The 62,984-nt window shown below is 41.6% G+C and overlaps 1 protein-coding gene across 3 annotated transcripts; it reads right to left on the bottom strand.

The window, feature by feature from the left end:
* Nucleotides 1–5,642: 5,642 nt before the first annotated feature.
* On the bottom strand, nt 5,643–53,902 carry VASH2 (vasohibin 2). Of its 3 annotated transcripts, none has more exons than XM_060754298.2 (9): nt 53,722–53,902; nt 49,868–50,369; nt 41,686–41,774; nt 37,347–37,403; nt 27,503–27,577; nt 23,248–23,629; nt 20,435–20,550; nt 18,988–19,026; nt 5,643–10,671 (listed from the first exon to the last, which is right to left on the bottom strand). In XM_060754298.2, exons 2-9 carry the CDS (start codon nt 50,141–50,143, stop codon nt 10,599–10,601), a joined length of 1,107 nt encoding a protein of 368 aa, XP_060610281.2. In that variant the 5' UTR covers nt 50,144–50,369; nt 53,722–53,902; the 3' UTR covers nt 5,643–10,598. The 3 variants fall into 3 exon arrangements, with proteins under 3 accessions (XP_060610281.2, XP_067319817.1, XP_060610282.2); XM_067463716.1 differs by lacking the exon at nt 53,722–53,902 and adding an exon at nt 50,644–51,064; XM_060754299.2 differs by lacking the exon at nt 18,988–19,026.
* Nucleotides 53,903–62,984: the final 9,082 nt, after the last annotated feature.

The following is a 62,984-nucleotide window of genomic DNA, read 5'->3' as shown; positions in this document are numbered from 1 at the left end:
TCTCCTCATGATGTGGCCAAAGTACTTCAACTTTGTCTCTAGTATCTTTCCCTCCAGTGAGCAGTCGGGCTTTATTTCCTGGAGGATGGACTGGTTGGATCTTCTCGCAGTCCAAGGCACTCTCAGCACTTTCCTCCAACACCACAGCTCAAAAGCATCGATCTTCCTTCGCTCAGCCTTCCCTAAGGTCCAGCTCTCACATCCGTAGGTTACTACAGGGAATACCATGGCTTTGACTAGGCGGATCTTTGTTGCCAGTCTGATGTCTCTACTCTTCACTATTTTATCGAGACTGGACATTGCTCTCCTTCCAAGAAGTAAGCGTCTTCTGATTTCCTGGCTACAGTCTGCATCTGCAGTAATCTTTGCACCTAGAAATACAAAGTCTGTCACGGCCTCCACGGTTTCTCCCTCTATTTTCCAGTTGTCAATCATTCTTGTTGCCATAATCTTGGTTTTTTTGACGTTTAGCTGCAACCCGGCTTTTGCGCTTTCTTCTTTCACCTTGATTAAAAGGCTCCTCAGCTCCTCCTCGCTTTCGGCCATCAGAGTGGTGTCATCTGCATATCTGAGGTTGTTAATATTTCTTCCAGCAATTTTCACCCCAGCTTTGCATTCATCCAGCCCCGCACATCGCATGATGTGTTCTGCATACAAGTTAAAAAGGTTGGGTGAGAGGATGCAGCCTTGCCGGACGCCTTTCCCAATCTTGAACCAGTCTGTTGTTCCGTGGTCAGTTCTGACTGTTGCTACTTGGTCCTTGTACAGATTCCTCAGGAGAGAGACAAGGTGGCTTGGTATGCCCATCCCGCCAAGAACTTGCCACAATTTATTATGATCCACACAGTCAAAGGCTTTAGAATAGTCAATGAAGCAGAAGTAGATGTTTTTCTGAAACTCCCTGCCTTTCTCCATTATCCAGCGGATATTGGCAATCTGGTCTCTCGTTCCTCTGCCTTTTCTAAACCCAGCTTGAACATCTGGCAACTCTCGCTCCATGTATTGCTGGAGTCTTCCTTGCAGGATCTTGAGCATTACCTTACTGGCATGAGAAATAAGGGCCACTGTACGGACGTTTGAGCAGTCTTTCGCATTTCCCTTTTTTGGTATGGGGATATAAGTTGATTTTTTCCAGTCTGATGGCCATTCTTGTGTTTTCCATATTTGCTGGCAAATGGCATGCATCACCTTGACAGCATCATCTTTTAAGATTTTAAACAGTTCAGCTGGGATCCCATCATCTCCTGCTGCCTTGTTGTTAGCAATGCTTCTTAAGGCCCATTCAACCTCACTCCTCAGGATGTCTGGTTCTAATTCATTCACCACACCGTCAAAGCTATCCTCGATATTGTTATCCTTCCTATACAGATCTTCTGTATAGTCTCGCCACCTTCTCTTGATCTCTTCAGCTTCTGTTAGGTCCCTGCCATCTTTGTTTCTTATCATACCAATTTTTGCCTGAAATTTACCTCCAATGTTTCTAATTTTCTGGAAGAGGTCTCTTGTCCTTCCTATTCTGTTGTCTTCTTCCACTTCCATGCATTGCTTATTTAAAAATAGTTCCTTATCTCTTCTGGCTAACCTCTGGAATTGCGCATTTAACTGGGCATATCTCCCCTTTTCACTGTTTCCTTTTGCTTTCCTCCTTTCTTGGGCTATTTCCAGTGTCTCAGCAGACAACCATTTTGCCTTCTTGGTTTTCTTTTTCTTTGGAACGTACTTTGTTGCTGCCTCCTGAACAATGTCGCAGACTTCTGTCCATAGTTCTTCTGGGACTCTGTTTACTAAATCTAGTCCTTCAAATCTGTTCTTCACTTCCACTGTATATTCGCTAGTAATGTTAGTGAGATCATTTGTCTGCAAAAGAGAAATGAAATACAATTGAACTGTTCTTGACCTGAGCTTGAAAGAGAGTAGTGCCTTTTCAAATCAAATACTTCAGAAGAACTGCTGATGCCTTTTGGAATAGCTTCCTCTGATTAATGCCTGCTCAAGTGCTATTCGAGTCCTGGCAAAAAGGGAGGTGCGAGAAAAAGAGACAGAGCTGTGCAAAGCAGGACTTGGTTGCAGCTTTATCACTTTTACCTGTCCTATATGGCAATTAAGAAGAGAACACCTGCCCCTAAAGCCAGGTTATATTGGCCAGGGCATTGCACCATCTAATCCAGTATTGTCCAGAGTGTGAGAGTAAGTAGTTACAAGTAACAGGTTGCTTGTAAATCCCTTTTCAAATAAATAATAAAGAGGCAAAAAGAGGCAATGTGCTGTACTGGTTTGAGCATTAGACTATGATTCTGGAGAGTAGGGTTCAGCTATGAAACCAGTTGAGTACCCTTGGACAAATCACTCTCTCTCAGTCTCAGAGGAAGGCAAAGGACAACCCAAGCTAACAAACCTTGCCAAGAATACAACATGATAGGCTTGTCTTAGGGTTCTTATAGGCTGGGAGCAACCCCAAAGGCATACAACAACAACTAAATGCCATAGCAACCATAACAAGTGAAGGATAACGTAATTTCTTTGACAACCTAACTCTTCAGTTTTATAGAATCATTGAGTTGGAAGAGATGTCATGGGCCATCCAGTCCAACCCCCTGCCAAGAAGCAGGAATGTCACATTCAAAGCACCCCCGACAGATGGCCATCCAGCCTCTGTGTAAAAACCTCCAAAGAAGGGGCAGAGAGTTCCGCTGCTGAACAGCACTCACAGTCAGGAATGTGGAATCTCCTTTCTTGTAGTTTGAAGCCATTGTTCCACACCTTAGTCTCCAGGGAAGCAGAAAACAAGCTTGCGCCCTCCTCCCTATGACTTCCCCTCACATATTTATATATGGTCCTCATCCTGTCTCCTCTCAGCCTTCTCTTCTGAAGGCTAAACATGCCCAGCTCTTCAAGCCTCCTCTCATAGGGTTTGTTCTCCAGACCCTTGATCATTCTAGCCACTCTCCTCTAGACATATTCCAGCTTGTCAATGTGACCCTTCAATTGTGGTGCCCAGAATTGGACACAGTATTCCAGGTGTGGTCTAACCAAGGCAGAATAAAGCGTAGCATGACTTTCCTGGATCTAGACACTATACTATTGATCCAAAAGCTGTTTTATATATGTGTATTTGTGGTGTTTTTGCTGTGCATATGTGTTTTAATTGTTCTGTAACCGGCCTTGAGCCCTTTTTAGAAATGGAGCAATCACCTTTTCCAAAATAGTGACTATAATATAAGCCATTTACTTTGGCATCCTGCTAGTAAGTTACAACGGCATAACTCTGCTTTATGACATCACAGCTCATCCTGCTAGTAAGTTGTGATGGCATAAGTTTGCTTTATGATCTTGGAACTCATGTTTTGTTTGTTTTTTTTAGTAATAAGCATAAGTCAAAGATTTCTCTTCCAATAATGCAACAAGCGCATTTCTCTCTCCCTCTAAAAAAAAACCCTATTTTATTAACCAGCCGGCATTTCTAGGTGATCAGCTATGGATTCCTTTTCAAGGCTCTAGGCAGCTCTTCTTAGCAAGACTGAATCATACTGAAGGAAATACAGCTGCTGGAAAGAGAAATCTCATTTCCAACCTTCCCCTCTTCTGGTATCATCCAGGACTATAAAATGAGGTCAACACAGTGCATATTTTGCCACTTCATTAGCTGCTACTGGCAGCTGTGTGGACAATCACCAGCAACTAATCCTATCACATAAACTGTATTTTATGACCGAGATCCTATATCACTAGTTTAATTACAAGTGCAGAACTAAGAATTGTCTCCTGGCCTGACCCTGAGTCTACTATAATAACCAGCAGTCTCTCTGAGTGAGGCTATTACAATCAAAAACAGCATTCCTCTTGCAATTTCTCATCACACTAAAAATCACTGGAAGGAGGGGGTTGGCAGTATTAGCATGCTGTGCCGCGATCGCCAGCAGAACAGATCTCCATAGAATGGAGTGGCACCTTGGAGCTTAAGGTGGAGTTCAGGGGGAACTTGCAAGTGTAATAATAGTGCCACAATTGTGAATATGGAGTGCAAATGAAATATGGAGCACTTATGGATCTGTAACTGCAATGGTGGTCGCTTGCCAACATTACTCAATATTACCAGGAGAGTAAAAAGATAAAGAGCTCTAACGTCCCTTTTGATCTCCTGTTTTCTATAAATTGTTTCAATATCCAAGAAGTCTTCAGCAGCCATCTTAAATAAGGTCCCTCCTCATTCCAAAATTAGGAGCCCCTGGTGGCACAGTGGCTTAAACCCCTGTGCCAGCAGGACTGAAGACCGACAGGTTGCTGGTTAAAATCCAGGGACAGCGTGTATGAGCTCCCTCTCTATCAGCTCCAGCTCCTCATACGGGGACATGAGAGAAGCCTCCTACAAGGATGATAAAACATCAAAACATCCCAGCGTTCCCTGGGCAACGTCCTTGCAGATGGCCAATTCTCTCACACCAGAAGTGACTTGTGGTTTCTCAAGTTGCTCCTGACACGACAAAAAAGCTAAAGTTATATGTGAAAATGTGTGTGTGTGTGTGTGTGTGTGTGTGTGTGTGTGTGTGTAAGAGAGAGAGAGGGAGGGAATTCATAGTTCATGACTACACTGACTGAGATGTTCTGAAAATGATAGTCCAAGAAAAGTAGCAACAGGTACCCTATACGGTATTTACAATATTGTAAACTGGGCATGGATTCAAACTAGAAGGAAAGAGGTTCCACCTAAATTTTAGGAATAACCTTATGATGTGTAGGAACTGTTCGACAATGGAATATGCTGCGTCAGAGTATGGTAGAATATCTTACTCCAATGTGCTTGGTTTTAGACAGTTTGTATGATTATCTGTTGGGAGTGATTTGACTGTGCATTCCAACTTCTGCATGGCCAGGAGTTGACTGGATGGACCTTGTGGTCTCTTTCAACTGTTTGATTTCTGAATGTACGTTTATAGGCATTGCACAAGTGCAGTGACCGCAGGTCCTTCCATCCACACAAGCCCATCTTGGAAGCCAGGCAGCACCATAAACACAGGGATTTCCAATGTGCTTGGGAATTGGGCGAGTTCCCACTGTTAGCCCCAGCTTCTGCCAACCTACCAGTTTGAAAATATGCAAATGTGAGTAGATCAATATGTACTACTTCGGTAGGAAGGTAACAGCACTCCATGCAGCCATGCTGGCCACATGACCTAGGAGGAGTCTGTGGACAATGCCGACTTTTCGGTGCTTTCCAACCAGCAGTTGTGACAGAACCCATGGAGTCACTGCTGGAAGAGGGATGGATGCTTCCTCATTCACCATCCTATTCCACAATAACTCAGAAACACCTATATTAGTGGCACTGCCTGATCTCTAAGATGGTTTTGGAGGAGTGATATTAGGAGATGTAGCTGTGTCAATGGAGTTTTGCCATAGCTAAATAGTCTAATGTAAGATCTCAGTCAACATTTCTAAGTTTTGAAACACAGTTACTGCCCTGGAATTGCTTCTGCAAAATTCTCTTTAGGAGGAGCTACTGTGAACCCACTCAATCGGATCAAGACAAAGTAGCTTTCCAAAGCAAATCTCAATCATGTTTTCTAAGCCGCTTTGTGAGAAAGGCATCATATAAAATAAACTGTAATTCCTTTAATTTAGAAGACAACAACACAGAAGGCTACTTAGAAAAAAAGACTTCCAAGACATTTTATTTAAGTTCCATGCTGCACTGAACATACAAATGGTGACAAAAGCAAAACATCATGCACTTTTCTTATCCAGAACAGAACAGCATTTGACAAAGTGATGGCAATTAGAAACCTACTCACTAAAATCACAGTTTCTCATATTTTAAAAATTGCAGGTATGTGTTGTGATAGAATAGGATTCACCTGTACGTTAAGGAAAACAACACAACACCTGGATACAAAATAATTCACCCATTTTAGAAAAGCATTAGACTACATGAGGGATTTGGAATGAAGAGCGAAATGCAATGTCATATTTTCCCTGCATCACTTCTCTTAAATTTGTAATTTAAGGAGAAGTGATGTTCACGATGGTTTGTGCCCAAACTCCTTCCAATGTATTAGAAACATACATTATTAGAAGAAAAAAATCTAGAGATTGTTGAGTAACTCAGAGAGTTTCTGAAACAGAGGCCAGTTATCAAATTTAAAAATAATTTCAAAAAAGAAAAAAATCTAATATTAATTGACTCCTGTGGTGGCTGAACACTTTTGTAAAAAGAATGAAGAAAGAAATATTGTCCAAATTTTTACAGAGCAGTAAATTTATCAGGAACACACACTCTATAAAAGGGCACAACCAGAGTTTTGGGAACAATACTTTCTGGACTTAAATTTCCAGTATTCTTCGGTCAATGGCCAAGCTGGGTAGTTTATTCTGGGAGTTCTAGTACAAAAAAGTAACATTTTAAAACTCTTGGTACAAAGAGGGTCCAGTGAACTTTTTCATTCCTCCCTGCAGCCCAATAGCAGTGTGTACTTGTTGCACTGCATCATGCTACAAATGTGAGATCCTGCTGTCATTTTATGATGCACCTATAACAGGCATGGGCAAACTTTGGCCCTCCAGGTGTTTTGGACTTCAACTCCCACAATTCCTAACAGCCTACCAGAGGGCCAAAGTTTGCCCATGCCTGAGCTATAACATCACTAATCTCATAGGACTTGATCACATCATAGGACTTGATCACACCAGTTTATTGCATAATCACAACCACATTGGAAATATACTTTATTAGACCAATCACTTTCACATCTTGTGTTTGCCCTTCCCAATGGGATGCATACTGTTTGTTTGCTCGCCCCGCCCCCGCCCCACCCTCCATTTTGTCACATCTGCACAGTCTTTCCTCCACTTTGCAATAGCAGGACTGTGGCGAGAGGACATTATCACACAAGAGAGAGTGGTGGAACAGCAGTGCTGTTGGATTCATTGATGGGTTTTCCCCACTAATGAAAAGAGATAAGTCAAATCATGATTCAAGTGCAATGTGATTACAGGAAAACACAACATCAACGCGTGTTTTTATCCTGCTGAAATTGCACTTCCATCAGCCTTGTGCGATAAAGTTTTTAATATGGTTAAGAGATTGAAAGCAACCCACAGGCTCACATAGTCTTTCCCTTCTTCAGATCAATTGCTAATATCTTCTGACTGCTAACCTTGGTTTCAAACTTAATATGCAGTCAGGTAAGTAATGGTTAACTTGTTAGGCAGATTAAAATTATAGTTTGAAATAAATTAGCAGCCCATGTTTTGTAAAAGAGGTTAAGTGAATTATTTTTAGACAAAACCGCCAAGATTTTTAATCCAGCATGAAAGATTCTGGGAGCTGTGTTTCAAAGAAGTATTTTTTCCAAGCTCTGAGTTTTATGGAAACTTGGTTTTCATTAATTACATAGGCTTGAAACAAAACCAACTTTTAAAAAACACAATGTAGCTGTTTTTAATATATTTTTGGATGTTCAATTCAGAAAGCAATAAAAATGTTGCACCACACATACAGTTATTTCCCATATTGCATTACTAATTCACATACTAATTTAATTCGGTCACATCTTGCAACACAGAAATATCAAAGCACGTTGTGGGGAAAAAGCTGTACATAATGAAGCAAATCTGAGGTGATTTTGAGAATTAGAATGCCAAATTCCTACTAAATCAGAATGTTTTTTATTAGCCTCAGTTGTGCATAAGGAATAAGAAAACTTTTCTTATGGTGGAAAATCAATCTGAGACAAAGGGAAATGTATTCTAGCATGGCCTGCTATTAGGCAGCAATCCTATGCACAATTACTGAGGAGTTACAGTCATCCCTCCACATTTCCAGTTTTGACTTTTACAGATTTCATTATTCAAGACTTTATTAAAAATATTATCTCTAGGAATTTCTTGGTCCTCCAGTGTGACTCTATAACCAACTTCCTACAGTTATGCTGGAGGACCTAGCGATTTCGACACAAAGCACTTCTGCAAAGAACATCTCTCCAGGATATCTAGCTCCTTTAATGGGATCCTGTAGACCAGGAATGGGTAAACTTCAGCCCTCTAGGTGTTTTGCACTTCAAAAAGGTATGCAATATGAGTAGATCTATAGGTACTGCCATGGCGGGAAGGTAAAAGGGAACCCTATGCAGACATGCTGGCAACACAATAGGAGATGTCTATGGACAACAGGCTTCTCAGCATGGAAAAATGGAACAAGAACACCTCCCAATGGCCAGAGTTGAGCATTGCCTCCAGAGGCCAGAAATGGAAAAAGGGGAAGGCCTTTACCTTTGTCTGTGTTGTATGTCTGTGTGTAAAAGGCATTGAATGCTGCCCATATGTGTACTCTAATCCACTCAGAGACCCTCTGGGGAAATAAAGTGGAATATAAATAAAGTGTATTGTTGTTGTTGTTGTTGTTATTATTATTATTATTATTATTATTATTATTATTATATTATGCCAATTTTCTCACAACAGAAGTAACTTGCAGTTTCCTAAGTTGCTCCTGACATGAAAAAAAGATATATTGTTATTTTCAGTCCCTGGTACACAGAATTGCACCCTCAATCTCTTAACCATATTTGAGAGACCAGTGGTATTATAATTACATCTGGCCAGAAAAACATTAAGGAACTCACCCCTCTCCATATCCCAAACAGCAGCTCACTGTATTGTTTTTTCTTTCTTTCAGCATTTCCCTAATTCAAAAAAACACAGTGTCATTGCTGCATTGCATACATTTTCTTGGCTGTGGATGTAGTCGTACATTCCTTTTTATTTGAATGCTGTCTACAAGAAAGGTTGTTTCCTCCAAAAGCATTGGCCACAACATCACTCCTGGATGTCTGAGGATCTTAATATAAGATGTCAAGACATCATTGACTTGGGGTCTCAATACATTTGAAGATAACAATTTCAAATAACAACAATACGTATCACAAAAAAAAAGTACATTCTTAAGGGAAGCCCATAGATTCTGCTATTGTTTTTAAGAATATCTGACACACAAATGTGACTGTAACAAGAATGTTCATCCATACAAAAACAATGCTCGCTAGTTCTTTAGAAGGATCCAAAGTTTCCCTGGGCTTTGTGTAGACCTGGAGCATGTTAGACTTTTATTTTTGTTTTGAAAAATATTCCCCAAAGATAATGGGTTCCCATTGGATGTGCAGAGCACTCTATGGTGCGCTGACGAAAATGGAATTATAACTGTAAGCTCAGCGCTCCACATGAACATGAGAGCCTCAGGGATTCAAAACCACTGGATCATTCCACTTGTGCTTGTAAAAATTGTAGTTCATGAAAGATAAAAGCTTGTGATGAAATCCTATATTTACCTGATATTTACTTAATTATTACAGGCCAAGTATCCCTTATCCAAAATTCTTGGAACCAGAAATGTTCGGGGTTTGGATTATTTTTCAAACCTTTGCTGATACATGCATCTTGGAGACGAGACCCAATTCTAACCACAACATTGTTAATGTTTCATATACACTACATTCTAAATAATTTTGTGCATGAAACAAAGTTTGTGTACATTGAACCACCAGAAAGCAAAGGTGTCACTATCTCAGCCACCTATATGGACGATTTTGGAATATTTTGGATATCAGAACTCCGGATAAGGGATGCCCAAGCTGTATTGGTCGGGTTTTTTTTCCTTGGCAGATCATTAAGTTTTCTCTATCCCTAACGTAATGTAAGACTTCAGTGCTTTGAAGAGGACACTTGTATATCATGACCATTTTAGTCCTTTGTCACAGATGAGCAGAAATAGGGAATAAGGCAGAATGGAGTAGAACTGGGAAGGGTGCAGTAAATGCTCTGCTACTGGAGAAGCTGGGAACACAATACAAACCCATTACAAAATTAAAACACTGTCAGTTTTGCATATCTATTGTAAAGGTTTCTGAGGTAATATTGATATTTTGAAGGGGGAAGCCCACTAGTGTAACTTCTGGACCACGTTTTTATTGCTGAATGTCACATTTCAATGCTGGATTCAAAACACAGTCTTTCAGCAACTTCCCTTACACCGAGTTAGAGCTTGGGAAAGGTTTCCGGAATCTCCACCGAGGTCCATTGTTGTGACTCCAGTTTGTCCTTATTTTCAGTGGAGGCTGTAGAAAGCAAGTTCTCAGAAGACGATTCCTTTCTTGAATTTGCCCCCAGCACTTGAAAGAAAAAGAAACCCCACAGAGGAATATACTTTCATCATTGCCACTCCTAAATCCTACAGAAGACGTCACACAATGCTCCAAACCAATGCAAAGTAGCCACTACCAAAACAATCCAAATTTTAAAAAGCCAAGCCACACACATCACCTCCCCCTCTTAAGCAGGATGGAGGATTAACACCGTTATCGTTAGCATTATCATTTCTTTTTTTTAATGTCCTTTTTTCCTTGATTCCATTTCATGACTCGAAAAGTAAAAAATAAAAATATCACCACTGTCACTTCTCCTAAGTTCTAGGTGAAATCTCGAGTAAAACTCTCACATTCATAATAAATACTGGCAGCCCCTTTCCCCCTCCCTCAATGTCCACAGATCACAGGGTAAAGTGCAGCAAAGAGCACCCCGGAAGCCAATGTATTCCGTCTCTAGCCTGGTCAGATGCGCAGTTGATAGCCAACTTCATTCAATGTCGAGAGGTCTCCTCCCTTCTTGTCCAGCACAGCCGGCCTGGAATCAAAGAAAGAAGGAAAGAGGGAAATGGAAGTTGTTACTTTGTTTGGTATTTATTTATTTGGTATTTATTTAATGGTTTTCAACTTCTGTAGTAAATATTGTTCTAATTGTAATTATTACAACAACAACAACAACTCTGGCACAAGCCAGTAAAGGTGGTCCCAGTGGTGATCGGCACACTGGGTACAGTGCCTAAAGACCTTGGCCTGCACTTAAATACAATCGGCGCTGACAAAATTACCATCTGCCAGCTGCAAAATGCCACCTTACTGGGATCTGCACGCATGATTCGCCGATACATCACACAGTCCTAGACACTTGGGAAGTGTCTGATGTGTGGTCCAATACAATAGCCAGCAGAATGATCTTGTTTGCTGTGGACTCATCTTGTTGTGTTTCAAATAATAATAATAATAATAATAATAATAATAATAATAATCAACTTTATTTATACCCTGCCACCATCTCCCCAAAGGGACTCAGGGTGGCTAACTTGAGGCCAAGCCCAAGAATTACAATACAGCAAAGTAAAATACAACAATAAATAATAACACCAAAGTAAAATGCAAACAATAACAAAATATACAATAAACAAACGCAAAATAAAATTGGGAGAGGAATCAAAACACAGTGGGTGGGCCAAATGCACAGGATAAAATTGATAAAACCCTGGATGAGATAAGTAAATGGAGTAATGTGTATCTGAAGGGAGATCGTATTCTGTTTTAATTTCATATTGTAAGTCCAGCCTCTCCAATAGGACGCAATTTGAGTGTTTGACCAGGAATCTGAAAGACTAGGTTTCCAATCCATGAGCAGCCATGGAAACCTCCCAGGTGGCCTTCAGCAAGTCCATGCTCTTGGTCTAAGTGCAAGGCTATGGTCAGCCTCTCTGAACAAATCTTCACTGTGAGGCCACTATAAGTCATAAGAAGTTGAAGGTACGACAACATCAAGTCCAAAAAAGAGACTATATGTCTCACCAAGCAACATCCCTCCTGAAGGTTTAAAGGACATGGTTATCAAGTTTGCAAATGACACCTAATTAGGAGGGATAGCGAATACTCCAGAAGACAGCATCAGAATTTAGAACTGCCTTAAGAGAATAGAGAGCTGGGCCAAAACTAACACAGTGAATTTCAACAAGGAGAAATATTGTCCATTACACTTAGGCAGAATAATGAAATGAACAGATACAAGATGAGTGACACCTGGCTCAACAACAGAACATGATATTGGAGTCTCAATAGACCACAAGTCGAACATAAGCCAACAGTGTGATGCAGCAGCTAAGAAAGCCAATGGGAAATTGGTATTTTCAAGAATATCTTTCCATTCCTCTAGCCTGGTTGAAAGAAAAGTAAGATTCTTATTAGGATCATGCCATTTTGACTCCTTACACAAACAGGTGAGAATTACATTTGAGTCTCCACAGATGATTTAACTTTTGCTAGCACTCTTCTATATGCTGCATCTCTATGGGTCATATGATATTAGAGCTGCATGGAATTTGGTTGAGAGCCATATTTATCCCTCAGGCATTACGTTCTCTGCTTTTGTCCCATATGCTTTTTCCTTTAGTAGTGTACTTTGGCCAACTTAATGACCCTATACTCTCTTTGTAGGATGAGGAGGAAGCTCTAAACGGCAAACCACAGGAGGAAGCCATGAAAGTTAAACAGAAATGATATTGAGGAGTATGAATGTCTCTATGGTATATTTGAGCAAAAAACAGCATATCTGCACATCACACGCATGGAGGCAAAATGCCTGTGCACTGTCCCCAAAACTACTCTTGCTGTCAGTTAACACTGCTGAGATGTTTGATTTGCAAAATCTGCCATTTGGTTCTTAGTGATTTTAGATTTTTCAAAATATTAGGCATTTTGTTTTTAATAACTGTTTACTGGTATATCAATTTCAGAGAATTTTTCTATGACTCAGTATAGACTGGGGATTTGGGTTCCTCAGGTGAAATTAAATGCTTTTAATGTGGGGAAGAATCTGTATGGCTATCATTTATTTTTCCTATGTAGAAAGTTACACATTGAATGTTGGAATTCAACACAGCTGCTAGTATAAAATGGCTTTGCTTCCTTTGTAGCTCATAAGGACCTCTATTATAATGTACAGGCAGTTTCCAACTTAAAAAACTTCTGACTTACAAATGACTCATAGTTATACAAAAAGGGTGAGACAAAAGCAAGTGAGGGAAATCTACCACTCAGAAGAGTGGGGGCCGGGCTTTGGCACAGTGGGTTAAACCGGCAGCTGTAGAAAATCTTGCCGATCAAAAGATTGGCAGTTCAGGCCCGGATTGGGATGCGCTCTGAGGGTCAGCCTAGCTTCTGCCCACCTAGCAGATTGAAAACAGCAATGTGGGTAGATAAATAGGTATCACTTTTAGCTGGGAGGTAATAAAAGGCGCCCATAAGAACATGCTAGCAATTCAGTCGGGATAATGGCATTGAATGTTTGCAGTACATGTGTTGTGTAATCTGCTCTGAGTCCCCTTGGGGAGATAGAGGAGAATATAAATAAAATATATTATTATTATATTATTATTATTATTACTATTATTATTATTATTCCAATGTTTGTGTGTATGGCTGGAGCTACAGGTAAAAAAATGTACAGATTCCGATTTACTCACAAACAAAGCTAAAGTATCTATCTTGTTCAAAACCTGAGGACTGTTTCTACACACTTTCAGGGTGGCTTTTTCCTCCAGGCCATTTATTTGGGAGGTACAACATTTAAAAAAACTCAAAAGGCAGAGAATTGCAGCTTGCTCATTAATACTATAAAGTCACTGTTTACTGTTTCTTCCATTCATTTTACATTTTCTAATCTAGACTGAAATCCATGTTGTTCTCACATTCACAAAGCTCACATTTTCAAAAGTTCACCTAGTATCAAATGTGAAGATAATCGATTTTGTTGGTGACATTTTCAAGCAGCGGTGGCTGCAGGGTGTTGTTACTTCCAGTTCCCCAGATTGAAAACAAAAGAAGCTTGCTTATTTTATAACAATGAAATAATGAGGTCAAACCAAAACAAACAAAAACTGTACTGAAACCAAGAGCCTCTAATCCAATAGTTCCCAACCTGTTGGTCTCCAGGTGTTTTGGCCTACAACTCTCAGAAATCTCACCCAGTTTACTACAAGTTGAGAACCACTCCTCTAACCAATCCATCCACAGTGTTTCCAACTACTGGTTGGTAGAGAAACAGGTATCAAGAAGCTTTGATTGCCATATTGATTGCCTTCACGCATCTTGTTCAAAAAAGAAAACCCTTGATTTTACAACAACCTAACGAAGGCAACTGATGTTGACCACAACTCAGGTTATTGTACTTTGGACAAAGCATGAGATCGGAACTGGCAATTGAATCTCCCCTAGCCGGAAATCTGAAATATTCCATACCCTGAAACTTTTTGCTGTGAAACACCCACTTCCACATTTGGGGAAAGGGGGCTAGACACACATTCAGTGCCTGCTATGCATTTCCTTAATCCTGGCTGGTGGGGGGAGAAAGGGGACATCTTCACTTACACAAAGTGCCTCTAAAAAGATGTCCCAGATGTTCCCATATTTGCCTTCCACATGGCCAATGACAGTGAAAAACAGGACAAACATACTGAGTCAACAGTGTGATGGGGCAGCTAAAACAGCCATGTGATGCTTGGCTGCATCAGTTGAAGTATAGTGTCAAGATCGAGGGAAGTATAGCTTCAAGTTCGAGAGAAGCCATAGTCCCATTCCATTCTGCTATGGTTAGAACTCACCAAGAATAACAACGTGTCCAATTCTGGACACCACAATTCAAGAAGGATTACTGACAAGCTAGAATGTATCCAGAAAAGGGAGACGGAAATGATCAAACATTTGGAGGCCAAGCTCTATTAAGAGAGCCTTAGGAAGCTAGGTTTGTTTAGCTTGGAGGGGAAAAAAATTGAGAGGGGACATGATAGCCATTTTAAATATTTAAAAGGATATCATGTTGAGGAGAGGGCAAGATTCTTTTCTGCCGCTCTGAGGATGATAACATGGAGAAATGGAGTCAAACTGCAGGGGGAAAACGATTCTATATAAACATCAGGAAGAACCTCCTGGTGGTGAGAGCTGTTCAGCAGTGGGATATGATGCATCAGCATTTGGTGGAGTCGCTGTCTCTGAAGAGTCTAAGCAAAGTCTGGGTGGCCCTCTGTCGAGAGTGCTTTTATTGTGTGTTGCTGCATAGCAGGAGTTGGTCTCTTCCCACTCTGATTCTATAACTCCTGGTTATTTAGCGAAAAGGGTGGGAAGTGTGCTGATGGCCACAGAAGTGTCTAGGATGGCTGCTTTTTATAGTAGCCTTGTAGAAGTGGAAGCCTCACCCTTCTCCCTCTTCTCTTTTCTCCATCAGGGGTCCTGGAAGAGGCACTCAGCAGGCACTGGTTGTGTGACTAGCCCCCTTTCCCCCCAACTCCCATTCACTCATATATGAAATACAGATATTCTAAAATCTGAAAAGCCTGCTCTCGAGCATTTCACAATCTGTAATGCTGAATAAACTTTAAAAGGGGAAGATCACATCACACAATGTTTGATTCAATAAAGGATGCCACAGCTTAAAATTTACAAGAACTGATGAAGAATCTGTGCAACCTAGATAAGGTTGTTGACAACTTGGTCTTAGAGGTCTCTCATTCATAGATTTGGCATACATCAAAGCCAACTTGGCAGTGCTGTGGAATCATGGGATTGGTAGTTTTAAAAGATCTTTAGCCTTCTCTGCCAATGCATCACCAAACTACAAGTCTCATGATTCCATCATATTGAGCCATGACAGTTAGTGGTGTCAAACTGCACTAACTACAGTCTAAACACACCCTGTTTCCTCTTTCTTGGGGTCCAAATCTATTTGAGCTGCACAGCCTGGGCTTCACCAGCATAAACCACCTTTCTGCCATCAAAAGTAGTGGGAGTTCCTACAATTCACCTGGATAAGGGAGATCAGATGAAAAATGGTGGCACCGGGTCTTTTGTCTTTGAAAAATTAAGACCTGTGGTCATATTAGCTGGGGGAATACTGAGAGTTGTGCAAACAAGTAACATTTCCAAGCCCCTATATTTTGTGTTTGGATGAACTAAAAAGTAATGTGAATTTTGGCCCTGAAAGAGTCTTACATAAGATCCTGACACGAAAGCTTTGAGCAATAACAGCTTGTCACTAAGAAGCCGGCGCATCCCCCTCAGCAAATGCCAAGTTGCTTATTCAGCCTTAGCCAGACAAATTATGCAGCTCCAGGGAGGGCAAGGAAAATGCTGAGTGAAGCCCTGTCTCCTACCCTGTCACTTGATCGACTATAATTAGCTTACCCAAATAAAAACATTCATAAATGATGAAGCAAAGCACCCTTTGTGATATTAATTATTCTAACTGGGGAAAGGGAGAGGGGCTGAAAGCTGCAGTCTGCTAATTAATTTTGGTAAACTAATGCCACTGAATTTAAAGGAACTGAAAATGATTATTGTTTGGCAAATCCATGCATTCCCAAGCTACTGCCAGCCACCCCAGACACCACTTGGAAATTGAAAGTGGACCACTTAATTTTAATTTATTCACTTATGGTTATTGTAGACCGCAGGATAACCAAAGTTCTTGGGAGTGGTTTACAAAATGGTTAAAATATGAAATATTTATCATCTTATGTTATTTGTTTTATATTTTTTTACCCTTTTTACCTGTTGTATGTTATGTGTGCACCCTGGAGTACCTTCTAAGCTGCCCCAAGTCCCTTCAAGGAGATGGTGGCAGGATATAAATAAAGAAGAAGATGATGATGATGATGATGATGATGATGATGATGATTATTATTCCTGGTCCGACTAAGGCAATGAAAACCCAAGCACATATACTGGTTTACTTCTCCATAAACCTCTTGACTTAGACTCAATCAACATCTAAGGCTGGATCCACACTTCCATATAATACAGTCTGAACCTGCATTATGTGGCCAATGTAGACCCATATAATGCAGTCCAATGCAGTTAAACTACATACACTGACTATTTATTTACTTACTTACTAACTTACTTACTTACTTACTTACTTACAGTATTTCTATGCTGCCTTTCTCAGCCCAAAGGCAACTCAAGGTGGCTTACAAATTGGCAGCAATTCAATGCCACAATAGTCATAAAACACAATTAAAAACATTTAGCACACATTATAAAAACCATGTAAAAATCATTAAAAACATATAATCACCAGTGACTTCCTGGTAACTCATATTCCAAAAGCATTGTCTAAGCCATTCCATGTTCACTCTTTCCTGGTTCTGTATTCACCTATTACGCTGCGTTTCCAAAGGCTTGTTCAAAGAGCCAGGATTTTACTTTTTTTTCGAAATGTCAGTAGGAAGGGGGCCAATCTAATATCCCTGGGGAGGGAGTCCCATAACTGAGGGACCACCACTGAGAAGGCCCTCTCTCTCACCTGCGACGAAGGCGGGATTGAGAGCAGGGCCTTCCCAGAAGATCTTAAGTTCCTAGCTGATTCATAAGGAGAGATATGTTTGGACAGGTAACCTGGGCCAGAACCGATTAGAGCTATAAGCATCCAATCCTGTCTCATCTTGGAAACTAAGCAGAGTCAGTTCTTGAGGCCATCAATGGATACTAAGTGCTGTAGCCTATATTTTAGATAAAAGAAATATCCAAACCACCCTTGCCTAAGGGCGCATTTGCACCGTGGAATTAATGAAGCTTGAGATCATTTTTAACAGTCATGGTTGAATGCAATGAAGTCATGGAAGTTACAGTTTGGTGAGGCACTGGCACTTGTTGGCAGAGAAAGTTCAAGCCCTTGTAAACCCCCTTTTAAAGCTACAACTCCCAGGATTCCAAAGAATTGAGCTAAAGTGGTAGTTAAAGTGGCATCAAACTGGATTGATTCTACAGTGCAAATGCACTCTAAGAAAGCCTTATGACAGGGAACTTGAAGGCACACACACCCCATACTCTGCAGCTGGTGTTTGCTCAGCAGTTGTCTGATGCTCAAAAGGGCTGCTTAGTTGACATGCCTTGGTCAAAGAGATACTCCCCACCCCCAGACACTTGTGCCACCCTAGCAACTGTGGACACAGATAGGGAAACACAAAGATTAAAATATCCCCCAAAGAAGTGCAATGAAGCAGGGCAGAGTTACACAGAGATTCACAACCAACCTCTGACAACTATAATTATCCAAACACGACACGGAGGCAGGAACTCCAACCAAGCAGCCTCCAGGAATGTTCTGATGCGTCTGTAGTATGAATTAATGTGTAAAATGGAAACTTGTGATGCATTCAGCAGCTGCTATGATTGCTGAAGTAGATATATTTAGAACGATATCCTGGTGACACCCTTAGTACCATATATACTAATGAGAAGTCGACCTCATGCATAAGTCAAGGGCAAGTTTGTGGGCCACAATTGTGGATTTTTATATCACTTGTGGATAAGTCAAGCTTCATTCCAGAGAGAAAGGAAAGCACCATTTTCACCATTTTCTTGCCCAGGCATTAAAATAGATCAGAAGCAACACCACAATGGAGAGAATAAAAGGGGTGAGTGCTTCTTTTAGGTTCTCCTGGATGGATTAGTTTTTGCCTTTCACCACTCTACCCACAGAAAGGATTGGTTCTTTTTCTTTCTTTCTTTCTTTTTTTGATAGAGTGCATACTTATATTGATTTATGGACAAGTCAGCCCAGGTTTTCAGAATAGATGGTTTGACTAAAATTTCAGATCATGAATATGTATAATAGTTAAGAAAAAGCAAAGAGACCTTGACTTTTTTTTAATGTCAGGAGTGACTTGAGAAGCTGCAAGTCGCTTCTGGTGTGAGAAAATTGACCATCTGCAAAGAAACTTTGCCCAGGGGATGCCCAGATATTTTAACATCCTGTGGGAGGCTTATCTCATGTCTCTGCATGAGAAGTTGGAGCTGACAGATGGGAGCTCACCTCACTCCCCAGATTCAAACAAGGGATTAACCCATTTTGCCACCGGGGGCTCCCACCTACACTGACGTATACTCTTGTGGCCACATGCAATGTTATTCTCATTGTTGCTCTAAAACCTATTTTAAAAAAACAGATGCCTAGTGATGCCAAATGCCAGTGGCATGTCTCCATCTAGGTCTACAATAAGTGTAAAGACTTCCAGACACACTGGCCTGTGTTTCTTATTTTAGCAATAACTATTTCTTATATACCACACTCTTTGCCAAGCCTATGAATATTCTCACTATGGAAACATATGTGGACACTTGATACCTGAAAACTTCAGTCAGCCGAATTGGACTCAGTTTCTGCCTAAAAAAGTCAAGAAAGCAAAGTCTATTGTTGGATACAGTCTCTTGCTTTAAAAATCTATGCTACACTTAATCAGAATTTCATTTAAATAACTTTGTAGTAGAGTCAATCATTTAACCATATGAACCACTTTGCGGTACAGCCAATCAGTCATTTTGTCTTCAATAATGTACAAAAAATAGTTTGTTTTCAGGTTTGGGAAATCTTTCCTAATCGTAGAAACCAGTGGTCCTCCAGTGCAACTTGATGCTCAACTAGCATACATACTGGCATTGCCCTAATATGTCAGAGAGGTTGCTGCTGTTTCTATCCCTTCTTTCTCTTTCCTTGCCTCCGCCACACATGCAAGTGTGGAGAAGAGCAAACCTCAGACCATCTATTACAATGCAGTCTGACCCCTGCCACATGAACAATGGAGGATCTCATTATAGCAACACCGGAGGCACTCCAAGTGGCCAGCTACTGGTCAAATGACATTTAATATAATGCCAAGTTTTTAAACTTTGTATTTTTTTAAACTACATTACAACTGTACCCTTGGTTTGCTTCTGATATGATAAATAAATGCCTCTTCATACATTTTCCCTTTCCCTTTCTCTTCTTTCCTTCCCACCCCAACCCTCTCTTACTTATTTCTCTATTCCCTTCCTCCCTTCCTTCTCCTCCCTCCCTCCCTCCCTCCCTCCCTCCCTCCCTCCCTCCCTTTCTCACTCACTCATCCTTTTTCCTTCTCCAACTCTGAGAGGACCAACCTCACAATCTCTCCATGGCTCTCATGGAAGCTCGTCCCCTCCCTCCCTCCTTCCTTCTTTCCATACATATATGCCACCTTTCTTTCCCAGAGGGTCACTTCACCTAGCAACATCCTTGGTGGAATAAATCCATATACATACATTGACTTTTATTTATATAGATCTCTGCCTGCAGTTGAGCCTACAGTTGTACTGGATGACCTATGGCAGATCTGCACTACTTGCAGCGCTCCAGGTGTTTTGAACTTCAACTCCCAGAATTCTTGGCCATTGGACAAGCTGGCTAGAGCTTCTGGGAGTTGGAGGTCCAAATATCTGGAGGGCCACAAGTTGTGCAAGCCTAACTTGGGGATTTCTAGAGGAATCTCTCTCTAGGAGTCTCTAGGTCTTCCAGCACAACTACAGTGGAAGTTGGTCATACAGTCACATGGGAGGATCTAGAGATAATAATAAAATCCCCAAAAGTTAAAACACCAAATCTGGAGAGTCAAGTATAGTCATGAAAGGAATCAATCATGCAGTTTTTGCTTACTCTTCTTTAAAGGAACCCACATAAATTTCCAAGGACTCCAATTTCACCTCTAGATGGGAACAGAATCTGACATATCAGAGCTGGTGTGAGCTATGCATCCACAGCTCTGCCTAACTGTACTTACGACTTGTCTCTTCGGCAGGCCCGCCTCTGAGGACTGGCTTGTCTTCTGCGGGGAGACAAGGACTTTCCTCGTGACCTCTGCTTGACTGGTGAATGGGCACTTGCGGGCTTCAAAATCTGCAAGAGGACAATTAGTTAGATAAGAAAAGTTTTCCTTTGTAATGGCTTTCATTTTCCAGATAAAAGATATAATGCATGGTTGACGAGCCTTACAATAAGTCATGAAATATTTGCATTTTATAAACCTCCACAGTAATGTTTTGAATACTTAGAATCCATACTTGTATATTGCAGAATGGCTTCCAGAATTCCCTGAAGAAAAGAGGGTTGGGGGATTCTACAAGTTTTACTGTAGTCCAAAAAAGTAACATTTCCAAATGAAAACTGGGACAAGCATGCCAAAGCAACATTAGAAGACAGTCAAGATGGCAGAAGTAATCCAACTGAATTGAATCATTTTATTCTAATTGTGCTATTGCACAATGAAATTAAATGCCTTCCCTAGCACGCGCCACAAAACAACATACCTATCCCTCCAAAGTTCTTACAAAAAGGGCAACCAATGATTCCCTGTGCAAAAGTGGTGACCCTTTGGAGCGCCTTCCTATCTGCCACTGTGCAGTTACCAAACCATGTGCAGATGCAGTAGGTTATTATACTCTCTATAGCACAGCGCTAGAAAGCTACCAGTGGTTTTTCATTCAGTTGTTGGTTCTTTAGAAGTCTCAGGTAGTACCATCTCTGCTGGGCCTTCTTCACCAACACCACCATATGAGTGCCCCCAAGTCAGATCCTCCTTCACAGTGACACTTAGGTACTTAAAACTGGCCACTTGCTCCACTTGGTCTCCATTTATGACCAAGGGCTGGATTTCTGGTCTGTTCATTCTATAGTCCACTATAAGTATCTTGGTCTTATTGATGTTAAGAACCAGTTAATTGTCCCTGTACCACGAGAGCAGTCGATCCACCTCATCCCAACAGGCAGATTCATCTCCTTCAGAGATAAGCCCCACCATGGTTGTATCATCTGCGAATTTGGTAATGATATTGCTATGGTGGACAGGGGTACAATCATAGGTGTACAAAGTGTAAAGCAGAGGACTCAGCACATAGCCCTGTGGTGTCCCAGTGTTGAGAGTGAGAGCTGACGAGGTATGATTACCTAATCTAACCCTCTGGGAACATCCAGAAAAGAAGTCCATAATCCAGGAACAGATTGAATATGTCAGTCCTAGATCCATAAATGTAAACACCAGTCTATGTGGGAGAACTGTACTAAACACTGAACTATAGTCTGTCAAAAGCATCTTTACATAGTTCCCCCATCATTCCAGGTGGGCCAGAACAATGAGGCATCATATGCAATTTAGGGGAGGCTTGTTTTCACCTGAACCTACTGGGGAAAATAAGACTCACCTCTTCCTCTCCTTACTGCTGAATTAACAGAGTGTGAAGTATTTGTACGTTTTGTAATAAGTTTACACCAACTGAAGTAAACTAAGGACAAATGAAGAAAGTGAGAAAGAGAGTGTAACTGGGACACTTGAAAAAGTAGGATGATAGAGGATTAATATGCTAAACTGGGACAGTTGGAACTAGGTATGATGCTAATCTGCTGCTGCCACTCCTATAACTGCATCTCTTCCAAAGATCAACACCACTCCCTGCCTAATCCCCCAACACTACTGTTGCCACCTGCTTAGCCTTTGCCTTACCTGAGAGTGAGACAGAAAGTAAACAAACCCTGTGGAGATCAACACCATTTTCCATAGAGCTGGACAGTCCCGTATACAAGGCTCTCATAGGTCATACCTTAGAGCCACACCTAGTAGCAGAGTACCATGACTATATGGACCGCATCAGATAGACTTCTGGCTCCATTTCCATGCACTTTGGAAATAGAGCCCCACGGGAGTCCCACAGAGGTCATCACATGGCATAAGGCCACTTCCACAGCACACAGAAATGGAGCCAGAAGTCCATCTGGCAAGGTCCATAGAGCCTACAAGGTGTGGCTCTAAGGTATGACCTCTGTGGAAAACGGTGTTTAACCTGAGAGAACATCTTTCTAGGGTAAGTCCTCTAGTATGACTCTATGGTTAATGCCTGCCAGGCACTAATTACAGAACCACACTTGAAGACCTTGGTGTTCTCTATGGGAATCTAGGTCTAGCAAAACTCAATAGAGTCAATGTCCAGTGGAAACTGAATACAGAATTGCATGGGAAGCCCTACAGCAGAGGTTTCTAAACTTTTCATGGTGGTGACATGCTTTTTAGACATGCATCTTTTTACGACACGGTGATTCAAATTTACTGGCAATGTGTGTGTATCATATAATTTTTGCTGTACAAATGGAGTTTGAATTTTTTCCATAGCACTTATGTACTTATGATTCTTGTGTAGTTTTCTCTAGAGCCGCTCCATGTGGTTCATCACAACCATAATTCTCAACAGATTTTTTTCTTAATTAGAAACTTACCTATGTTAGTGCCAATTACTGCAACTCAATCAACTAACTGTGCAAATTATAAAAGTTATAACAGTACCTACACTTGAACAGCACCAGCCTTTCTTTGTGGGGTGCGGGCATTTTTCACACAACACACCTAGGGACTACAGGCAACACATTAGTGTGTCCTGACACACAGTACAGAAAGCTCTGACCTAGGGGATTTCCGGAGAGAACATTTAAATCAAATTTGTGAATAACCATAACTATGAAAGTCAAACTCACAAATCTGAAGAGCCAACTGTACATGACATGATTTAACTAGGACTCTCCACATCCCATCAAATAAATGAAACATACCTTCATTCTCATATCCCTGGCATATTTCTCCAACTCCTTCCTGATCTCAGAGCGCATCATCTTTGACATGTTGAGCACCAACTGCCTCCACTCGATGGGCTGAAAGCTGTGTGGCTCATGAGGGACGTACAATCCAATTTTCACTTTCTTCACCGAGTGCAAGTACCTTTTATAAGACTCTTCAAATTCAAAGATGAGGTCACTGAGAGTTCGGTAGATCAACGGTTTGTCCATCAACTCTGATCTTCGGCTCATGCCCAGCGATCCGTATCGGCCATTGAAATAAATTCCAAGCACCACATGATGAAAATTGTTCCCTGAGAAATGGGATTTAAAGCTGATTGGGAATCGTTCCACGGAAGGCTGCCCATTAGTTAAATATCTGGCAAGGCTGAAGTCAAGGCAACGACACATGAAGATTTGCAAGGGAAGGAAACGTTTCCTATGATGAGCACGATAGTAAAAAAGAATTTAACAATGTATTAAATTGTAAAGTAATAACATCAAACAAATCTAACTATAATGCTTTCCAAAATTATCGCTCTCCACCTTCAGCAATCAACTCTTCAACAAGAATTCAGGGACAATTTCATCCTAGATTGTATGTGTTTCCTCCACCACAGACATCCCAATGTTTCTTATTCTCTCCATTGGTGTGGAATTTGCAAGATCCTGCCCAGTGCCTCTCCCTTAAGCCTTTCCTATTCTTTTCAACTCTGTCTGCACAATAAACAGAGCAGAACTAATCAGCAACTAAACATACTGGAGGAATTTGGGGGATTGACTCCACATGATGTAAATTGTAGTTTACCCTGCATCAAGTCAGAGCACTGTGACCCCCTACTGACAATGGACCTGGGCCACATTTGGCACACAGAACGCCCATAACTTAAGAAAAATACTGGCGAGGTTTGGGGGAATTCACCTTGATTTATAGCCATTGTAGGTACTGGGATTTATAGTTCACCTGCAATCAAACAGCACTTTGGATCCCACCAACAATGGCCCTGGACCTAATTTGGCACACAGAACCACCATAATCAACTGAAAATACTGGAGGAGTTTGGGGGAAACAGATCTTCATTTTTGGAAGTTGTAATTTACTTACATCCGGAGACACTGTGACCACCACCAGTGATGGATCTGGACCAAACTTGGCACAAAGAACCCCTATGACCAACTGAACCTACTGGAGGGATTTGAGGGGAATGACCCACCATGGTGGGAGCAGTAGTTTATCCTTCAGTCAGAGATAACACTGAACTCCACCAATTATATATCTAGAGCAAACTTACCCAACATGACAAACTTTAACTATTGATGGAGCTTCAGGGGGTTAACCTGGCATGATGTGAGCTGTAGTTCACCCACAATCTTATGCATTTTGTAAAATAAAAAATGACTTTTTAAAAATAACACTGGGTACCCAAGCAATAATTTAATAAAACTAGTATGCCTCCTTGCAGTTTAGTTTTTCAAGTAGCAGCTGCAGTTCTTTGAGGAACATTAAGATAAGTTAATGTAAAACCCAAATCACAGCTACTGCTCAATGTCTATTGTGTTTCTTTTCTATGTAACTGACTCCAAGGTCTTCCATCCCTTTTGTTAGCTTCTATCAATATTTTCATGCAGTGAAATTGAATTGCTCCCCGAAATACAAAAGAGTTGTAACTTCCTTTGATGCTCTCTGATAAGCTTATACAGCTGTTCCCTGTTCCCAGCTGCCCTCCTCTGCCACAGGTCACTAAGGCACTGCAATTTAATCTCATTAGCGCTAAGAGGGAGAGAAAAAGTCCGTTAGAGGAAAGCCTTGCATACTATCACATTCCACAGAAACAAGGGCTGGGGAAGGAAACCTGACATATGAAGCTCTGTAACCAAATGCAAGCCAGTTGCTTTAGGACATTCCTTTTCTTTTCTAGGAACATGCACCTGTGTATTTTTAAAAGCTGTACAACAGGCATCATCGCAACATGGAAAGCACATCTCAATATTGCATGTATGAGATGCAGCATGGAATCATTCTTTAAAGGTGAATCATCTGACAGTGCAATCCTATGCATAACAATTCAGAAATATGTATTGTCGAAGGCTTTCATGGCTGGAATCACTAGGTTCTTGTGGGTTTTTTCGGGCTATATGGCCATGTTCTAGAGGCATTTTCTCCTGACATTTCGCCTGCATCTATGGCAAGCATCCTCAGAGGTAGTGAGGTCACCTCAGAGGCCACTACCTCTGAGGATGCTTGCCATAGATGCAGGTGAAACGTTAGGAGAAAATGCCTCTAGAACATGGCCATATAGCCCAAAAAAACCCACAAGAACCTAATTCAGAAATATATTCAATTACTGTAAATGGAAACTCAGGATGCTGACACCACTTACTATCATGGCTCAATGCTATTGCATCTGGGGAAATGTAATCTGGTAAGACACCAGCACTCTTTGGCAGAAGAGGCTAAAAAGCTTGTAAAACTACATGAACCATGGCAGTTAAAGTGGTATCAAATGACATTAATTCTACTGTGTAGATGCACCCTTACTCCCAGGTGAGTGGGTATAGGCTCACATGCTTTTAAAAAATCCTACCCCGATTAAGATATTTTAGATTTATAGGCATGTATGGTGCCTCAATCTCTCATTCACAGATGTGCCTTAAGTAGAAGCTGACTTGACAGCAAAAAAACCCAACAAATCTCCATAAGGAATGCTTATGTTAAGCTCTGATAATGTCTTCCTCTACTAACACAGCCTTGAACAGTTCAGTGAATTTCCTAAAGTCATAAAGCTATATTTCAGAGGCATCTAGACCAAAAAGAGAGTGCAGTAAAATATAATATGACATACAGATTACAGAAATGATTTTTTTTTAAAAACTTGCTAAAGCTGGCAGTGCGAGCTGTCAAGCAACCCAATTAAAATGACTTCTCACTAATCTGCTCCACACTAGGGAAGTTCATTAACTAAATTTTATTTTTTTGGATTGGGTCTGTCCTAAATGCAAAAAACACCAAAACCTGCCAGTTCACAGAAGTTAGCATGACCCATATTATATTCCAGAGTAGGAATCGGGCTTAAGAAGCTCAGTTATGGTTTCAACATTCAGAAAGCTGTCTTTTTGATTGCTGGCTGGATTGTAAATAACCACTGGCCTAGTCCCCTGTGGTGAAAGCACACTTTTTCAGATGAGCAATGCCTATACTAGAAGAGAGATGGGGCTTTCAAACACACTTTCAGGCTTTTAATATGCCAGCAATGCCTAGTTTGATTAAGTATTGCCCGAAAAGTGAAATCCACTAAAGGCACTAGATCATGTTTGAGAATTGAAGTTAAACAGTACTGGAACAGCAACAAAAAGCCCACTATAAGGTTCAGATATGTGAATGACACCTTCACCATTTGGAGCCATGGAGAAGAACGACTCAACAAGTTCAAGTACATGATGGTGCCATACAACACATAAAATGCAATACATCAACATACAAAATCAAAAACACAGTTACATAAAGCCAGTCATATAAAATTAATGAAAGTAAACTTTATTAAAGGATGGTTGCCAAGTACTCGATGATGGTGATGACGATGATGATGTTTATTTATACCCCACTTTTCTCTTTTGTTCAAGACACAAAGCACCAGGCCTTGTCTGATCTTGGAACCTAAGTAGGGTCAGCACTGGTTAGTACTGAATGGGAACCCACCAATGAATACCAAGTGCTGAAGTCTGTATTTCAAAGCAAGGAACTAGCAAAACTACATCTGGGTATTCATAGAATCATAGAATCAAAGAGTTGGAAGAGACCTCATGGGCCATCCAGTCTAACCCCATACTACCAAGAAGCAGGAATATTGCATTCAAATCACCCCTGACAGATGCCTATTCCTTGCCTAAGAAAACCCTATGGAAGTCATGGGGTCACCATAAGTAAATAAATAAGTGATTTGAAGGTAGACATACTCACACAGAGTCACACTTTTCAGAATAATATATGTAAGAAAATAAACATCTGATCTTAATTCTTGCTTTCCTGCTATGTTATTTTTTTTAGAAAAATGTGTTGACATTTTTGAAAAGACTATGGATTGACATAAAGTTTCCTTACATTGTTTTCAAAGTGTGTATGGAAAAAGAGTCCCACTTCCAGCAATCAACATTTGTACGTCAACTTACCTTTGACTAGTATTACTAAGCATTCAGTTACCACTTCAGTAACCTTTTAAGAGACTTAACAACAATCGTATACATAAAAGGATACATCCCCAGGATAACTGCTTCAAGGCATTTGATAGGTAATGATTCCCTGGTCATTTCTTTTGCCGATTCCATTAACCTAAGAAAATAAGGGAGGAAGAGAAAGCTGAACGAATTATTTGGAGCCGAGAATTATTTTTCTGAAAGTTGCTGTCGCATCCAGTCATTGAGGGTTTTGTATCTATCTTCCATGGAAAAAAGAGATCGTGGGTCATAGCAAGTCCTATTGAAATAAACAAATTATCTCCCAAATTACTATAGACACCTCCTGGAAGACCTAGAAAATTTCTAGAGATATCCTATGAAGGAATTTGCTAGGTCCTTTAGGCCAGGGCCACTCTACAGGAACTTCAAATGGAAGCGTAACATAGAATCATCTGGTGGATGTAAAAAATCCTTAAAAGGACATAGTTTGTTGGATGTGGTTATGTGAAATCACAAGTTCCAGTCCTGTAGATATACAAGAAAACACGGGGAAAATGGCATATACACGTTTATTTAGCAGAATGACAGAGAGAGAGAAAATGTTTTCCACATTGTTTCCCCCGCTTAATCCAGCATTGGATGACTGCATAATTACACAAATATAATAGAGGTGGGTTGCTGTGAGTTTTCTGGGCTGTCTGGCCATGTTTCAGAAGCATTCTCTCCCCATGTTTCATCCACATCTATGGCAGGCATCCTCAGAGACAGGAAGCAGCCAGGCTTTGAAGCTGTCATTATGATTGGTTTCTATGTTTTGTGTATATTGTTCATATGCTTTGATGTTTTATACTTTATTGCTATGTTGTTTATTTTATTGCAATTTGTATTTTTGTATTGTAATTTGTTGTTCAGGCTTGGCCCCATGTAAGCTGCTCCGAGTCCCCATTGGGGGAGATGGTGGCAGGGTATAAATAAAGTTTATTATAATATTATTATTATTCAATGCTAATCAAGTTGGCCAATTGAAACATTCACACTTGCCTCAAACAGTTCTTTCTCCCACCCTGGACATTCCACAGATATTAAACCCCACTTGTCTAGTTTCCAACAGACCTCACAACCTCTGAGGATACCCTCCATAGATGTGGACGAAGCGTTAGGAGAAAATGCTTCTGGAACACTGTCATACAGCCTGGAAAACTCACCGCAACCCAGTGATTCCAGCCATGAAAGCCTTGTCAAACATATAATAGAGGTGGTGTTTTCAAGTTGGATGGGAAGATAGTATCTTACATTTTCTGTGCTGAGTGGGGAATGTATGTCTTGAATTTCTCTGCAAGCCTTCTTGGATGTGCAAAATTGTGGGAAATCTGTGCTGTAGCTATGTCTAGTCTGTTGTAGTGTTTATGCTTTTATATTTGATTTAAACATGAACATTATTGGGGGTTACAGAAGATCCTCAATGGAAGGGGCAAAAAAAAAAGATCATAGTCCTCTAGATATTCCAGCCCCTTAACATTCAGAATTTTTCAGCATCCATTACTTAGAGACTTTTTCAAAGCAGCAGAGTGAACAATAGAGTGGCTGTTTCAATAAGGCAGTCATATGCTTCTTGTTGATTGCCCTTGCTAACCATCAAATTGTTGCATTCTAGGCTAGTTGTACAAGGGAGTCACAAGGGAGTCATCTATAGCACAGCCCAACAAAAATATTCTTAGTGTCTTGGCTTCCTGGAGATATTTGGGGCACTGATTTTGAAAATGGCATTGAATAGACCACGTCAGCTCTAGTTTCTTTGTTATCATTATTTTCTATGGGTGAGCAGATTAAGACTGGTAAATGGCATATACTCTATATCTCAAAAACTAGAACTAATAAATAGGGGGAAACTCATGCCATTTTTAGAACCAGCATAGATCAAACATACATAGAACCAGGATTAATAGGATTAATGTTTGGGGCACGGTTCAGCCTACCTTCAGAAAAGATGATATGAGCCCCCCTGGGGAGATACGATGGGTTACAAATAAAGTATTCTAATTTTTATTCTTATTCTTATTATTACACTAATTATATTCCGCCCTTCTTACAGCATTTACATACATAGGCAAACATTCAATGTATTTATAATCACATACAATGAGACACACAAACACAAACAAAGGCAGAGGCTTCTCATTTCATTTCCAGCTTCTGGAGGCAGTGCTCATCTCTGGCTCTGAAGAAGTGCTTTCTCCATCTTCAAGCCAAGGAGCCTGCTCTGTCACCTCCTGGTTGTGTCCCCGGAAAGATTGCTTGGAACCTCTCTTGGTCTTTTCCCGCCGAAACGGTACCTATTTATCTACTCACATTTGCATGTTTTCGAACTGCTAGGTTGGAAGGAACTGGAGATAACAGTCAGGAGCTCACCCTGTCTCACAGATTCGAACTGCCGACCTTCAGATCAGCAGTTCAGCCAACCTTCAGGTCAGCAGTTCAGCAGCACAAGGGTTTAACTGATTGCGCCACTGCGGCCACTACAGAAATATTATTATTGCCTCAGGGAGTTAATAATAATAATAATAATAATAATAATAATAATAATAAGCTTTATTTATCTCCCCAAGGGGACTCAGGGTGGCTTACAAAAATATAAAATGCAGTGGCAAACATTTGATGCCAGTGAAATATATAACAAATTAAAAAAACAGCTTAACTATATGTGACATAATACAATTCACTCATATTAAATCCATTAAAACTCTTAAAATCTGACTAAAATAATTGGGGTTAAGGTCAGCTTTCTTTCTTGGAAACCACATTGTATATGCCACACAACGCTGTCCTAGGATCCCCACCTTAACTAGTAAGTTCACAAATTAAATTATTTCATTTATTCCTGACTATAATCATAAATTAATGTCCCATTTCTTAACACTTAATGCCGTTTGACAGCACTTTAAGTGGCATAGCTTAATGCTATGGAATCTTGAGATCGGTAGTTCGATGAGGCACGAGCACAATTTAGTAAATAAAGACCATAAAACTATCATTCCCAATATTCGACGGCAGTGAGCCATGGTGGTTGAAGTGGTGTCAAACTGTATTAATTCAACTGTGTAGGTGCACCCTTTGTCTCCAGAAACAAATTGTTTTGGATGAGCCCCGTATAATAGATTCCACACTCTCTTAACCTTTGAAGACTGATATACATTGAAAAAAAGAGATTGAGAAAAAATTAGAATTGGGGAATTCTAGGGGCTAAAGTCCCCAAAAAGGTAACTTTCCTAAACTCTGAAGGCAAGTCATTCAAGGACACCACTAGTGCTGTTTCAAATCTGCTTCCCAGATACAAGCAATAATTCCCGATCAACAGCTTCTGCCACTGAGCAGATTCCAATGTGACAAGGACACAGGAAGGCATAAGCGCAGGTTCATCATGCATAGTGTACTTTTGCTCCTGCGTCTCATCAGGAGAAGGAATCATTTTTGCATCTCCCCTGCAGGGAGAGAGTGAAGCGCGTTTCTATTTTTCCTCCTTTCCCTCATCCTGCTCTTCTCCATCTGTCATCGCAGCCAAAGCTGCTTAGAGTCACAGCTCCAAAGGGTATCAAGGATCCCATTCTGAGCACGGCTTGAGGCCTTGCTTAGTTTAACGTGTTGTTCACAACAACTCCTATTCATAGGTCGGGATTCTCACTTAGGAAATGCAGCAGCTAAAATACAGACAACACAGTCTTTGCTGTGCTAAGACGTGATGGCACAAACACCCCCCCCCCCCCCCCATAGCACTGAATGTACTTCCAAGAAAGAAAGAAAAAAGCATCTCCCAGGCTTCATGCTCAAAAGATATCATGGACACTCCTTTCCAGGCATAGCTTTTGGAAAGTTACTTTTAAGAGAGGGAACTATAACTCAGAAGCTCCCAGCCAGCATGGCTAATGGTCATGCTGAATATAGTTACTAGCCCCACATTCTGTACAAGCAACTTTCTGTAATAAACCAAAAAGTAACTGTTCCAAACTCTGCTGTCCAGCTGTAGCATCTACATTGTTGAGTACAGTCACCTCGTCACAATCAGTGGTTAGGGACACAGGATACTATTTTTTTATCATGTCAAAAGCGACTTGAGAAACTGCAAGTCGTTACTGGTGTGAGAAAATTGGCTGTCTGAAGATGTTGCCCAGGGGACACTCAGATGTGTTACCATCCTGTGAGAGGCTTTTCTCATGTGCCTGCATGGGAAGCTGGAGCTGACAGACAGGAGTTCACCCCATCTAACAGATTTGAATTACATTTCAGTCAGCACAGAGGTTTAACACACGGCACCACTGAAGCTCCACAGGACTTTATGAAAGCGAAAAAATGCCAACAAATAACTTTTTAAAAAATCTGAGATAACACCTTTCCAAAATTTCAAGATATTCCATCACAACATTGTGTTCGATTTTTGTTGGAAGTTGGCCACAGGATGTCATTGGAAGGCCTAAAGATTCCTAGATTGCTCACTCTAAAAATTTCTATGTCCTCCAGCATAACTGTAAGAAGTTGGGCATAGAGTCATACTGGAGGATCTAGAGATTCCTAGAGAGAACACTTTAAATCATATCCATGAAGAACCAAATCCACAAAAGTCAAAACAGTAAATGTGGAGAGATGGCCATATGCTGAAATGTCTTGAAATTCAAGACATTTGAGAGATGTTGATGAACTGGAAAGTGTCCAGAGAAGGGTAACTAAAATGATCAAGGGTCTGGAGAACAAGTCCTATGAGGAGCAGCTTAAAGAGCTGCACATGTTTAGCCTGCAGAAGAAAAGGCTGAGAGGAGACATGATAAGGGCCATGTATAAATATGTGAGGGGAAGACATAGGGAGGAGGGAGCAAGCTTGTTTTCTGCTGCCCTGGAGACTAGAATTAGGAACAATGGCTTCAAACTACAAGAAAGGAGATTCCACCCGAACATTGGGAAGAACTTCCTAACTGTGAGAGATGTACAGCAGTGGAACTCTCTGCCTCAGAGTGTGGTGGAGATTTCTTCTTTGGAAGCTTTCAAACAGACACTGGATGGCCATCTGTCAGGGTGCTTTGAATGTGATTTTCCTGCTTCTTGGCAGGAGATTGGACTGGATGGCCCACCAACTCTATGATTCTATGATTCAAGGAACAGTCCAAGAAATGTCAAAGCAGAAAACAGTGATAAAATGGGCAAAGATGCTTCAAAATAGAGAAGTAGAAATCACTTATAAAAACCAAAACTAAATTTCCCTCTAAGTAGAAAAATAACACTGAAGCAACAGGGATAGGACAGGCCCAGTGGTGACTGATGGCTTCTATTTCACTGACTCAATGAAGCCACACGTAATCTTGACGGAGTTGTCCAAGGTGCTGAACTTCTCCAAAATAAGTCCAGGACCTTGGATGCATTTCAGACTAAAATCTGGAGGCTTAACACTGCCCCATGGACAATGATTGCCCCTCTTTTCAATCATGCCACAAACTGCCTTGGGTTCCTGTGTAGGGTGAAAGGTAGGATGTACAACAAATGAATGGAGAAGGGGAAGACATATTACCCTGCCATAGACACGATGGCTAGGTGAGAATCAGGTAGCCTTTCAGATGTCATTGGACTGCAATTCCCAGTATTCCTTGCCATTGGCAATGCTGAATAGGTCAGCTGGGACTTACAGTTCAACATCACTTGGGCAGCTATGTGCCAATAACACCAGCCAGCCAGCGCATTTGTGGAGTGCTGTGACCAAGCAGATAATATGTGCCTCTCTTAGTTAAGCAGCAAAATTTATTTATTTATTTATTTATTTGCAGTTCTTATATTCCGCCCTTCTCACCCCGCAGGGGACTCAGGGCGGATTACAATAAACACATATGTGGCAAACATTCAATGCCAGTTTGACAAACAACATTTAACAGACAAATACACCAAGGCTATTTAACTTTTTTCTGGCCGCCAGGGGAGCTGCTGCTTTTCATCGTCCATCAACGACACCAATGAAGTTCTTTCGCATTCCACATTCCCCAGAGTCTTTTTTCTTTATGGCCTCATAAATTAGTTAAATTTAGCCTCCCACACAAGGTGGTACCTTATTTTCCTACTTGACAGATGCAACTGTCTTTCGGGTTGCAAAGGTCAACAACGGGCTACACAATGGCTGGACACCCACTCCAGCCCGGGCTGGCTTCGAACTCATGACCTTTTGATCAGAGTGATCTTAATGCAGCTGACACTCAGCCAGCTGCGCCACAATCCCGGTGCTGATATGCAAAATGCCTTACATATTGAATTTAAATCTGGCTTAATAGCCAACCCTTCAATATGCTAGAGATAAATGGATCAAGACAAGTGAGTTCATGCTCTGGAAATGGGAGTATGCATTAAGCCCAACATGGCCTTTTAGATAAGGATATGTTGTGGCTCATTTGCTCTGTTCAGCTTTGTGAGATCTGTCAAGCACTAATATATTTTCCCCACTTGGATGAGTTTTTGGGGCAAAAAAGAAAGGAAAGAATTTGAGATAATAACCATTATCTTGTAAAACTCGGTATTGTGAAAAGTTGCCAAGTGGACTTATTTTCTGTCATTGAGGAAAATATTGTGATATAATACATGACTTTGCATGTGTCATTGTTCATTGCTTCAAACTTTGGTGTCAGAAGTTGACAAGGCTTGAGGCTCCAGACGTCCCTGTGGACAGTCAAAAGGCTGTTGGCTACTTATTCTTCCTAAGATATGTGTTAACCCAGTTGAAGGCTGACTGACAACTAGCCCCAACATCCTCCGAGAGAATCCCAAGGACATGATCTTCCACCTCTTGTGTCAAAAACATCATTCAGGGGAGATGGAATTAAGCTCCCTAATTGCAAACATTTTGCTAGTTCCAAAGAAGATCTGGTAAGGGCCTGTCAAACTATACTTTCCGAATAGACTTGGGGAAATGGAGTGGTTTGATAGATGATCCACTTTTTGTTATATTTATATTCCTCCTTTCATCCAAGGAGCCAAAACTGGAATACATAGTCCTTTGCTCCATTTCTATTCTTAGCAACAAATCTGAGGGATAGGTTAGAGGAAAAGAGAGTTGTCTGGTTCAAAATCAACTAGTGAGCTATATATCCAAATTGGGATTTACACCTGTGTCGCCCAAGTTCAGCACTCCAACAGTACGTCACATTGGCTCTCCATTGATACTGAGAGTCTTCTCTAAGTACCTTTGAAGTATGCTGGAGACTTTGGATTTCATCCCATGAGCGGTGGGGGGGGGGGGGGGTGAGCGAAAGTGGAGGGAACAGTTTTAATTTGTTCCCTACCATCTTTCCCCACCTTCTGCTTGCCTTTCCCAGTTTTAAACCATTTGGAATCAGCTAACACCCAACACCTGAAGATTAACTTTTGGTTCTGTTTCCATGTGCTGTCCTCCTTTCACAGGGATCTGAAAACCTGGATGTTCCAGCAAGTAATTGAGAACGACTACTCCCTAGTTAAATGGCCAGTCCCTGGGTTGCCAGAAAGTCCTCTGTTCTCTACACCTCATCCTATTCCCCAGTCATATGGTACACTGTTTTGCACTATACTATGCCCAACAGTTTTATGGCCTGATCGCACCCATTTTGGTAATTCTGGTCATTGGTTTTTGTTGAATAATATCTGGAGGCGCTTCAATGTTGCTGTTTTATTCTCTTACGTTTAATTGTGTTTTATATAGATTGCTGTATTTTACAATGATCTTTTTTTAGCCATGTTTTCATTTTAATGTATTGTTTGCTTTTATGTCTGTTGGACATTCTGTCCCATATGTAAGCCACTGCAAGTTCCTTCCAGGAGATGGTGGCAGGGTACAAGAATAAAGTTGTTGTTGTTTTTGTTCTTATAAACTGAGGCCCACAGAGTCCCAGCGAAAGGGCCCTTACATCATAGGATGGTCTTTGTGGGAATCCCATGGGGCTCCGTTTCTGCAGCTCATTAAAACGGAGCCAAAAGTCCTTCTGATGAGGCCCTTCTTTCACCTTTCTCCATCCTTGCTTTTGATCTGCTTCTTCCTTGGGCAAAAGGCAAGTCTAGACTGTTCCAGAGTATCTATTATGAGGTCATTTCACAATATGAAGGAGCAACTGTATATAAAAAGTACTGTATAAAGGGATTTTTTTTAAAAAAAAACAACCTCTTGCATCAAGGTCTTAAATAAATTAACACAGACTAGCTGTCTCATGGCAGTGCTACTTTCACTTCCAACAGGATACAAAACTTGCAGAATTTAGTACGTGTGTCTCACTTAGCAGGAAACAGACACATTTACCTTGAAGATGCTCTAAAATTATCAGCACTTGTTGTCACTGGGGCGTGTGTGTATTAACAATGCAGTTTTCTATACAAGTCTATACTCCAGTTTCAATCCTCTGGTAAAAGTAGAAGACAGCAGCTGGTGGCTCTGCTATCCACAAGGTGATGAAGTGCACTCTGAGTTTTAGTTTTGACTTAACCATGGGACTGAACACATTTGGAGATAGGGTTCAACCTCCTCAGATGGCTCTTTTATACTCTGGATACAACTCTGACTGCTTTCCTTACCCTAATGCAGGCATGTAGCCAGGGGGGGGGGGGCTCGGGGGGCTTCAGCCCCCCCCCCCCGAAATTTTCATGGTGGTTCGCGAAAAGGCCTTATTGGTGCATTATTTAAACTGTTATGTTTATTCATATCATGATCTGATCACCATACTCAGTATATCCCATATGCATGGGGGTATTGGGGTAATGATATAAAAGGTTTGCTAGGCTAGACCCTCTTTCACTCAGACTCAGCCCCCCCCCCAAACTCAGCCCCCCCCGAACCCCCCCCCAAAAATTCAGCCCCCCCCCCCCCCCGAAACGAAATCCTGGCTACGGGCCTGCCCTAATGCTATGGCAGCCACCTGTGGCCCCTTTTAGAAAAGTCTGACATCTACAAACCTGCAGAGCTCTCATCAGTCATTGTCAATAACACTGGCCTAAATCAGGGCACTGGAACTGTATTTGACATGGGGGGACTCAACACTGGAAGGCATGTAACTTGCAGTACATTTTTACAATATAAAAAGACATGACATGAAACCAGTTGCTGTCACCATAACCATCATCCAGCTGAGGCTAAAAATCTGTGTATCAACTGTATAGGCAACATTCCCCACCCCTTTGGTTTGATGGTATTTTTTTTCTTATTGTTTTGGGAAGTTCAGCCATCCCAACTTAGTCTTACACAGGACAGAGACCTTCCCTGCCTCACCACATTTTGGTCCATGGCCTATTTTTTTGCTTCCCTGAATATGAAAAATGGCTCTCAGCAAAAATGGGGTGAAATGCTAAACGAGGCAATGTCTGAAGTACCAAAGATCTGACTTGAGTCTAAAGCATTTTCCTTTTGTTCCCACAATATTTAAAAAAGCTTTCACTTATACGACAGATTGGGAGCACTAGATATTGTTACAGACAGAATTGGCATCATTTCACAATGGCTAATATGAGAACCAAAGGAGAAGAAGAATTTGAGCAGAAAGCCTAGATTTTGTATCAGATTATTTCCTCCATGATCATAGCTAAATCTGCTTAAAGCAGTGGTTCTCAACCTGTGTTCCCCAGATGTTTTGGCCTTCTTCAACTCCCAGAAATCCTAACAGCTGATAGGCCAAAACACCTGGGGACCCACAAGTTGAGAACCACTGGCTTAAAGCTATTGAAGTTGATTAATTCACACACTTCCTGTGGCAAGGAATTCCACAGTTTAACTGTGCACCAGGGAACACTATTTGAGATAGGGATGAGAGATTCACAGAGGTCCTCAACTACAGTGGTATGTTATCAGTGCGTTGTATTTGTTGTGCATTTTCATTTTAACCAAATATAACTGGAACAAAACATTGGGGATCTCCAATAAAACCAATATTATGTTTACTTACCCACTTAGAGGTCTTGATTTCCTAATTTCAAAAAATTGAGTTCCCGTGTGATTGTATCTGGGTTTGATAAGTTAAGGCAAAGTGATTGCAAAATGGAAAGTGGAAAGAGGATGAAATTAGGTTTAAAGGAATGATTCAATCATACTTTCTTTTAGAAATATACATGAGTAATGTAAAATATATTGAGTCTAGACCCAGTTCTCAAGTCCCAAAGGTGAGAAAATGTAATTTAATTTTACTTCACAATTTCCCTTAAGAATTTAATCCTCTTATTTTGGAGGAAAGCACTTCAGTAATCAAAAACTGAGATCTAATAGAACCCAATGGAATCATAACATTTTTAAATGCCCAGATCAATTTTACAGAAATTTCAGCAGTAAAAAGAGTTGGGCATGTTTCGCCTTCAGAAGAGAAGGCTGAGAGGAGACATGATGAGGGCCATGTATAAGTATGTGAGGGAAAGACATAGAGTTTGTTTTCTCCTGCCCTGGAGAATAGGACATGGAACATGGCTTCAAACTACAAGAAAGGAAATTCCACCTGAACATTAGGAAGAACTTCCTGACTGTGAGAGCTGTTCAGCAGTGGAACTCTCTGCCCCGGACTATGGTGGAAGCTTCTTCTTTGGAAGCTTTTAAACAGAGGCTGGATAGCCATCTGTCAGGGTGTTCAATGCAATTGAACACCCTGATTCTTGGTAGGGGGTTGGACTGGGTGGTCCACAAAGTCTCTTCCAACTCAATGATTCTATGATTCTATGAAAATCGGTAACAGATTCTTGCTTACAGAACACCTACCCATGATTGTTATCATTTATCATTTAAAATACTCCCAGTGTTAATTTCTATCAACTCAAAAACTGCACAACATCTCCTTATCTCAACTCAGAAGTGTGGCTATGGGGTGGCAAAATGAGAGTGTTGATCCCCAATATGAATCCCCACCTCCCAAAAATTCCTTGTCCCTAAATATCTTAAATTGCAGTAACTTACAACTGAACATTCAGAAATATAGTTTAGGCATCAAGAGCATAGGATCAGGCAAAGTTTGGAGACTAAACGAAAAAATCATGTGAAGAGAATACAGTTCATATCTAGAGAGGGAATGCCCTTATTTTACCTCCTCTCCCATAATTACATATTTGTCTTAGCTTCTTCACAAACATAAAAATAGATATTGGCACAGATCAGATATCACAGCCAACCCATGATCTGGTAGAGTCAGAAGCAGAATTCTGTCTCTCTGTCTTTTTCTGTGTGTGCGTGTATGCATCCTCCTTGAATCCACAGAAATCATTTGCCATCACAGCAGGGAGATTCTTCAAGTTACTGTTCAAAAAAGGAACTCTCACCAACTCTGGTCAGGTGACACCAGCTCTAAATCCTTCACCATGGTATGTGAATACAAGTTTCTCAAGTCATTCCTGACACGGAAAAAAAAATCCCAAAGCCCCAGGTTGGGACCTTCTGGGCCATTCAGACTTTCTTGGATTCCAGTTCTGACCAATCCTACCCAACTTAACCAGTGACATATGATAGTATTGGGCTTTCATAAATATCTGGAGGAATTAATGTTCCCCCATTCTTGTTCTATGAGAGGGATGGACTCTCAAACACTGGCAATGAAGATACACATAGTTAAAGCAATGGTATTCCCCATAGTAACCTATGGATGTGAGGACTGGAACATAAGGAAGGCTGAGCGAAGGAAGATAAACACTTTTGAACTGTGGTGTTGGAGGAAAATTCTGAGAGTGCCATGGACCGTGAGAAGATCCAACCAGTCCATCCTCCAGGAAATAAAGCCTGACTGTGCATTGGAGGGAAGGATATTAGAGGCAAAGATGAAGTACTTTGGCCACATTATGAGAAGACAGAAAAGTTTAGAGAAGACAATTATGCTGGAGGAAATGGAAGGAAAAAGAAAGAGGGGCCGACCAAGGGCAAGATGGATGGATGGCTTCCTTGAAGGGACTGGCTTGAATCTGAAGGAGCTGGTGATAGCCATGGCCGACAGGGAGCTCTGGTCTGGGCTGGTCAATGAAGTCACAAAGAGCCAGAAGTGACTGAACAAATAAACAACAATCCCTCTACTGTGTAAGAGGTGTTATGTTCCTGTTTAAGCTTTAAACAGGGACATAGTCGCCTACCTTGGATTTAGACAAAGACACCTCAATCATGTTTTTCTTGACCTGGCAAGAAAGACTGCATGAAAATGCTATGGGATAGAACTCCTTTCCTATGGAGACACTCCTCATCTTAGGAGCATATGAAATGTCATTTGGATACATGCATATTCCCTACCTTTCCTCCTAGTTAGGCTTGGTTAGCATTTTCATTGTTGTGTAAATTAAACCGTATACACAATCCACATTTTACTGACATTCTTTTCTTCAATAGTGGCATCATTACCAAAACCAGTAATACTCGTTTTACAAAAACGATGGGACTTGGGACAAGCTATTGGCTATGGGTAAATTTACTCCTAAGTTTTAATAGCTCACTTAGTAAGCTGCATTATGAAAACCTTCTAAGAGACCTTGAGTGAGTCACACACTCTCAGCCCCAGAAAACCCTATGATAGGTTTTTATTTATTTATTTATTATTTACTACATTAATATGCTGCTTTTCTCCCCTGAAGAAACTCAAAGCAGTTTCCAACATAATAAAGGCAAAATTCAATGTTGTACATATATGTGCAAACCAAACCATAATAGCTAGACCAGTGGTTCTCAACCTTCCTAATGCCGTGACCCCTTAATACAGTTCCTCATGTTGTGGTGATCCCCAACCATAGCATTGTTTTTGTTGCTACTTCATAACAGTCATTTTACTACTGTTATAAATCATAATGTAAATATCAGATATGCAAGATGTATTTTAATTCACTGGACCAAACTGGTTCACCTATAATCAAAGACCATTCTGAACTCCACCTATGATGGATTTGAACCTAATTTTCCATACAGAACTTCCATGACCAACGGAAAACACTGGAAGGGTTTGGTGGGTATGGACCTTGAGTTTGGGAGTTATAGTTCACCTATATCCAGATAGCACTGTGGACTCATGCAATGGTGGATTTGGACGAAACTTGGCACAAATACTCAATATGCGCAAATGTAAACATTGGTGGAGGCTGGGGAAAAATAGACCTTGACTTTTGGGAGTTGTAGTTGCTGGGATTTATAGTTCATTTCAATCAAAGAACATTCTGAACTCCACCAATGATAGAATTGGCTCAAACTGCCCACATGTAATCCCCATGACCATCAGAAAATACTGTGTTTTCTGATGGTTTTTGGCGACCCCTCTGACACCCCTTCGCGACCCCCTCAGGGGTCCCGACCCCCAGGTTGAGAAACACTGAGCTAGACAATAACATATTAACTATAAATTAAAAATCTAATCATATTAAAACATGAAATAACATTTAGACATAAAAATTAAAACATACGATAACATTTATATTTTAAAACCCACCCGTAAACAACGTGATTTAGAAACAGTTATTAAAATCACACCACCCAAACTCAAATCTGTATTTGTTCCATTGTTCCGTTCACTATTCCTTATTCTCCTATTGCTCTAAGAACTTTGCTATCCAAAAGCTTGGGTACTTAACCACATTTTTATTTACTTCCTGTAGGTCAGGAGGGAGGTTCATCTAAATCAGAAATGACAACCATCAGAGTATATTCAGTAATGTGGTCCTGATTTTTTTTAAAAAAGGGGGGGGGGATAAGTGTAAGTCCATTTATAGACATTTTAACTGTTTCATAACCTTTTTTAAGACTAACTTAAATGGAGCTCATGGTCCAGTAGTGGTCCATGCACTACAGTTTGAGAGAAACAACACTAATAATCTACCCCGACGTGTTACTCAAAACGTGTGCCATTGAGCTTTAGACTCCTTTGCCTCAGTGCAAGCTGATGGGGCTTTTCAAGGGCATGCGCAAAATGTTGATCAAGACCAATTGAACATAGTTGTGCCATACATCATCCTGCGACTACAATTCCTCACTGCAAAGGCCTCCAAATTCTCCTCTCTGTGAACCTGCAACCAAGCAAAGTCCACAAAAGACGCCTCTCTGGATAGATGCTTAGTCTCTCTCTTCAATTACATCCTCTCCAGCATCAGTTAAATCTTAAAAATCCAGTGAGCAAGATGCCTAGGCAGCCTCACAAATCTCCCCAAGCATCGGTCAGGAATGCATTTCTCTCCTGCGCCTCACATCAATAAATTATCCCTTCCCTCGTTCATTCATTAACATCTCAATGGGTAAGTATAACATCACAGCTTGTTCACTCCATGCCACCTTCAAAAAGGAAAGGATACTGCAGCATCTTCATGTAATTCTGTATTGCCTGAAGCCATTCGGGGATCGTCATGGAAGCCTTGTAGTTTGGCACAGAAGGTACTGAAGGCTACACATCAGGGGAGAGAGAAAGAGAGAGAAGTTGAGAGAGGTTATGACTTCAGCAGCCAAAATGATGCTATACAGCTAGCCCTCCATCTTTGATGGGGTTAGAGGCACCCCAGTGAAAGTGAAACATTGCAAATAATGAATTTGGTAATATATTTTTAGCATATAGAGCGCTTCTCTAAGAATTTCTAAGTCTTTCAACACAATTCTATGGCCAACTTCCACTGGGAGCTGAATATAGCAATGCATTGGAAGACTTAGGTTCCAAGAGACGTATTCTGTCTAGCATGACCGGAGAATGTTGACAATAGAGTCACACTGGAGGACCTGGAGAGAACATTTATAATCAAATCCATGAAGAACCAACATCACGAATGTGGAAGGAGGATATGGCTATATCTGACATATCAGGATTATTATTATTATTATTATTATTATTATTATTATTAATTTCATATATTTATATCTCACCCTTCTCCCCACAAGGGGGACTCAGCACGGCCTTATAATACACTTTATTTATATTCTGCCTCTCTCCTGGTGGGGACTCAGAGCAGATTACAGTATAAACAGATACCAGCAAACATTCAATACAATGAGACACACAAACACAAACAAAGGCAAAGGCTTCTCCTTTCATTTCCGGCTTTTGTTGTTGTTGTTGTTGTGTCAGGAGCGACTTGAGAAACTGCAAGTAGCTTCTGGAATGAGAGAATTGGCCGTCTGCAAGGACGTTGCCCAGGGGTCGCCCGGACGATTTGATGTTTTTATCATCCTTGTGGGAGGCTTCTCTCATGTCCCTGTATGAGGAGCTGGAACTGATAGAGGGAGCTTATCCGCCTCTCCCCAGATTCGAACCTGCAACCTGTCGGTCTTCAGTCCTGCCGGCACAGGGTTTAACCCACTGCGCCACTGGGGACTCCATTTCTGGCTTTGGAGGCAGTGCTCATCTCAGGCTCTGGAGGAGATGCTATTCTTCATTTGCAAGCCGACAAGCCTGCATTGTCACCTTCTGGCTGTGTGACTGGCATGACTGCTTCGAGCGTCTTATGCCTTTCCCGCCTTTCCCGCCAAAGCGGTACCTATTTATCTACTCACATTTGCATGCTTTCAAACTGTTAGGTTAGCAGGAGCTAGGGCTGACAGCAGGTGCTCATCTCGTTCCGCGGAATCAAACTTCAGGTCAGCAGTTCAGCAACACAAGGGTTTAATCTACTGCGCCAGGATGCCTTTGTTTGATTCACATAAAGTCCCATTTTGTGCTGTTTGAGACTTATTCCCAAAGGAAATATCTCCGGGGCTGCAAATTTTGCCACAGACACAGTTAGAAATGCAGTGCCTTAAAGGAGTAATCACTCTCTGAAAGGTCAGTTTTTGTCTCCATTCTAGCTTGAAAGCCAGCCTTTCCAACGCAAGAAAGCATTCCTAGTCTCAACTCAGAAGACTGTCTGCCATCTCTCAGCACTGTTTCTACATTGATCCTTCCCTGGAATCCTTTGCCACAGTTGTTGCTGCAACTGTAGAAGAGAGCTCATTATGATATCTCATGGCCACATTCTGGGCTGGCATTTGGTAAATAGAAATGGGCACAGGAAACAGCTCAGACATTAGGGAATGTGGCAGGAGACAGGAGACAGTTGCCAAGCACCTGGAGGACAAGCAGGCATCCCAGACTTCTTTGGCATGACAATGTTGTAGAAGAGAAAACTGCTCTTGTTAAAAAATGTGTGTGTGTGTGTGTGTGTATGAATCTGGAGGAGAAAATATTAGGCACCTGTTTGTATGGATTCCTAAGAAACTGAAAATAGCACACATAAATTCAATATTTTGATAGCTCTGGACAAGCTTTAATCTCTAAAGTGGGCTTCCCAAAACTGTAAATATGTTCTTGGCCTCTTATACAATAATCCTGCTGGTCTATTCTCCCAGCACACGAGGTCGCACAGGGGAGCGGGGATTAAGGGATGAAACATCCCTGTTAAGTTTCAAATCATGCTGAAGTTATTTTGGCTTCTTAGGAATTCTAAATACCAAATAACTATACCTAAAACAATTAAGCAAGTCTGCATAATTCTCCCTCCCTCGCCCTCTCTCTCTGTCCAGCACATACACTTTACAATCCCCATACCCATGGGAAGTTTCAGGCTTTGTGTGGATATGCAAAACTGCAGGTAATAGTGAAGCCTATTGAAACGAAAGCCCTCTGGCCCAAATATTTCACATCTAGGAGCCCTTCCACACATAACCCAGAATGTCAAGGTGGAAAATACCACAATATATACTTTGAACTGGGTTATCTGAGTCCCTGCTGCCATATATTCCTGTTCAAAGCAGAAAACGTGAGATTTTATTCAGCTGTGTTGAAGGGCCCTAGGTCTTCTTGCAACAGTGACAAAATATTTGTTGCCACCAGAATCTACTCTTTGCTACTATGGGATCAGACCCAAATCCACAACATGCCATTTCCCTAAATTTATGCCCCCTCCAGGAGTTTTGGATTATATATTTTTTATATATTTTTAAACAGATTTTATTGGTTTGTATGATCAATGATGCCTGTCTGACTGATTTATAATCTTTTAGTCAAAGTTGTTCTCTCTTTTTAATTGTATTTATGTTTTAATTGCATAAATGTTTTTATTTTTAAAGCATTGAATGTTTGCCATTCTTTTGTGTTATATTTGAAAGCCGCCCTGAGTCTAACCCACACCTGAGAAAGGTGTGGGTTGGAGATCAATTAACAAGATCACTATGCTGGCTTTTTGTATTTGATCACACGTCGGACACTTCCCAAGTGTCTAGGACTGTGTGGTGTATCGGTGAATAATGTGTGCAGATCTGAGTAGGGTGGCCTTTTGCAGCTGACAGATAGTAATTCTGTCAGCACCAATTGTTTTTAACTGCAAGCCAAGGTCTTTAGGCACTGCACCCAGTGTACTGATCACCACTGGGACCACTGGCTTGTGCCAGTATTTGCAGTTTGATCTTTTAAATCCTCATATTATGTAAGCTTTTCCAGTTGCTTCTCATCAATGTCAATTCTGCTGTCACCTGGGATTGCAAAATCAATGATTTTTTTCATATTGTTGTTACTATTATTATTACTATTACTAATATTGGAGTTGTAGTCTGACAGCCCTGTGGGGGGGCTGGGCTTTTAAAAGACTAATTGATGCCTTACAACAAATCATGGCTTTAGTTCATGTTTACAGGAGAGGAAAGCAAAAACCTTAGCCCGGCGACATCCTCCTTTCCTTGAATGTCAGAGTGATGGATTGAGCAACCCTCCCCAAAGTATTTGAGACATCTTGCAGACAGAACAGGTGGCTGGAAGGGTTGCTGCCTTGGGAGCATTTCCATCCCTATGTTGCCAGCTGTTTCCTCCATCGGGGAGCCCAGCCAACCTGACGTCAGATGGGTGGAATTTGAAATCCAAATGGAAAGCAGGGAAAGGGCGAAAAGGGGCACTAGATGCATGGTTTGCAGAGGCAAGTGGGGTGTTGGGATGTTCATGGAAAGCCAACTCCTGACTCTCTTCTGGCAAAGAGGAAATCTTGTCTATGCATGCCTTGCCTAGGAATGCCCTAATACGGAAACCATCTCTAATAAAAGATTTAATGTATACAGCACATGCCAGATTTCCATACCTTGCAATATAACACCTACTTCATATAAGTCTACTCATAAATATTCCAGTTCAAGCCAGCAAGTGAATAATAAAAATGAAAAAGAATAGAATGGAAAGAGAAGTCTCTGCCTTTTGTTTCTCCCATCATAAAAGCATATGGAGTTAAGCGGACCACAAGTGCACTTACAGTGTGAAATGAATGCAGTTTAACACCACATTAACTTCCATGGTTCAGTGCTATGGAATCATGAGAGTTGTAGTTTTACAAGGTCTTTATCCTTCTCTGGCAAAAACTGTTGGTACCTTATCAAACTATGGTTCCTAGGATCTCAATCCAATCTTGATCCATGTTGACATCCTTTGGGCCATGGCACTTAAAGCAGAGTCAAACTCCATTAATTCCTACATAGAGTGCAATCAAGTATTATCAAGCCTTGTTGTTTGGTTTGGTATTTTGGTATGGCCTAAGGGTTAATAAATAAAATTACTACTACTGCATTAATTCCAAAGTGTGTACACAGCTTTGGATAAGCATATGTTTTGTGCCTATATAGACATTATAGAGAGAATATTTTTTGTGGGGAGGGGGACATTGTGAAAATCAAGTGGACCTTTGTAGACTAATATACCGAGAGTATTTTGCCCAGTTCTGGGCACCAGTTTGGCCTTGACAGACTGGGACACTTTGCTAGGAGGGTGATGAAGATGGAAACAGGACTGAGACCAAGTCCTTTGAGGAGACACTGAAGGATTTGCTTATATCTAACCTGGAATGCGGTGTGTCTTCAACTTGTATCTGATTTGTGGAAATCTTAAGACCACCCTATCACAGGGTTTTCCTGGCAAGGTTTGTTTACAATGGGTTTACTGTTGCCTTCTGCAAAGGCTGAGAAACCGTGACTTGTCCAAGGTTACTCAGTGGGTTCTTTGATAGAGCAGGGATTCAAACCCTGGTCTCCAAGAGTTGCAGTCCAACCATCACAACATCTGAAGAGGTTACACATTAGATGACAGATAAAATTTGTTTTATGTTTTGCTAAAGGTGGAACAAGACACAACGAAAAACAAATTTGCTTCGAACAACAAAAACAGCAGGCATCTGAATCCAATCTTGATCCATGTTGACATCCTTATCCAATGAACATTAAACAGGCTTAGCCTCCTAATGCAAATGAGGATGTTCCTCTAAATCCAGGATGGCCAAGTTTGTTTGCTTATTTATTTACTAGCTGTACCTGCCACACATTGCTGTGGCCAACCTTCCCTCCCGCTTTCTCTCCTTTCTTTCTCTCCTTCCCTCTTTTTCTTTCCTTCTCTCCTTCCTTCCTTCTCTTTTTCTTCCTTTCCTTCCTCCCTTTTCTTTCCCTTCCTCTTTCTCCCCTTTCTTCCTTCGCTACCTATTTTTGGACTGCAACTCCTAGCAGTCCTCTTGATCAATCTATCTACCTACCTATCTATCTCTATCTAATCTTATCTATCTGGAGGATTGCTGGGTCTTGCAGTCCAGAAATAGGAAATTGGAAATATGAAGGGATTGGGATGCTCTCAAAGAAATCCAAGGAGAAGAAGCTTACATCTTGGAAGCAGTGCATTTGGATCATCCTCCTCTCTTAAAGGGCCTGGTCTAGGGGATACTGGGAGCTGTAATCTGAAAGCTATTGTGTGTTTTGTTTGCCAGGGGGAGTTGTTTTTGCACATGCGCTATAGCGTCTTTTTGTGGGGGGTTTTGGCTTTTGAAGTCCCTTCTGCTGTGTTTTTCATTGTTTTTATGAGTGAAGGTCACTCGCTGCCCTGATAGGTCCAAATCTGGTGTCAATTCATCCAGTGGTTTTTGAATTATGTTAATCCCACAAATGAACATTACACATATATAGATAGATATTTGTTTGTTTATATTTAAAGCATTCATGCCCTGCCCTTTAGTCAGAAAGACTCCCCGATCAGTGAACAGATCAGACAATATGAGGCAGTCCTTGCTTTCAGATTTGCTTCGAAAGATATATGGGACAAAAGGAGAAAGAAACCCAGAGGGGAAAAGGAAAATAAGAAAACTGACGCATCAATGCTTAATGTAATACAGATGTTGTAAGAGCCAGCAGAAGTAATGACATAATAAATTTGTGATAATGTCCCAGCCTTTTGCTACAGAAAATAATGATGTGTGACTGGTTGCCCATGGCAGTTAGGATCACAAAAGTTGGTGTATGTGATAACAATACATAAGAAGAAGATGAAGAAGAACAAAGTAGAGCTTTATCCATTCTTTACACTTAAACATTTCCAGTCTGTACATAGTTTCTTATCTCAAATCACCGCTCAGAGAAAATGACAGAAGAAGCATGACTTCAGACAGGAAATCCTCACTCTACTCTAGTTAGGCATAATATCTATATGAAATGCTTCCCTTCCCAATCTGATAAATATAAATATTTGACATATTTTCCATCACCATGAAAGGCATATTTGGGCTAGAAATCAATTTCTGCTTCCAGGGAAAAAGTCACAACTTGGTCAAAGATGACCAGTGTGGCGCTCAAGTTCTGTGGGAAGGATTGTGTGCATTATTCCATTTCCTCACACAAATGCAATACAGAATGAGCAACGTAAGAATTATAGCATTGGTTTAACCTGAAATGGGCAAACTTCATCCCCCCCCCCCCAAGGGTTTTGGACTTCAACTTCCATAATTCCTTTCAGCTATTAGTAATTGTGGGAGTTGAAGTCCAAAACCCTTGGAGGGCTGAAGTTTGCCCACGCCTGGTTTAGCAAATCATGTTTAGTCTTTATGACCAAAGTCTGTCAACATGTAGCAGTCCCATGAATTGCATAGAATTTTCTTAGTCAAGGAACACAGAATTTGTTTTGTCAGGTCCTTCCTTTGAAATATAACACACAGCACCAGGTATTTATTGGCAGTCTCCCATCCAAGTAGTAATCAGGTCTGATCCTGCTGAGCTTCCAAGCGCATCCTTTAAATCCTGAGAAATATACATCAGGACCCTATATATCCTTTGAGTGCCAGGGACTTTTAATCCAACTTTGATCAGAACCTGGATGGGGAAATAACCAGACCTGATGCAAAGCAACTGTCTGAAGGACAAGAACTAAGTCATAGAAACAAAATTCAAATTAATTGGTGTGTAAGGGACTAGCTGCAAAAGGCCACCCTCCTCGGATCTGTACACATTATTCAATGATACCTCACAGTCTTAGATACTTGGGAAGTGTCTGACGTGTGATCAAATACAAAAACCAGCATAGTAATCTTGTTTGCTGTGTACTGATCTTGTTATATAACAAATAATAATAATAATAATAATAACAATAATAATAATAATAATAATAATCAAACTACTCTGGGACTTCTGAATTCAGACTGACAAGAGTTTTAGAGCACAATACTCCTGACCTCATGATCGTGTTAAAAAGCAAAGTATGAATCGTCAATGTTACCATCCTAGGCGATAGCAGGATTGAAGAGAAACAACTGGAAAAGCTGACACAATATGAGGATTTAAAGATCAAATTGCAAAGACTGACACAAGCCAGTCAAGGTGGTCCCAGTGGTGATCGGCACACTGGGTGCAGTGCCTAAAGACCTTGGCCTGCACTTAAACACAATCGGAACTGACAAAATTACCATCTGCCAGCAGCAAAAGGCCACCTTACTGGGATCTGCGCATCATTCACCGATGCATCACACAGTCCTAGACACTTGGGAAGTGTCCAACGTGTGATTCAATACAAGCCAGGAGAGTGATCTTGTCTACTGTGGACTCATCTTGTTGTGTTTCAAATTATTTATTTATTTATTTATTTATTTATTTATTTATTTGTAGCCCACGCTATCTTCCCGAGGGGACTCAGGGCGGGATCCAACATAATAAAGGCAAAAATTCAATGCCTGTATAAAACAGAAGTAAAAACATAAACAACAAACAATAAAATACATTCCACAAGTTAAAGCAAGTAATTTAAATCATAACCAAGGGGGTATCTACACTGTGGAAGTAATGCCGTTCAACACCACTTTAACGGCCAAGGCTCAATGCTGTGGAATCATGGGGATTGTCATTTTACAATGTTTTTAGCCTTCTCTCACAAACTACAACTGCCAGGATTCCAGAGTGTTGAATCCTGTCAACTGCATTAATTTCACAGTGTAGATCATATATGGGCAAACTCCAGCCCTCCAGGTGTTTTGGATTTCAACTCCCACAATTCCTAACAGCCTACCAGCTGTTAGGAATTGTGGGAGTTGAAGTCCAAAACACCTGGAGGGCTGGAGTTTGCCCATACCTGATGTAGATGCACTCCAGGATGACTCCTCACGTCCATTGATCTTATCTACCCTCTTGTCGCAATGAGTTTCACTGGACTCCCATGGCAGGAAGCCCCAGGGGTTGGACTCAATGGCCCATGTGGTCTCTTCTAACTTTATTATTCTATTATTCTATGGCACTTACTTTTGTCAGCTGGGCAGCGTTCCTGATGGTCTCGACCATCTCTTGGCCCGAGGGGTGCACCTTGGCCACGTGGCCCCACATCCTCTCCCAGGTGTGTCCGTCGATGGGGAATCCACTTTTGTTGACGAGGAAGGCCACCCCTCCATCTTTGTCCTCCTCCTCGGACCCTCCGTTGTTGGCAGTACTGATCTGCCGGGCATGGGAGCTCCGGGAGCGCCCCCCTTTCTCTCCCTTGGGGTGAGCTTTGCGGCAAGCATTGGCACTGGACCCCGTCATGGTCACTAGGCACCAATGAGGGAGCGAATGGGTCTGGAGCCAGGCAGGGAAAGGCAAGAAGTTCAGTGGCCCCACGAAGCCGTCTTCCTCATGCTGCCCTCGCACCTAGGGAATCAGGAGGGCATGGAGTCGGTTCAGCTAAGAGCAGCAGACAAGCAGATGCCCAACAACAGTTTTCTTCTCCTCTTCCTTCGCTTCCTCTTCCTCCTCTTCGCGCAAGCAGAGTCTGGAAAAGGTGGTAGAGATGGTGAGAGGTAACACATAGCATGTGCCAGTCAGAGTAGGTGGGCATCGCGGAGTGGCGGGAAGGCGAGACAAAACAATCCATCTCCTACTAGCTCTATGGAGACCTGGAAGGCATGGCACCACTTCTCCCCTGACACATACTCCCACGCATCACACAGGCAAAACAAACACACAAACAGCCTTGCCGTTGACAGCCGGAACTGGCAAACAATAGAAAAGGATCCTCATCAAAGCTGGCAGCGATCCAGACTCACCTGTCAAACAAAAGAGGCAGCAAATCCTCCGCTCTCTTCCAACCAGCAAAGCATCTCTAGGTGCCTCTCTCACCAGGGGGTGGCAGCAACCCAGAGATGTTCGAGATCTCCTTTTTCGCTCAAGCAAAAATATAGAACCATAGGATGTCTTTGAGAAGGAGCATCACACAAAGGGGATCCTCTCCTCAATATGACACCACCGGTCTGGGTTCACATCTGCCTCTGCTGTCAGGCAAAGGCAGCGGAATCGCCTGCTTTAAAGTAACTCCTATGTGGCTTAAGACCCCAGGAGGAGCGAACACAGCTAAACACAAGAGGAGGCAGTACTACGATCCTAATTCTCATCTTCCTGTTCGGTGCAGCCTGCCTGGCATGCGGCAAAGCCATTGGGAGACTGGTGCAAGTCCAAGGATGAGGCTGAGCTTCCTCATTTCCACAAGGAGGAGGAGGGCAATTTGAGGGGGAGGAAGGGTAGACCCGTCATGCAAATGAGCTCGACTGATCAACGCATACCTCCCTGCTACAGATGGACTTGATTAAGTCCCATCTTCTCCATGACTTGCTGGCAGGGAATGATGGGAGTTTATAATGGAGTACATTTAAAAACTACCTGAATATTTTTTTGGGCGGGGGAGGATATTGGAATTATCATGCAAATGAGCTTGGCTGATATATATGCATCTATAGAAATAAAAATGTAATGTTTGTTTGTGGGATTAACATAACTTAAAAACCACTGGGCGAATTGACACCAAATTTGGACACAATACACCTATCAGGCAAAAGAGTGACCATCACTCATAAAAACACTGAAAAACACACCAGAAGAGACTTAAAAAGCAAAAAAAAAAATACAACACATGCGCTAAACCACATATATATACACGCAAAACACATATACACAGACTGGGCCACAACAACATGTGGCAGGGGATGGCTAGAACACACACACACACACACACATATATTTATCTGCTATTTAACTACAAGTCCCATCCTCTCCATGCCTTGTTTTGTTTTGGGGTTTTTTTGGCATTTTTTGTCGTATCAGAAGCAACTTGAGAAACTGCAAATTGCTTCTGGTGTGAAAGAATAGGCCATCTGCAAGGAGGTTGCCCAGGGGATGCCCGGATGTTTTGATGTTTTACCACCCTTATGGGAGGTTTTTCTCATGTCCTCACATGGAGAGCTGGAGCTGACAGAGGGAGCTCATCTGTTGTCCCCCCCGGATTCGAACCTGCGACCTGTCAGTCTTCAGTCCTGCCAGCACAGGGGTTTAACCCACTGCGCCACCGGGGAAATGGTATTTCATAATTGTTTCAGCCCCTGGTTGGTTGCTGCCTGGGGGAATCCTTTGTTGGGAGGTGTCAGCTGGCCCTGATTGTTCCTTGTCTGGAATTCCATGGCTTTTTGAGTCTTGCTCTTTATTTACTGTTCTGATCTTAAGATTTTTTTTAAATACTGGTACCTGAATTTTTTTGGGAGTGGGAGGAGAGGTTGTGGCTGGAAGCATCATGTAAACAAACTGGACATCCATACTACAGCCCTTCTATACATGACAAAAAGTCCTATAATCCAGCCTGCAGTTTCAACACCTGGTTGGTTGCTGCCTGGGGGAATCCTTTGTTGGGAGGTGTTAGCTGGCCCTGATTGTTCCTTGTCTGGAATTCCCCAGCTTTTTGAGTCTTGCTCTTTATTTACTGTTCTGATTTTAGAGGGCTTTTTGAAATACTGGTACCTGGATTTTTTTGGGAGGGGGAGGAGAGGTTGTGGCTGGAAGCATCATGTAAACAAACTTGACATCCATACTACAGCCCCTCTATACATGACTACAAGTCCCATAGTCCAGCCTGCAGTTTCAATACATGGTTGCTTGCTGCCTAGGAGAATCCTTTGTTGGGAGGTGTCAGCTGGCCCTGATTGTTCCTTGTCTGGAATTCCCTGGCTTTTTGAGGCTTGCTCTTTATTTACTGTTCTAATTTTAGAGTTTTTTAAAGGGTTATGGTTAGGGTGCCTGGGGGAATCCTTTGTTGGTTAGGATTAGGATTAGGTTAGGGTGCCTGGGGGAATCCTTTGTTGGTTAAGATTAGGATTAGGTTAGGGTGCCTGGGGGAATCCTTTGTTGGTTAGGATTAGGGTTAGGTTAGGGTGCCTGGGGGAATCCTTTGTTGGTTAGGATGAGGGTTAGGGTGCCTGGGGGAATCCTTTGTTGTTTAGGGTTAGGGTGCCCGGGGGAATCCTTTGTAGGGAGGTGTCAGCTGGCCCTGATTGTTTCTTGTCTGGAATTCCCCGGCTTTTTTTGTCTTGCTCTTTATTTACTGTTCTGATCTTAGAGTTTTTTAAAGGGTTACGGTTAGGGTGCCTGGGGGAATCCTTTGTTGGTTAGGATTAGGGTTAGGTTAGGGTTAGGGTGCCTGGGGGAATCCTTTGTTGGTTAGGGTTGGTGTTAGGGTGCCTGGGGGAATCCTTTGTAGGGAGGTGTTAGCTGGCCCTGATTGTTCCTTGTCTGGAATTCCCCTGCATTTTGAGTCTTTCTCTTTATTTACTGTTCCAATCTGAGAGTTGTTTTTAAAATACTGGGACCTGGATTTTTTTTATTTTGGGAGGGGGAGGAGAGGTTGTGTCTGGAACCATCATGTAAACAAACTGGACATCCATACTACAGCCCCAATATACATGACAGCAAGTCCCATCATTCCCCACATGCCTTGGTCCTTGGTGGGAAAAGATGATGGGGTTTGCATGGATGCACATGACAGGAAGAAGAGTATGGGGGCCCCTAAGGCACAGAATAGGCTGGCTCTGCCCCAGCATTCTGATCACAATGGATCTCCCCCTCCCCAAAAGCAAGCCTGCCAATGAAACGCAATGAAAAGCAATGCACCTCCATCTTGCCTTTTCTCCCCCTTCCCCAATCATTGATCCCCAGGAATGCCTGATGGTGGGGATGGAAGAGGAAGGGGTCCCTGGCTGTTCCCCTCCCTTGCAGCCCCCTCTTCCCCTTCCACTGGGCTTGCCTCCCCTCCGGGGACCCCACCCTTGCCCCTCCCTCCCTCCCCCTCCCCTTCCCTCTCTCACCTGGCCGAGGCAGGGGGCCTCATTGCCCCGGGGCCTTTCCTCCCGGGGGCTGGGGCTGGTGCTGCCTCTGCAGCCGGTCCATGGCCCGCCTTCGCCTCAGTCCATGTTCCATGATCAAGGCTGACTCTCCCTGACATGTAACCATGTTACCCGGCAGCCGCCGACGTTCCGAGCCTCCCCATTGGCCGCCGCAACAAAGAAAGGCGGGACTAAGGGCCCCGGGAAGAGGGATGCGCGCCTCTCATTGGCCCAGCTTCCTCCAGTCCCGGGAAATCTGATCACTCGCCTTGGGAAAAGCCATTCCATCATTTATTATTATTATTATTATTATTATTATTATTATTATTATTATTATTATTATTATTATTATTATTATTAAGAAGGGTGGCCTTTTGCAACGCCTATTGTTTTTAAGTGCAGGCCAAGGTCTTTAGGCACTGCACCCAGTGTGCCAATCACCACTGGGACCACCTGGACTGGCTTGCGCCAGAGTCTTTGCAGATCGATCTTTAAATCTCCGGCCCTGTTTACCTCTCCGAACGTATTCTCCCTTACGAAACATCAAGATTATTAAGATCGTCTGGAGAGGCCCTGCTCTCGGTCCCACCGGCCACACAGGCGCGCCTGGTGGGGACGAGGGACAGGGCCTTCTCGGTGGTGGCCCCGCGACTCTGGAACTTTCTCCCACCGGAGGTCAGAACCACCCCGTCTATCCTGACACGGGTGAAGACGTGGTTGTGGAGACAGGCTTTCGATGAATGAGACAACACCCTAGGATTTTGGATGGAAGATGATGTATATTTGATTTTAATATGATGACTGACCACCATAGTTTTAAATATATTGTTATTTTAAATGTGTTACTGTAATTGTGAACTATGATATTTTACTGATTGTATGTGTTTTTATGGTTGGAAACCGGGCTGAGTCCCTCAATGAGGTGAGAAGCTCAGTATAGAAAACTTTCAAATAAAATAAATAAATAAATAAATACTCGTTTCAGGTAAGCTTTTCCAGTTGCTTCTCGTCAATTCCGCTGTCACCTGAGATTGCAACATCAACAGTCCATACTTGTTTTTCCATTTTCCATTATTATTATTATTATTATTATTATTACTTGAAACACAACTATGCTGGTGTATTGGATGACACGTCAGACACTTCCCAAATGTCTAGGACTGTGTGATGTATCGGCAAATAATGCGTGCAGATCCCTGTAAGGTGGCCTTCTGCAGCTGGCAGATGGTAATTTTGTCAGTGCCAATTGTTTTTAAGTGCAGGCCAAGTTCTGTAGGCACTGCACCCAGTGTGCCGATCACCACTGGGACCACCTTGACTGGTTTGTGCCAGAGTCTTTGCAGTTCAATCTTTAAATCCTCACATCGTGTCAGCTTTTCCAGTTGTTTCTCTTCAATCCTGCTATCACCTGGGATTGCAACATCGACAATCCACATTTTGTTTTTTAACACGATTGTGAGGTCAGGAGTATCGTGCTCCAAAACTCTGTCTGTCTGAATTTGGAAGTCCCAGAGGAGTTTGACCTGTTCATTTTCTGCAACTTTTTCAGGCTTTTGATCCCACCAGTTCTTTGTTGCATGCAGATGGTATTTGTGGCACAAGTGCCAATGAGTCATCTGAGCAACAGCGTTATGCTTCTGCTTGTAGTCTGTCTGCGCGATCTTCTTCTTCTTCTACATCCGAAACGAGTTTTGAACCATTTTTTTTGACAAACAAGCCTATTAATGGCCCTTAAAATCCAGAATTTGTAATTTTTCAGTGGTTCCCGGTTGAGGAAACAATGGGTGTTGAAACTCCTTGTTGGGTTCCCAGGAAGAGATGAAGACAAGGTGATGGGTAACTAGGTGAACTTTTGCACTGATCGGGGATTAATTGCTGAGCAGAAGGGTTTATTGTCGAAGAAATGGGTGTCGGGTGATTGTGTTATCTGCCTGGAGGAATGATAAGATTAGCACCGTGTCCCTCCCAAGTGTGATTATGCCACTGTATATATGGGGGAAAGGTCACTCCTGAGTATCCATTGGTGGAACCCTCCGTGACTATCCAGTCAGATCCTTCCTGGTTTTTGACAACAAGGTGTGCTATTTGGGTTTTACCCGTCTGTGTATTTCATTCTGTGTATTTCATTCCTTCTGCTCAAATGTTGTAAATTGTATTTTTGTCTATTGAAATTTGTTACATTAGGCCCAACCGTCTCATCGGTTAAGGTCATTTTGGCTGCTTATCCTGTCCTCTCTACCTTTAAATTTCCCTCAGATATATGAGAGTCACTTTATTTTAGAGATTCAACATAAAATAAAACAGTTGCTTTGATTTTGATAATGGCAGTGGAGGTGTCTTTAAAGTAGCCCAGAAGCATTTGCTTTCCTTTTTGTGCCTGATCGGCAGTGGCATAATCCGGTTTATGAAAGTCCCATTATCGGGATCAGAGGATTTTGGCAGCTAGACCTCAGATTCCCTTTATATCTGCCCCAGATGGCAGGAAGGGATGATGTAAAATGAACATAAATACTGAACTTTTGGATGACATAAGGAATAAAGGCTATTATTTTTATCCCAACATTTCAGGTTTTCCGAGTTCTTTTTCTATGCCACACAGTGGCCTTACTCATGGAGCCTACAGCTGCATTTGGGATCAAGTTACCAGTGACAACATTCCTGGGGATTCGGGTATGATGAACTAATCTTACAGATATTCCAGTGTATGTCCATCTGTCAGTGACAACACATGTACAAAAACGTTAACCAACAAGACATGATCAAGGAGAATCAGTGACAATGTCACTGATTTTGAAACCTTCAGAAAGTTGTTTCATCACATCTAAATATCCTCCCAGATAAACACCATATTCTCCCACTTTACAGAGATGAAAACTGGAATACATATAGCCAAGCAACATTACATTATGGTTAAGATGGCAAAGTTATTAATAACAAAGAGCACAGAAGCCAGGAAAGGCAATTTGCTTTTAATAATAATAATAATAATAATAATAATAATAATTTATTTTTGTTGTATAATATTTTATTAAGGGATAAAAAGGGGGCGAATGGAAAAAAGAGAGAAAGTGGTACTTATGAGTTTAAATAAAATACATAGTATGTTGGCGCAGTGGGTTAAAGCACTGAGCTGCTGAGCTTGTTGATCGAAAGGTCACAGGTTCGATTCTGGGGAGCAGCGTGAGCTTCCGCTGTCAGCCCTAGCTTCTGCCAACCTAGCAGTTCGAAAACATGCAAATGTAAGTAGATCAATAGGTACCGCTCCGGCGGGAAGGTAACGGCGCTCCATGCAGTCATGCCGGCCACATGACCTTGGAGGTGTCTACGGACAACGCTGGCTCTTTGGCTTAGAAATGGAGATGAGCACCACACCCCAGAGTCAGACATAACTGGACTTAATGTCAGGGGACTACCTTTACCTTTACCTATGTTGATGTGAGAGACTGTGAGAATAAGAGGAGAGAAAGAAAAGGGAAAAAAGAGCAAAAACATTGCAAGAAAGTAGCAGTATGCATGCAGAGTGTATAAATTGGTCTCCTATCTCTTCCAACGTGGCCATGTTTGAATTAGGATCCACATGGCTTCATTCATCATATTCCGTCCCCTTCGCATCATCATCTATTTCATCTTTATAAGTGTTTCATAATTTAAAGAAGTGTTTAATTAAAGTCCAGTCTGTCTTCTCCGGCATAGTCCTCTGTCAATTTCCAAGATGTTGTGTTAGGTCGTCCATGTTCATGATGTCGAGTATTTGATTGTCCAGTGTTTCGTTGATGGTCCCTCTTCCAGTGTTTTGCAAATATCATCCTTGCAGCAGTAGCCAAATGAAAAAATGAGATATCCTTTTCTACCTCGAAATCCATTATTCCCAGGAGGTAATAATCTGGCTTCATTTCCTTTTTCATCCCCAGAATCTTCTGTGTGGTTTTGTGGATCCTCTTCCAGAATTTTATTTTTGTATCCTGCCACCGTCTCCCCAAAGGGACTCGGGGCAGCTTACATGGGGACAAGCCCAGTCAAACATAGAATTAGAACATAGCACGATAATTTTTTAAAAAACAACCTCATAAAACATAAAAACACAATAAAATAACATAAGCAATCTGACTGACATAGAAATCGAATACTAGACTCGCGTTGGCAGGGGCTTGTGCAGTAAAGTTGTGATTGAAGGAACAGGACAGATGGAAAAAGTGCAAGAGCCAGAGAAGGGTAATGTTGATTAGAACATTCCCAATAGACTTTTTGCCTAAGTCTATTGGGAAGAGCAAAAATGCTACCCTTTCCTCCCTTCTTCGCTCAGCAGAATTGCACTTTGAAATTTTGCAGCTACTGAACAAAGGGAGAACTGAGAGGAGAGAGAAATTGAGAAATTTTAAAGCAGTTCAGCAAGTGGGATGGCAAAGGATTAATCAAGAATGCCCGTGATAAATTGTTGTTTGTTTGGTCTGCAGTACCCAGGATCTCCCAAGCAGAATTGCCAGGCTATTGGTTTTGAGAAGATTTGGTCATGAAATTAAATGTTTAAACACTTCAGAGCTTGGAGGTCACAAATTGCAAGCAAGACTGACTTGGCCACGGTAGTCCACGCTCTGGTTACATCCCGTATAGACTACTGCAATGCTCTCAACATGGGGTTGCCTTTGAAAACTGTTCGGAAGCTTCAAATGGTCCAGCAGGCGGCAACTAGGCTACTAATAGGAGCAGCGCTCAGGGAGCATACAACTCCCAATTTACTACCGGGCACAATTCAAAGTGCTGGCTTTAGCCTATAAAGCCCTAAATGGTTCCAGCCCAACTTACCTATCTGAACATGTCTCCCCTTACGAACCTTACAGGAATTTAAGATCATCTGGGGAGGCCCTGCTCCCGATCCCGCCTGCCTCACAGGCATGCTTGGCAGGGATGAGGGACAGGGCCTTCTCAGTGGTGGCCCCTTGGTTGTGGAACTCCCTCCCTGGGGATATTAGATTGGCCCCCTCTCTCCTGACCTTTAGGAAAAGAGTAAAAACCTGGCTCTTCGAGCAAGCTTTTGGAACCTCATTGTAACCAGATCAACTTAGTATTGTGAACAAATATGGAACAGCTTAATGATGCAAATGGACATGGATTTAAACCCAGAAGTCATTGATTTTTATAGATTTAAATTACTTTTTATATGAATTTTATTATGTGATTTAACCTGTTTTAAACAATGTATTATGTGTGCTCGGCATCTAAGTGTTGCCAGTCTGTATGCCACGCTCTCTATGAGTTGCCTTGAAGCTGAAAAGGGCAAGATAAAAGTGTGGCTAAGAAATAAATAAATAAGCAATACAATAGTAGTTACTTGTAAATATTTAATCTGGAAAGGGGGAGTAAAACCAAGTTACATTTAAATATACCAAAACAACGGGGAAAGTGTTACTTTACTAATATAAAGAGTAGAAATTTCTATTAATTTCAAAAATTACTTTTAAAGGGTATTTAAGAAGCACTTTTTGACAAATGTTTTATGCATTATGCCATTTTGTTCTCAATCCTGTTTTTTAAAAAGCACCACAACAAATACAGGAAATTACTTTTCAACATTTCAGCACTGGCTGCAGTAAGCTAAACATTTGGAGATCTAGCTCTAGCCCTTGTATTCTTTCTTGTAAAAGACATCCAACCTCTCTGGTGCTTTAGGATTCAGTAACACCCACATTTTATGTCCATGTTAATCTCTAGTTCCAAGCAGGCCATGGGGAGCTCAGCAGTTGTCTCAGCTAGAGAAGCCTTCTCAGTATGCAATTGCTGAACCCCTTCGTTAAAACATGAGTTCCAGCAATAGAGACCATGGAGGTATTGTTTCAAGAACTCAAGTCAACCAGCTGTGTGGGTCTGTTGTGATGCCCAGTGTGTATTTCTAGCAGAAAGAAGCATTTGGAGAAAGCACTATGAACAAAGATGCTTCTCATGGCAATGAAATTTGCTGTGTTTTACGGATTTTCAGCCCCATTAAATCCTTGGCTTCTGTCGGTGGTAACAATGAATGAAATGCAAGCGATTTTCAAACCAAATGTATACTTTGTTATCATTGTCTGAATGGGGGGGGGGGGGCAACTAAATGCAGGTCAACTTGGACAAGGGGTATTTCTCAGTTTTGGAGCATACAGGTTACATACAAGAGGTCCCAAAATTCAGCACCCATAAATCCCACATCTTCAAGTAGAGCCAAAAGATATCTTTAAACCCCTGTCAGTCAATAGCAATAATACCAGAATGACATGACATGACATATGGCAGCTTTCTGTGTTCTTAGTTCAGGTTTACTATAGGATCCCCCCGAAGTCTGTGGGGCTTTTTGTAATCCAATGGTATAGAAAAATTGTGGTTCTTTATTATTTTTATTTAGCTATATTAAATAGCTAAATAAAAATAGCCTTTTGGGAGGAAATTGTGAATATTTTTCAAACCATGGATGGCACAACTCAGGGATGCAGAATCTGTGGATACAGAGAGCTGACTGTGCATAGAATATGGTCACTGCATTATTAGTACAAGCTGGCGAAAAGAGATGCTGCCATCTACTGAACAACGGCCAAGTAGCAACAGTAAGAACAGACCACGGAACAACAGACTGATTCAGTATTGGGAAAGGAGTATGGCAGGCCTGTATAATCTCACCCAACCTATTTAATTCCTATGCAAAACACATCTTGTGACGTGCAGGGCTTGATGAATTCCAGTTAAAATTTCTGGCAGAAACATTAATAACCATAGATGTGCAAACGATACCACTTTGATGGCTGAAACTGAGGAAGAGCTGAGGAGCCTTCTAACCAAGGTGAAAGAAGGAAGTGCAAAAGCTGGGTTGCAGTTAAACAGAAAAGAACAAGGTTATGGATTGGTTAGTAACTGGCAAATAGAGGGATAAAACAAAGCGGCAGTGAAAAAGTTTGTATTTCTAGGCACAAAGATTACTGCAGACACAGACTGCAGCCAGGAAATCAGAAGACGTTTACTTCTTGGGAAGAAAGCAATGACCAATCTCAATAAAATAGTGAAGAGTAGAGACATCACACTGGCAATGAAAATAATAATAACAATAATAATAATAATAATAATAATAATAATAATAATGAACTTTATTTATACCCTGCCACCATCTCCCCCAACGGAGACTCGGGGCGGTTTACATGAGGCCAAGCCCAAACAGCAAATTACAATACAGTAAAATACAATAAAATAAAAACCAAAACACAAGCAACAACACAGTAAAATACAAAAACATGATAAATATAGTAAGCAATAAACACAAAACATTAGAATGCAATGAACAATCACAATAACAGTGAGCGGGCCGCATGTACAATAAAATGATTAAAAACTCAGGGTGAGATAAAAGGAGCAGATTATATGCAAGGGAGAGCTCATAAGGAAACGGGGTAGTAAGCAGGCCTTTGCATAGTAAAAGCAATGGTATTCCCTGTAGTAACCTATGGATGTGAAAGCAGGACCGTAAGGAAGCCTGAGTGAAGGAAGATAGTCTTTTGAACTGTGGTGCTGGAGGAAAATTCTGAGAGTGCCTTGGACCACAAGAAGATCAAACCAGTCCATACTCCAGGAATTAAAGCCCAGCTACTCACTGGAGGGAAGGATATTAGAAGCAAAGATGAAGTTCTTTGACCACATCATGAGAAGGAGGAAAGCTTGAAGAAAACAATGATGCTGCAGAAAATGGAAGGAAAAAGGAAGAGGGGCCAACCAAGGGCAAGATGGATGGATGATATCCTTGAAGTGACTGGATTGACCTTGAAGGAGTTACATGTGGCCACAGCTGACAAGGAGCTCTGGCGTGGGCTGGTCCATGAGGTTACAAAGAGTCACAAGTGACTGAATGAACAACAAAAACCAAACTGGTTGATCATGATCATGATCCTGGAGGTGGAATCATGTCTCTGTTGTATATGCAAAGTATAAACAGGTTCTTCACCAGAAGGATGGCCACCAGGTCAGGCATGTAGCCGGGGGGGGGAGGGGGGGCTTGAGGGGCTTCAGCCCCCCCCCCCCCCCGAAATTCTCATGGTGGTTTGCGAAAAGGCCTTACTGGTGCAGTATTTAAACTGTTATGTTTATTCATATCATGATCTGATCACCATACTCAATATATCCCATATGCATGGGGGTATTGGGGTAATGATACAAAAGGTTTGTTAGGGTAGACCCTCTTTCACTCAGACTCAGACCCCCCCCCCCCCCGAAACTCAGACCCCCCCCCCCCAAATCACCCCTCTGAAAAAAATTCAGCCCCCCCCCCCCCCCCGCGAAACGAAATCCTGGCTATGGGCCTGCACCAGGTGATACGTTTGCCATGACTAGTGTGCATTGAACAACTGTGATTCGCATCAGAAAATGCCCTCAACCTTGAAATCACAATTCTTCCCAGTGTGCAGGGAATTTTTAATGAAGTTAAGACATCTGTAAAATGGCATGTTATATTTTAAAAATATGCACCATTCTATCATTTTTCTTTCAGTGTCAATTTAGCCACACTCCCTCTTTTTTGTTATATTTAATTTTTGTATCTTACAAATCAATATTTTCCCAATATTTAATCTTTTATAAGCAGAACCATCAGTTCAATTGTGCCGTTTTCTTAAGAATTCCCAGCCTTGTGTTGCTGTTGAGATATGCTGTAATATTTTGCCCATTGTATTCTTCCAGTGTTGTGGACTGTTTGTCCCAGCAGCCCTAGCTAATATAATTAATGGTGAGGAAGGCATAGAGTTATAGACCAGCAAAACTCAATGTGCTGCATATTTCAACCTAGGTTTTAAAGTGGTATGAATTGGCTTATCAATAATTTCACTTACATTACAGTAAGACATTTTGGCTGATTGGACATGAACAAATACCAAATGTTGTAGACTATATTTGAAGAAACCACCTCTGAGTATGCCTTGCCTAAGAAAACCCTATGATATACATGGGGTCACTACACACACAAGTGTGTGCACACATTCATAGAGACTTATAGTCAACATATTTTGAAAGGATCCAACAAGTGCACAGAACTAACAGCAGAGGTCTCCCTCTACTGAAATTTAAGAGAATTATCTCTAAGGATGTGCAAGCTATCTCTGATTCTGTTAGATTTTGCTTTTTTACAGATCTCTCTCATATGAACTTTGTAAGAACAAAAACAGATCCAGCTGAGGAGTCAAAAGTCTGCCAATATTCAGGCTTGCAGTACACCCCACAGAGGAAAAAATAGCATCTAC

This window comes from Anolis sagrei, chromosome 1 (genome assembly GCF_037176765.1).
Source record: "Anolis sagrei isolate rAnoSag1 chromosome 1, rAnoSag1.mat, whole genome shotgun sequence".
Taxonomy (NCBI): domain Eukaryota; kingdom Metazoa; phylum Chordata; class Lepidosauria; order Squamata; family Dactyloidae; genus Anolis; species Anolis sagrei.
Note: the sequence above shows the minus strand (reverse complement) of the source record. Positions and strands in the feature narration are given on the sequence as shown.

Excerpts from the sequence above, each read along its gene's own strand:
- VASH2 (XM_060754298.2), bottom strand. The coding sequence starts at position 50,143 with ATGACGGGGTCCAGTGCCAATGCTTGCCGCAAAGCTCACCCCAAGGGA. Across the intron at positions 27,578-37,346 it reads AAATCAAGACCTCTAAGTGG|GTTAATGGAATCGGCAAAAG; the intron begins GTAAGTAAACAT and ends TTATTTTCTTAG. Across the intron at positions 20,551-23,247 it reads CCAGGGATATGAGAATGAAG|ATTTTGAAGCCCGCAAGTGC; the intron begins GTATGTTTCATT and ends GTCCTCTTGCAG.